Here is a 65,937-nt window from a genome sequence, read left to right on the forward strand (position 1 = left end):
TGTTGTGGTCCAATGTAAATTTCATTGTGAATATAGCCTGCTACAGTTCAGTGTGTTCAAAATGAAAGATTTGTCATTTCAGCCTTGTACAAGTACAGTACATAGTGCAACGAGTCATGCTGGAAGTTATGTTTGGGTAAGGCGTTTCAAACTCTTGTTCCATGTGGAACAGATTTTAGCTGGAGCTGCATTGGTGAAACGCTAACTCTTCTGAGCTTTCAAGGCTGGCCTTTTGCTGGCTTTTAGCTCAGCAGTCTTAGCTCTGCATCCAGGCTGGCGGTGAGATGGTGGTGTAGGTTCGAACCCCGAGTGGGTGGAAGGTGCAAGAACGCCATCAGTTGCACATGCACCCATTTTTTAAAAAAAATATTTTTTACTTTGAGCACCTGCCCCTCTAAAGGTCACTGCACGGCCCTGTGAATTTTACTGACCGTCTACGCCAGTCACAACTGAGCATGCCACAGTTTGTACTGTTCGTATTACACACAGCAATCAAACAATCAAGTTCCTATCATTTATTTCATATATGCGTTTTGTTACTCTTCAATTTGGAACTGTTTTCAGTTGGTCATTTGTTTATTTGTTTATGCTCAGGCCCCTCTACAAAAGAAAAAGGTTCTTATTTCCAATGCCCTTGGTGAGCATTAACAGCACAGTGAAACTGTGTTGTTAATGTTTTTGTGTCAATATGAAAAATGTCTTTTTCAAATTTGATGAAAAAGTATTAGTTTATATAATATATAAATAGTTTGAGACTTTGATGAGATCTCAAGTTACAAACATACAATACGTGAACAAGATCCAAATAAAACAGTGTGTGGAGATTTGCTGCAGCTCTTCGTGGATTTAGTTGTCTGTTGTTACTCCTGTTATTTAAATTTTTGTGTTTATTTTAGTGCTACAATCAAAAGTAATTGCTACGAACAATGCGACTATACAAACCTTTCATTAAATGAGACTACAGATAAAGCTTACAATTTCTTCACTTGTTATGCATTACCATAAAACGGTACCGTGTATTCATTGATTTTAACTCATTCATTCCCAAAGACATTTTTAAGCGTCTTTTCAGACTTGGTACGGAATTGGCTGGTACTGAATGAGTTCATATATTGTATCTACAGTAATTGGGGGTTTTATACGTAACTAAATAACAAAGTTATTTTGTTTTAGTTGCCTTGGTCACAGCTGTCATTTAGAAAGAGTTGAACCAAAAAAATGAACAGGCTCACACACAATATGAATTACACAAACTGTAACAATCCATTTTCATGTGGATCCAGATAAATGGCCAATCTTTTTTTTTTAATTCAAAACAATTGAAAAGTCCATACTCCATAATCATAACGGCACAATTTTTCAATCTTCCAGGTGGACGATTTTTTCGAAAAGAGTTTTTCGTCCACAGTAGTTAACAGTTAAGCCTTGGCGGGGGTCTACGCTCCACTGAGTGACCTTACAGTTATACTGTATAAGGCCATGATAGAATTGCTCAAGAACACATCGAGCAGGGGCTCAGAGTTTTTCTCAGTATGCTGTAAATAATTTCTACATATAGCACCTTTAAGTTCACCGAGCAGAGGTATATATAATCTCTTCAAAGGTGAAGGCTACTTTCACAGGGCCAGAGTTGAGCTCCGCAATTCCAGGTAGTGTGGAAAGAGCAACAACATGCGTCACGGCTACAGTCACTCATTACTAACCAGGCCCAATATAACCTCTGCTACATGTCACTCCTTAGTGTGCATTAGCTGTGGAGACCCGAGGTAGTCATGTGCACTGCAGTTGCAAGACTTTAACATGCTCGTCAGTAAAGTTATGAATTTGAAATGAAAGTATTCACATGGGAATAATTAAAACAGCAAATTGTTTCTTTTTTGTTTTTTCCCCCTGTTCAAATATGTTGTGAGAACAGCCACTTTTCCCCGTTATTCAAATGATACCCTTGCCTTCGGCCGCCTGCTTATCACGTAAGATCAGCAGCTGCCAGAGTTGCGCAACGTGGTGAAAACATGCCCTCAGTTGAAAGTAGAAATAATCAGCTTGGGTCATTGGCAAATGTCACTGCTCCCCTTCACACTTAGCAGAAAACGATCTATGATCTATCTATCTATCTATCTATCTATCTATCTATCTATCTATCTATCTATCTATCTATCTATCTATCTATCTATCTATCTATCTATCTATCTATCTATCTATCTATCTATCTATCTATCTATCTATCTATCTATCTATCTATCTATCTATCTATCTATCTATCTATCTATCTATCTATCTATCTATCTATCTATCTATCTATCTATCTATCTATCTATCTATCTATCTATCTATCTATCTATCTATCTATCTATCTATCTATCTATCTATCTATCTATCTATCTATCTATCTATCTATCTATCTATCTATCTATCTATCTATCTATCTATCTATCTCGGCTAAAGCAAATCTGTAAAGTATTCACAGTGCTACACTTTTTCCAGCTTTTATTTTCGAAAACATAATAGATTCATCCATCCATCCATTTTCAACACTGCCTATCCTGAAGAGGGTCAGAGGGAGTTGCTGGAACCTATCCCGCGTGACTTTGGGCGGATGGCAGACCACACTCTGAACTGGTCGCCAGTCAGTCGCAGGGCACATATAGAGACAAACAACCATTCACACCCACAATCAAACCCTCACCGAGTGGGAACCGATCCCACGCTGCCCACACACAAGAACAGGTGAGTGTAACGCTATACCATCAGCAACTATAGATCCCCTCCTACCCCCCAACAACACAACACCCCATAATGACCGCAAAAAAACCTTTTTTTTAGAAAGCTTTTAAAAAATGACCAAATCAAATTTAGATATGTATCCACAGCCTCTGCCATGAAGCTCAAAGATGAGCTCAGGTGCGTCATTTTTCCACTGATCATCCTTGAGAGGTTCCGACAACTTAATTGGAGTCCACTTGAAATCAGTTGAGTGGACATGTTTGGGAAAGGCACACACCTCTCTATATAAGGCCTCACAGGTGACATGTCAGAGCACAGATCAAGCAGGAAAGTGAAAGGAAGTGTCCAGAGAGCTGATGAGACACAAGATTGAAGTCTTTGGTGTGAATGGCAGGTGCTATGCTTGGAGGAAATCAGGCACCGCTCATCACCTGACCAATCCCATCCCTCCAAGTGATGCACAAAGTTGGCAGCATCGGGCTCTGGGGATGTTTTCTCTGTCTGGGGAAGATTGAGGGAAATGCAGAACAAATGTACTGAATGAAAACTTGCTCCGCAGTGGCCAGGACCTAAGACTGAGGTGAAGGTTCACCTTCCAACGAGACAATGACCCAAAGCACACAGCCAAGAAAATGAAGGAGTGGGTCCAGGACAACTCTGTGAAGGTCCAAACAAAGCCTTGAACCCGACCAACTCTGAAGAGATCTGAAACCGACGCTCCCAGTGCAGCCTGATGGAGCTTGAGAGGTGCTGTAAATTACTTTTTTTTAACCCTGTTTTATGGTGATCTATTTACCATTGATTTAGTCGTGTGTAGTTTTCTGTCACAAATCAAGCATTTCACATGCAGTTTGAAGTGCTTTCAGGATGACCCGCTGCCATGTTATGAAAGCCTCGTGGCAAACGTGTTGAACTAACCTTCTTTGCGCATGCCAACACGGAAACATTTCTTCAGTCGACAGAACTGGCACTGGTTGCGATGGTGCTGGTCGATTTGGCATTCCCGGTTTGATCTGCAGTGACACATGTGAATGTAAGGTGATGAAAACCTTCCAGCTCGGAGTACTATTCCAATAAGCACTTTGTATTCACATGTTGAATGCCCCCACCCCACCCCCCGCCTCTCATGGACCTTTCTGATGAGTGAAAAGTGCGAGCCGGCGTGTCTGAATAGCTCGTCAAGGCTGTGACCTTTGTAAATCATCAGCCCTACACGCCCTTGTGTCGACTTTTACAGCAGACGAGCACTGGCAACATTCCTTTCAGCCCTGGATGTGACACGCTGATTAAAAAGACACATTCCTTTCAGGGTTAGCGTATTATGACGAGAAAAGGAAGAACCACGTTATGTGGCTGAGAATTGAGTTTGCAGCACTTCCCTAGTGCAAGAAAAATGTCAGCGGTGAGCTTCTCAGGGAATCCGGCAACATGCCTGACCTTCATCATGTTTTTCCTTTTTGCCGGGGCTGTTTGTGACACTTGTACGGCATGTCATTCGATGGTGAGGAAATGACAAGCATATGTGGCTGCAAAAGGAAAAAAAAAAAAAAAGAATTTCTGTAAACTTCCCAATTGCGGGAAGTTTGAAAAGAAAACATAAAATAAAATAAAATAAAAAAGGACCCACTCCACCAAGAAAAATGCGATCCATTTGATCCGTTTTTGAGACTTAACTAAACAAGTTACCTGCAGGAGTAGTTGAGGTTGCGTCGGATGCTCCTTTTGAAGAAGCTCTTGCAGCCCTCGCATGTGAACACGCCGTAATGCTTCCCGCTGGACTTGTCGCCGCACACCACGCAGTCCAGCACGCAGGCCTTGTCCTCGTCGGCGATGTCCACATCGCTGCTTCCGGCGCGGGGCGAGCCCTCCTCCTCTTCCCTGCGCAGGTAGACCTTCTCCTCCAGTCCTGACGCGTCACCGTTGGGGTTGCCCCATCCCCCGCTTACCATGGCCATATTCTCCGAGTGGATCATACACTGACCCGCCCTGGCTTTAAACTACGCTCCGAGTCAAAAAAAGTCAACCCGCGTGACGATGCGTTGATCTTGAAGGCAGATTTGAGGCAAAAGGATGAAAAGTTGCCTCTGCGATGACCTTTCCCTCCTTTGTGCTCTGTTTGGATTGACCCGGCAATCCTTCCCGGCGCACTCTGGTCCTCTGTAATCTGGCCGCTCCCTCTGTTCTTGCCTTTCACCCTCGTGTATGCCGCCCTGACCTCCAATCAATGGCTCCTGAGAAAACTTTACACGCACATTGAGTGGTTCAGAGTTCAGGCGGGAGAAGAAAAAAAAAGGCGCAGCTTGCTCTAGCCCAGGAAACAATAAATTACACTTAATCTCCCACTCTGGTTTCTCCCTTCCATTCACAGACGTTCCTCCTCTGAGAAGCACAAACTCAGCTTTTCCCTCAGCATAGTGGCAAAGAAGCCAACAGCCACTGTGACTCTCTGTGCGTGACTGCTTTCTTCCAAAAGGACAAGTGGGAGGAAAATAAAACAGAGTTCTCCTTCAGGCAGGGTTAAACTACCCTGCCCTCTGCTCCAACTTCCAAACTTGTCCAACCAGTTTCCGTGCAATGCTGAAGTGTTATCTGCTGATCTGGGCCAGCTCTAGTCCAGACTCACTATTGAGTTGTTGAGGCAGAGGTGACACTGATGAGGAGGGTCGCGGGGGGGGGGGGTAATAAGCCCCACAAATGTTCATCCACTCGGAAACTTTGGAGAAGAAATCAAATGTGTCGTATACTGGGGAGGGATGGACCCAAAAACTGATCTATGATGCAAAAAAACCCTCCCAATAATAATCCATAAGAATGCTGACACTGGCTGCAGGCGTTTTATTCAAACCAGAGCGGTCTGAGAAAGACAACACACTCCCTCTTTCTCCTGGAAAAATGCCTCTGTGGTTTCTGAGGCAACTAAATTCATTAGTCCTCCGGTCTGAAGTTGACTTCTGTTTTCTTAGAGCGCCTCCAACTCTGCTGGAAAGGCTCAAATGTCACAAGACAAATGAAAAAAGAAAAGAAAAAAGGGGGAAAAATGAAGTCGACCTCCCTTGAGACGCTTTTTTTTCTTGCCCGTCTTGTTAAGTCACTGTCCATCCGACAGTTACAAGCATAGGCCAGAACCTCTTCACATTCCCTGCCAGGGAGTCGGGGTGTACTGTTGCGCTGTGTCGTCCTTTCTCTCCCCCCTCTTCCTCCTCCTCCTCCAATAGGAATAAATCAGTCAAAGAAGCAGGAAAAAGCAGGTCACGGAGCTCCAGTGGAAGGCAGAGCGTTGTGTGAAGAGCACCCAGCCTCCTCTCCGCCTCAGTCGGGCTCTGTCTGCCTCTCTCGGATCGGTCTCCCCCTTTAGGGAGAGTAAGCGTGTGTCTGTGTGCTCAGGGATTTGACACTGCTATTCAAGCCCCGCCGTTGCCATGACGCCGGATGCCTTATAAGGCCAACAGAGTCAAAGAGCACGGAGTGGGCCACAGCCGCAACGAGCGCGAGCACACACACGTAGTCATAGAGAAAGAATGCCTGACTGGCTGCCTGGTTTCCCCCCTGACCTCGGGCCATGGAGAGAGCAGGAGGAGTTAACCCCAACACTGCCAAAAGCAAAAGAAGATGAAGGTGGTGGTGGGAGCGGGAGGGGGGTCTTTGAATGGGGTTGGCTCGTCATGGCACCCATACTCTTGTTCACCCACTCCATTCTAATCCTCAAGACTTCCTACAACATTGTTGACCCAATAATATCAGGGAGGGCCAGTTGTTGTTGTAGTGCAACTTGTGAAAAGGTTATATGATAAGGCCACGGCTCCTTTTCACACCTGCTGCTCACATTCACGTTCGCACTCATTCGGCTCCGCACGAGGGGGCCGGAAGGGCTCCTACACACCCTGCCTGCACATGCGGCACCGCTGGTCACAAGTTCTCGTGTGGCGTCACAGGAACTATGAAGAAACTGAGGAAAAGGTCAAAGTGTCCACACCGTGTACCTGTATTTTTCCCAAACGGAACCAAACCACAAGGTGTCATTTGATCGCGTTTGGCTTATCATGCTCATAAATAATAGAACTGGAGGCATATTATGTGACTGTTTAGAAAACAAAGTGTAGTACACGAGCTGGAAATCTTGTAATGGAACGCGTTTGTCGTTGTTGCGGTCGATGGGGAATTTTCGATGCGTCTCTCATTCCAAGAGTCATGTGAGGGCAATATAAACAAGAAAAACTTGCAAACATTCCAAATCATTAGCGTCATATCATAACAGCCTCAGTCATTTTTAACTTCGTGCCACGATATCAATTTAAAAAAAGAAAATTGTGTGTGTGTGGGGCCGGGGGGGCTCTTCACGTCTCTGTAGATTCAAAGTGATCCAGGTCGTGATAAAGGTCAGATAGAGGCAACTGGATACTTCTTGTTTGTTGTATTTGATGTGCTTTTTTTCAACAAGTCTAACCAAATGCGATGTAAACAAAGCCAAAAAACTGAGTATATCCCAAGTTTTCTCATCACCTGGTTGTGCAGGAATGTCACCTGAATGGGGAAACTATTTCCCGCCAGAGCAACATTCTTTGCTTTGGAAGAGAATTGTCACGTTAGGCACGAAGCAGGAAAAGGGAACTGCTTCGTACGAAACGGAGAAAACGAAAACAAGCGTAACCCCGAAATAGCAGACACCGACAAGGACTTTGTAAAACAATAATATTTATTATAAACAAAAATCCCGCCTAATAAACAACAGAAAACGCCGGTCAGAGAACGATAGCCAGGAAATAAGGAACGCGACAACAGAAAGCGCTGGTAAAAACGAGCACCAGGAAATAAGGAAACGCAACAACAGAAAACGCTTGCAAAACAACGGCAAGGAAAATATGTTTAAACGAGTACTGATTCACGTACGCTAAGATAATGATTCCCGTGGGAGGACAATAATATAACCAACCGCGAATGGTGTCGAACAATATGTGTAATCATAGGCAATAGCAGCGGCACGGCATTCAATACTCCGGCAATGGGTCGACCGCCGGAGCGCCTGCATATAGCAGGTGCAATCACTGGCAAATAGGCAGCAGGTGTGCAGGCGGCAGACGTGAACGCGTGCCACCTGCTGCCGAATAAGGAACATGACAAGAATCTCCTGTCATTAAAAAGTAAAGCTGTCACAACTCCTTGTTGGAGTTCTTCCCTCCAACAAGGCTAAGGTTGATTGAGGCTTTGGACAGTGAACATAAGGTAACTTTAACCTACATCTGTCACAGCGAGACTCATTTTGCATGGGTAGACCTTTTGTTTAGCGGAGAGGTTATCAGGGGCAGCTAAGCTGCGAACTGAATTAGTGCTGCCTTTTAAGCTGCTGTGTATCAGGCGCAGTGGACTGCATGCCATATTCACCTTTGTCAGCCTACATTTGAATCTGTTATGAGAATCAAGGAAAATATCATTTACACCGTACACGCACAAAGGATGATTTCAGGGAAGCATATTTGTGAACTAAGTGGCTGTTCACCTCCGCTAAGTGGTTAAAGCACGGCTATTTTTAACAGATTTAAACAATATAAGGAAAACATCACAAACCGTCTTCTTGCTTGAGACATCAGTCCGCATACATAACCGTATCGCCACGGGCAATCGCAAGGCGCCAAAGTCAGAAGTCCGGCGCAGTACCAAGATTGACCTGTGAGAAGAAGGATGGCGCCACTAGGACGTGCAGACTGCTGTGAAATGGAAAAAGGAAGAAAGAGCAGCAGCTTTGCTTACTGATACAGTAATTACATCATTTTTAACACTCAACAGAACCATTTGCATGTGGAAATTCGCGCGTGGAAACTTTATAAGTTTTAATTTGTCGGCCCCAACTGCTGTCGGGGAAGATTAGGGAGGAATAAACACTCTCCTTAACACATTACACACCACAGGTTAATCACCCAGGATAATCTTTCAGCGACATCCGAGAATCTGGCCTTTCCTGACTTTTATCGTGAGGGAAGGAAAATGCTCAAATTTTCTTTGATTGTAGCTATGCTGTTGGACCGTTGACCTCTGGGTTAAGTTTGATTAGTTGAGATTACGGGCCAAAAAGTTCACATTCACTGCTGCGGTGTCTTTTGTTATTCTTTCATCATCTCCGATATTACACCTATTGTGCATTTGTTTTAGCCTCAGGTTTTGTGTGTGAGTGACGGCAGCAGGACGAGTGTCGCTTTTGTTTATTCTCAAGTTGAGCTGAATGCAATAGATGTAAGCGTGGTATGTGCTGTGTGCTCTTTGAACCGCGGGTCAGGAATGCAGGTGCTCGTTTTGCGGAAATAACGCATTCTTAACGCAGTCGGGAGTCCACAAAACACCAGCAAGAAACACTTACCTGAGTACTAACACGCACACACACACACACACACACGCACGCACACACACACACACACACACACACACACACACACACACACACACACACACACACACACACACACACACACACACACACACACACACACACACACACACCCTCTGGTTGTACTATGTCCAGACATACTGTACAGGTTAAACCAGTCGAAGGCCTGTGGGTAGTCGGACATCCTCCACTGCAGCCACTTATATTATCTTGACACAAAAGCCCTTTTGATGATCAAGCGTCTGAAAACATTTGCACAAGTTAGGTGTGTGTGTGTGTGTGTGTGTGTGTGTGTGTGTGTGTGTGTGTGTGTGTGTGTGTGTGTGTGTGTGTGTGTGTGCGCGTGTGTTTTCAAACCCCCGGGTGAGCAAGGTTTGGAGAGCAGAGGTCAATATGTGGCAATAAAGCAGTGCGGCAGGAAGCGCGTGTTCTTTGGTTCGGAAAGACGTTGGGGGCAGATAGCATGTGATGATTACACAAACATCCTATTGTGCGATGTCTTAATACTGTTGTAAGATCACTATTGCCGTTATTCAAAAATGACCTATTGCATCATCATTCCAGCGGCTTATGTATTTATGAATATGGTAATGCACTGACGACTGATGGAGGAGTGTGTAAGAAAAGTTTGATTGCCCTTTAACTCGCATAAGCAATTTTACGTGTATGAGAACAAGCGCATGACTCCCTGTTCCTTCCTCATTAGCCCCCGCACCCTTTGGCCTAAAGAGCAACCTTTCTGTCTCCTCTCTCTCTCTCGCCCCCTCACAACATCCTCCAAACTGAGGCCTTTGACCTCGTGCGAATGACTGAGCAATTGAGAATAAACAGGGCAAAGGAACCTGCTAAAGAAAAACATCTGCTGGGGTGAGCGCGCAGCGCAACACACGGCGTCCAATCAATAGCGGGCCTGCTCCACGCCCATGACCTACCGGAGGTGGTGGGAAAGTTCCCATTTGGTGTGTGTCCTTGTCATTCAAATCAGCTGCCATGAAATGGCTGTGAACACGATATCGAGTCATTGTCCGTAGATTTGCGAATTGTTAGGATTTCCTTTGCCGGCGAATTGTGTTCATTTTTAGAGGATGCAGGGACCCCCGCCACTCCCCCAAAGGCGAACCCACTAGAAGGATGTCAATATGGCGTCGGTGGATAATCCAGTACAGAGACTGTCACCATGTACATTTTTCTCAGACAGGGCCTTAACGTAACTCTCAGTGCAGCCACAACATTTTATCAAGCTCTTGACTTTGTAATTCTTTGTTGCAATCCGCTCTGTCAGTGTGCCCTAGACATTGGCCAGAGGTCAAATGAGGGTTCGGAAGGGCGACACTATGAACCTAATCTGCTCACTGAAGATGACTCAAATGCTCTAACAGGATTAGAAGGAAGCCCCTCCCCCCGTGGTCTTTCTTCTGCAAACACCTTAGTGCAGTAATCTAACAGCCACAAGCTGCCAACTAACCTCATTAGTTCATCTCATCTGCTGCCGCTCTTGCTCTCGACATTGATCTTATGTTTCCTCTAAACCACAGTTAAAAAAAAATATTTTAAAAATCTGTTCCCTCTCACTCATACGGCACATTTAATACACATTTTTAACTGTTTCATTCTGGAAAAAAAAATCCAACTTTATTTTTGGGTGTACAGTAATCCCTCGTTTATCATGGGGGTTACGTTCCAAAAAGAACCAGTGACAAAATGAAATGAAATGAAATCCGTGAAGTAGTAAACTTAAATTTATTTTACAGTTATTACACAGTAATGAACTATATATATAATGAAATCAAAGACCAAACCTTGTTTTCAGGCCCAATTACAAAAAAAACCTTTTCAACAAATAACTATAATAGTTTTTGGAAGTACTGTACTGTTGACACCCGGCCTCACCAACGCGTTCTGATTTAAAGGGTTAAAAGCATTAAAAAAAACTACACAAAAAAATCAGTGAAACAGTGAAGCCGCGGAAAGTGAATTACGTTAGAGCCAGGAATCACTATACGTCGTTAATGTGTGGTAAACTGACCATTTTTCTCGAAAATAATCAAACGATGGATGTAAATGTGTGTGTACACTTCCTTGGTTACAACTAGAAGAGCAGAATTCCAATGCAGAGTCATAATGTGAATTTTCACTGTAAAACGTATTTCATTCATTCATTTTTTTATGCTTATTTGCAACCAGAAACAAAAACGTATCTGTCTCAAAGTTAGCTAAAGTATTGGACTTCTTCTTCATGATGATCAATCTGGGTTGTGGATCGAAAAACCAAAGAGCAGAAACCACGGCTTTTTTCTGGTGCAATCCCAAAACGACATTAGTGGTTCTGTGTATCGTCACACATTTCTCGACTTGGCAAGGCAGTCTTCAATAAAACTCACCCCAAATATCCCCCAAAATAAAATGCAAAGTCAAAACATATTTGTGGTGTGAATCCTTTTGATGTTGACTGAGAGGAAGCCTAAAAGCTTAGCTGGTGATGGTTAGAATTCAGAAAACTCTTTTCAGAACATTCTGTTTGAACTCCATAGTCACATCACTTTTGAGACATTCCGACTTTAGAGCTCTTACGCATGTCTTCGGAGCAGTATATGCTGACAGGAAAAAGCCATATCTACTAATCCTAAATAAATTGTTACCATTACATCTCTCTTCCACTGAAAAATCGGTAATACTGGGACAAAATATGAACAGAGGTTCGACTGAAATAAACAAAAAGAATGAGGGACGAATTTTAATTGAATACATCCTGTAATATTTGGTATTACATACTAACATTAATCATGTCGTTGAAAATATTTATTCAGGGTTTTTTTCTCTTTATTTATGCAGCTGAGTAAAAAAATAATGTTGTAATTGGTTCATCGTAGGGCGGCCTGGTAGTCTAGTGGTTAGCACGTCGACTTCACAGTGCAGAGGTACCGGGTTCATTTCCAGCTCTGACCTCCCTGTGTGGAGTTTGCATGTTCTCCCCGGGCCTGCGTGGGTTTTCTCCGGGTGCTGCGGTTTTCCCCCACATTCCAAAAACATGCATTGCAGGCTGACTGATCACTCTAAATTGTCCCTAGGTGTGAGTGAGGGCGTGGATGGTTGTTCGTCTCCGTGTGCCCTGTGATTGGCTGGCAACCTGTTCAAGGTGTCCCCCGCCTACTGCCCGAAGACAGCTGGGATAGGCTCCAGAACCCCCCGCGTCCCTAGTGAGGATGAAGCGGTTCGGAAGATGAATGAATGAATGAATGATTCATCGTAAATAAAATGTGCAGTCCAGCATCAAATTTTAATGCTGGTGACGGCTGACTACACTCAGAGGTCACACCCACTGACTTTGATTGACAGACAAGTCATCGTGCCCCATTCCCCCAGTGGGGCATGCATTATGAAGTAAAAGAACCATTGTGGAAAAGGACCTCATGAAATAAAAATTGACTTTGTAAAAAAGTGTTTTTATTTGATAAAATCATGGAAAACAAGTAAAAATCATTTTTAAAGGTGTGGCATTGTTGGTGTAATCATTACGAAAATTTTAATTAGAATTATTTCACAATATTAACTTCTTTTATACTGTAGTAGCCAAATGAAATATTTGTCATTTTTCAAAATGTTTTTTATTTCAAAATGTTCTTTTAATTTATTTACCGTAATGTTAAGATGCCCCCTACTGGTATTTACAAATGCTATTGTACCTTAATAAAAGGCAGCCCATTCATCTTCACATTATTCTTTCAGATTTCTTGTGTTGTGAATGATATATTGGAGACGATGATCGTGCAACAAGTTCTCCAGTGCTCATATGGCACCCATGGCTCAGCATCCTTTAGCTCAGTGTTTGCTGCATGTTGGGATTATGCGAGCGGATGTTAAAGCACATTTGATTGAGTTAAAATCTTTTGCCCCGCTCTTCATCACCCCTCTGACCTCTCTCTTGGCTCCAAGAGCCCATTGGTGTCAGCTCAGTGGGGATCAGAGGGAGATGAAGAGAGAAGGAGCAGGAGGAGGAGAAGAGGTGGGTGGGTATGGAGCTGTGACAGGTGAGCTAATGGTTTTAGGGGAGAAAGAGATGAGGGCAACAGCTGTGATCTTTACACAGATTACAGAGGGACAATTTATTAAAAAGAATGGATGCAGAGTAAATTAAGTGACCTAAAACCCCGGAGTCTCTGCGCCCTCGTGCGTGTGTGCATGCGTGCGTGCGTGCGTGCGTGTGTGTGTGTGTGTTTTTGTTTCAGGGTGAGATGCCATCCATTCACCCCCACGGAGTGCTGAGTGACATCTCTGAGTACATTTTGAGGGAAGGTTAATGCCACATGTACTGAGTGAATTCACAACGCATGAATATATTTAGTATTTATTTAATGTGTCTACAAGCCAACATAGCTTGAAGATTGAGGGCTCCATTTTGGTGACCAGCTCATGTGTGGCGTGAGGCATGGGCAAAATCTGTCCGGGGTGGCCTAGACTTTGTTTAGGTATTCTTGCAGATGACCAGGGCGGCCCGGTAATCCAGTGGTTAGCACGTCGACTTCACAGTGCAGAGGTACCGGGTTCGATTCCAGCTCCGGCCTCCCTGTGTGGAGTTTGCATGTCCTCCCCGAGCCTGCGTGGGTTTTCTCCGGGTACTTCGGTTTCCTCCCACATTCCAAAAACATGCATGGCAGGCTGATTGAACTCTCTGTGTCCCATGCGATTGGCTGGCAACCGATTCAGGGTGTCCCCCGCCTACTGCCCGAAGACAGCTGGGATAGTCTCCAGCACCCCCCGCAACCCTAGTGAGGATTAAGCGGTTCGGAAAATGGATGGATGGATGGATGCAGATGACCACATCTTGGCACAGTTTAAAAACGGCATTTTGTGCTGTTGTGACTTTGATTCACCGCCAACAGAAATGGCGCCCGTCATTCCTTTTAAAATCATCGGGCGAGAGGCCTTGACATGACAGAAGAAGAAAATTGATTTGCTGGAGTCGAAACGTGAAAAGTACGTTTATAAGGAACTGCAATCAGACGTCCATAATAATATTACACTCCTCCTCCTCCTTTGACTACTACTCCTAATAATAATAATACACATTATTAATAATAACAAAAATAGATCTGGCAGGTCTGTGAAAATCATGAAACGTAAGTGTGCTCAATCCACTAACTGGTGACAGTTGTTGGAACGAAGTAAGCATGAATGAGATCCAGAGAGTACGAGGCAAGTGCACACAGTGGCACTCAAGTGTCCAGATAATGCTGTCAACAAAGGTCACTGTGACCTGTGACTAGTGCACGTAAAAACACAGCCAGTGCAAGTCAACGTTCACATCCAAAAAGCCACAGTTTTGGACCAACATTTGTCAAACATTTCCAGAATGTTGGCATTCTCTGAATAAATTAGACACAAAGTTACAGTATTAAAAATTAAAAGATCTGCAGACCTCTTGAAAAACAAGGACAGAACTTGCTGAAAGAGTTTTCAAATTTTAAAACCACAAGTTAAAGGGGTGGAAATTGCGGAATTATCATTTGAGTCAAACGCAAGACAAAGTGGCAAACAATCATTGCCATTGAGAAACAGATTAAAATCCAAATCTTTTATGAATTTAATTGTAGAGAGCAGCCCCCCCACCCTCCCCCCAAAAAAGGCATGTATTTTAAAGGGGGTGGTGGCAACAATCATAACAATCCATCCATTTTCTGATCCGCTGAACCTTTATTTTGTTTTATTTGGATCTTGTTCACATATTGTATGTTTGTAACTTGAGATCTCATCAAAGTCTCAAACTATTTATATATTCATTCATTCATCTTCCTAACCGCTTGATCCTCACACGGGTCGCGGGGGGTGCTGGAGCCTATCCCAGCTGTCTTCGGACAGTAGGCAGGGTACACCCTGAATTGGTTGCCAGCCAATCGCAGGGCACACATAGACGAACAACTGTTCACGCTCACAATCACACTTAAGGACAATTTAGTGTTCCATTAACCTGTCATGCATGTTTTTTGGAATGTGGCAGGAAACCAGAGTACCTGCAGAAAACCCACGCAGGCATGGGAAGAACATGCAAACCCCACACAGACTGTGTGCCACGACTGTGTGGCCGACGTGCAAACCAGTGATGCCACATACAGGTATGAGTATTTGGGGGGGGGTTCCTCACTTTAAAGTCAACCCATTTCAATTTTAGTTCTTCATCATCGACTTTCTTAGTTGTTAGTTTGTATTCATTCATTGTTATTACAGATGAACACTGTCACGTTTCGGTTTTTCGGTCTGGCCAGCAGGTGGCATGAGCGGTCTTCCTAGCACACCTGCTGGCAATCGTTAATCAATAGAGACACTATTTAAGGACTCCAATGTTCTACACCTGTTGTGGGAGTATTGTTTATGGCATTGCGTTCCTCATTGACTAGTGGCTTTTGACCTCGTCGCGTTTTCGCGTGTAGTCTCGGTACCAAGTTTTGTGTAAGTACCATTTTGTTTTGATGATCTGGCTTTTCATGCGTGTACAAAGTGTTACATTGTTTTTCATTCGTAGTTTGTGGGCTTTACTTTCCTTTCTTGCTCTTTTGTGCAAAGTGGAACATCAGAAGAAAAAAATTCTTCCCCTTATGACTGCCCCTGTACAATTGACAGTAACATTAATTCAACTCGAATAATATGCCTTTGCTCTTGAAAAATATGATTTTGGTCTTATCACATCACATATTTTTACTTCACTTTATTCTCTTCAAATTCAACTTTTGATCTCACTGTTTAAAAGTCATTGTTTATGCAACACTTCCTTGTAAAAACAAGAACATAAAACAAAAATATCAACAGCAAATATGACGCATAGATATACATATGCTGCCGCTGTTGTTGTTTTTGCATAGACCTATCCGTGAAATATAGCAAAGATATAATAAGAATAATAATAAATGGATAGATTTCTTTTTTCATGATTCGGTAGAAAGAAAATGCCATACAGTAAACGGTAGATATGTTTAAATAGAAAAACATCCACCTAAAAACGTCACAAAGCTAACATACAATTTACCTTAATCATCTCTTCCAAAACCAGTTCAACGGCTACGCGGAGCCTGGCCACTGCTGATTTCTCCAAAAAGTAATCCAAAAGTCAAGAGAATGAGAAAATGTGACTCCAGTGTGGATGCATTTGCCATCATGATCAAAGATCATCCACATCTTTCCAAACAAAGACATCGAACAAGAGTCAAGCAGAGTTTACGACCGTGGTGGAATATACAAAAAACCTTTGATGAACTCAAAACGTTGGACATCGATCCTCAAGAAGGAGGACATGGGGGCGAATGATAATTGCTTGAATGGCAACTTTTACAACAATAGCGCCAGTGACCTGGACGTATGGGGTAGGGGTGGGGGACAAGGCCTTATTCGACGACCTTTGCCAGAGAAACGGCAGCCCGGGCGGGAGTCAGGGCGCCACGGTCAAGCATTAATTCAAGGCACAACAAAACAGCCGGGCATCGCTGCGACCCTTCGCGCATGACATCCAACCTTTGCCTTAACCTCCTGACCGTCGTCCACAGCTGCGGCTGACCTTTGTCGGGTGAGGCGGAGCACGGGGTCGGCTGAAGGGGAGGGGTGCAAGAGGATTGAGAGATGAGGTGCGAGATTGCATGTGGGAAGCAAGGACGGAAAGGAGCAATAATGGAGAGCACAAAGGTAAATAAAGGAAACATTAAGTGCCATTTTGGGACAATTGAAAGGTTTTCTGGTAAGGAAAAGGACTGACATTCTTTTGTCAAGCTACACAAAAGTTATTACTCTGGTTGGAGTTTAGAGGGTGGTTCAAATGGAAATCAGCGGATCAGAAAATGGACCAAAGGATGTTTTTTTATAAATAATAATCTTTTAACTTGAGTCGAGTCAACAATAAAAATAAATATGTCAATAAATGAATGAAATGTGGTTAGCAGATATTTTGTGTGACGCGCTTCTCCACTTTCTTAGAATTTCTAGTCTTGGCTGCAGGAAAAGTGTATTTTCGTGAGTTCTGCTCTGAAATTGACATTTATTATACCTCCGCAATGGAAGAACAAGCAATGTTTTCCATGTCTTATTGTTATGCATTCCTGCACACTTCATTTCAACTGCTCTTTGTAATGATATGAACAAATAGTATTTGCTTGTTCGACTAGCGATGCCTGCCCACAGCGCACAGCGATACACGGAGCATACACAGCCGTTCGGCAGTTGTACGATCGCATTGTGTTGTCGCGTTCCCACTCCGACCACGATGGCAGTCCAAATCAAGAACCTGTACTCTTTCCAGAAGTTATATTATTGAACAAACCCGCACACTCTTGTACATGTCGGTTGTTTGAAGTATTTTTAATAAGACCCAAACTTTACAATCATGACTTGAAGGAAATGTCATTAAATGTTCCTTTCGTTCGGCTCTGCGGCGCGTAATCGGATCACAGAACAGTCTCTTCTCTCCTCCATTCTGAATCTTCCCCCGCCGTTTTCGACGTTTCGTTCTGGACGGGCTGACTTTCCGTCATGGCGGCTAGTTTCTGCTCCAGCTTCCACACCTGCTCCCTGTACTTTCGGCGAATGTGTCTGTACGAGCTCAAGGCCTTACTGGAATGGTGACATTGCAAGAAGATTCGCTGTCACATATCACAACTGAAAGGTTTCTGCTATTTTTCAAAATTTATTTTGCTGTACCTGTGAGCTTGCGCAATCCATGCCACGTGCTCATCACTCTCCCTACTGGTAGAGGTGCTGTCTGGGAGTGCTGCATTCAGCGAGTCATAAACAAGCGCCAGTCTCCTCTTGAGAGCGTGTTCCCTACAAGCCGATAAGGTGAATAAGAGGAATTGCAGCATTTACATTTCTGAAGTCGGACGAATATAAGAATCGGATAGGTCCCTGAGCTAAGACCAAACCCAGTGGAAACTAGTGCAAGGGCATCATACCCTTGTAACACCCACACTTTTCCCGTTGCATTATATCAACACCCATTTCGGACACACCTTACTTCACAGGTGTGAAATTCAAGGCCCGGGGGCCAGATCTGGCCCGTCACATCATTTTATGTGGCCCGCGGAGGCAAATAAAACATGTCAACTTCCATGATGTTTGCTAAAATCCCTACCAAAATTGTTAATTCTCATATGTAATAAATAAGAGACATATTGTAAGCATTTTTTCACCAAGCCTCTCAGTACAGTAACTTGCTCAAAAACAATAATTTTATAAACAATAGTTGAATAAACCATTATTGACTTTTTTTATTTGGTTTCGGTCATAACGGCCCTCCATATGGGAAACGGGAACTAAAATGTGGCCCATGACAAAAATGAGTGACACGCCCGCCTTACTGGATAATATTCAGAAAAATAATTCTACGTCGAGAGAGTTGACCACTGTAAATATAAGATACTCTGTAACAATTATTGCGTCATTGTTATCTACTATATGACACTGTCTTTCAAAAAGATGCTCTCCTCTGCACCTGATACAGAGAGCCACTTGGTCTTGTTCAAAAGCAATGAACAGAAGCTGGAGCGCATTTGCCAGCATTGGCAGCTATCAGGTAAGGTGACATGATGTCAAATCAAAACTGACAAACCAACACCTCACCTCTGAAGTAGTGCCTGCAGTTCCTTCAAGATGGGCTTCGTCCTGAGCCCAGACACGTCACCATCACTACACACATTATCGGCATTCTTGCAGAGCCTCTAAGAAGGAAACAAACCCCCACCCCCAAGAAAAAAACAAAAACGTTAACACATATCCAAGACATGAAATTACATGCTGTGACTGAATAGCCTTTGGCAAGGATCCCAAATGTAATTTGGGTTATTGTGTGTTCAAATAAATTGAACTTGCAATGACCGAATCACACACCATTTCAAACTGTGTCCTAATACTTTTGTCTGCAGTGTGTGTGACAATGTGTTCTGCCGTGTCCTTGTCCTTTGACAGTGGCAGAGGTGTGAAGAGTAGCTCTAATCTAAAGACCTTGTTTGACCAAAATATCCTTCTCGGTCTGGAGGGATTCTCTGCTTTGGTAGCGAGATGTATGATTTCCCAGGTGGGACGCCCAGATTTGAATCGGGTCTGTCACAAAAGACCAACGCCCTGCTCCCTCTTGTACACTTCACCTTGACTTCGTGTCACTTAAAAAAGTAACAGAAAAGTGTGCTGCTGTTCGTACAGTCTACCTGTTGTTCAGTCTTACAGTCCTGCGGCTCCTCTCGGAGGCTTTCTGGAGCACGTGCTCCAGATGCTTCCCGGGCTTTTTGGGCCACTGCACTCCACTCCAGACACCTCAGCTGTTTCTCCTTCAGACGAATATGAGCACGGAGATCCGACATCTCCTCCTGAACAAGTAGAATAACCATTAAGCTAATATGATTCATTGTTATACTCGTTGAGTGAATTCAGTAAGAAAGCTGGTGACACGGGCAAGACCAGCACAAAAACACAACAAAACCATACTGGTCTATGCTGTGTTTTTTCCCCTATAAGGAGATTGACCCATGTTCACTTTTCTTTGTTTTCAATTTTTTGCCTGTGCAGTGGTGTCTTTTCTGTATCACAGCGAGATGGTTAATCAGCAAATTACAGCATGTACAGTAAAAGTGAAATGTGAATCTTACCCAGTCTCTTGCAAGCAAAAAGCGGGCATCACTTTCAATTTAGAATAATTGTCATTCTAACTTGTGGCAGTTGACCCCAGAACATGCCTCCATACTACACAGTTGTATTGACAACATGGCTCAGCAATTTGACTGCGTTGTCTGTACACAATGACACAAAGACTTGACATTTTGGATGGCACTGACATGTTCAATGATACAGTTATTTACCTTTGAGAGATCTACTAAGCATGATGAAAAAGAATGTGGCTTTTGCAAGGGAACCACGATGTTTTGCTAATTGCATGAATTATTTTGAGCATTGCAATTCTGAAATAAGAAATGTACCAAAGTGAGTGAGAAAACTAAGAAATCAGACACTAATGGCACAGCACTCTGATTTCATTCATTTTTTTTCCATCCAAAAATGATTTGCGCTAGTTCGGGGGAATTTGGCTGGGAAAAAAAAGTCTGAGCAGGACTTCAAAAAAGGGTGAGAACTACTGATCTAGACTCTTACCCTGGTAGTGATCAGCTCATGGAACAGAGACGTCTTATCTCTCTTGCCCTCAGCAGGCTCTTTGGATAAGTGTCCCACTCTCAGTCCAGCAGGGTAACCAGCATCTGGGCTCATTTTGACTACTGCTTGATGTGGACGTGGCTTCGGGAGGCAAATGGCCGCCCGGTCTTCTTTCAGACGCTCAATTAGCTGACGGAGCGCAACCTCTCGATCACTTAGCTCAGGAATTCTGGAGTTACAGATTCTGAATTACTTTGCCATTTCTAATATTAGCTTAGTGCGCCAGGGAGTCCTTCAAAACATCACCTCCACACTGTGTGTGTTTCCATCTCCTCGGTGAAGGAGGTTGACATCTCCTCACTCGCAATTTTCCTGTTCTGAGCTGGACTGCCAGGCTGCTGCTTGTTATCGCCCCCTGCTGGCGACAAGAAAAAACAACAGTTGGTGTTGGTGAATGATAAGCACACACACATAATGCGAAGACATGAGTGTGCACTGAGTAGCGAACATAAAAAAAAGGTTTATTGAAACCTGCTCTGGCGATCTGGAGGGGAATGCTTTGTTGCCTCTGAGCATCATAAAGTGAGAAGAGTTCACTGTAGGCCTCTTCACACTCCTCACTGGTGAAACCAACAAACCACAGCACAATTCTGATATATTTCCATGTTGCGAACAAGTGATAAGCATGTTATATGACAAGTGTTGTTGTATTTGTGTACCAATATCGGAGAGACAGATGCATGGCAGAGTAGTCGGCCTCAAGTCTCTCGAGTGTGACACGGATCTGCTCGTAATCTGCTCTTCTTCGCTCCAGAGCAACAGTCAGATGCTCATTCCTGGCCTTCAGCTTCTCAATGTACCTTTAAAGCACCAGAGATGATTGGAGTAGGCGGAGCAGCCACCACTGGCCACTCCCCAGCCACCAAACAGACCACCCCCACCCCAGGCTCCACTTTCTCTTAGAATTCAGCCCTTTCGTGTGTGTCCGTCCGTCCCTGTGATTTCGAAAAAGAGCCATTCTGTACAATAACACAATTAAAGATCCATTTCATTACAGATGACATTACATGAATATTCCATGACCTCTGGCACGTCCGCCTCACAGTGCAGAAGTGCAGGGTTCAATTCCGGCTCCGACCTTCGTGAATGGAGTTTGAATGTTCTTCCATTGTCCACCCCACACAAAACGCTGTGAAGGCAACTAAAGTGGAGTTTAATGTCTTTCTTTGTGTGACGGACCCGTTTTCATATTGTTGTGAAGAGCTTATTTTAAACATTTTTAAGGCATTTGGAACGATGTCAGACAAAAGTTTAGAAATGCCTTTCATAAAATAAATGTCATTGAGCCATTGATCAGCGTTTGCAAAATGGCATCGGCTAACTGTGACAATTGATCACGCTGATAAGCTTTTATCTAGCGAACCAGTGCATGAAACCCTGACTGTGGATTGCATGATAAAGAATGACAGATGCACTGATATGTGACACCCTGGCCACGCCACTGGCTCAAGACATACACATAGATAATCGCTCTTTTTTTCATGAGCTAAGCAGTAAAAATGCAGTTGTTTATGACTGTGTGCACTTTGGCTTGGGAACTGTCATCTTCCATATTCGGCAGCAGGTGACACGCGTTCACTTCTGCCGCCTGCACACCTGCTGCCTATTTTTCAGTGATTGCACCTGCTATATGTAGGTGCTCCGGCGGTCGACCCATTGCCGGAGTATTACATGCCGTGCCACTGCTGTTGCCCATATTTCACAAATTATCGTTCGTTACCATTTTGCGGTTGGTTATATTATCGTCGTCCCATGGGAATCATTATCTTAGCGTACGTGAATCAGTACTCGTTTAAACATATTTTCCTTGCCGTTGTTTTGCAAGCGTTTTCTGTTGTTGCGTTTCCTTATTTCCTGGTGCTCGTTTTTACCAGCGCTTTCTGTTGTCGCGTTCCTTATTTCCTGGCTATCGTTCTGTGACCGGTGTTTTCTGTTGTTTATTAGTCAGGATTTTAGTTTATAATAAATATTATTGTTTTACAAAGTCCTTGTCGGTGTCTGCTATTTCGGGGATCCACTTATTTTCGTTTTCTCTGTTACGTACAAAGTAGTTCGCTTTTCCTGCTTCGTATGTAACGTGACAGGAACGGTCTGAGCCCTACCGAGCATTGCTGCTAAACTACTGCCCTACTTTAAAACAGGGTCACGTACTGTAGTCTTATCATGGTTCCCAATATTGTTTGATTTGCGTTGGTAGATTCTGCTGAAGAATATAATAGTAGTCATAGTAGTAGCAGTTAGTAATCGGAGGAGGTCTAAATTGATATGGTGTAGTTACCTGTTCAGTCGTTCCATCTCCGTCTCCAGGCCATTGGGGCTTGAACAAGGACTTCCTGAGGTAACAAAGCTCAGAGGGGAGCCATCACCTCCTGAAGATAACGAGCGTCCTGCAGCTCTTCTCATAAGCAAAGGAGAACATGGAAAGGACGAGGAGGCCCGTTCTGCAGTGGTGACTGAAGGAGAGCAAATGGCTGACCCCCAGGTCCTCTGCTGATCAACCTGCTGGACAACCGAAGAACGTAGACTTAGCACATAGACTCACTCTGATTTGAATCCTGTATACTGTCGAAACATACATTGTTTATCACAATGAGTCACCAAAGTTGATGCTACAGATCAATAATTTCATCACAGGAATAAAAATGTATTACAAAATAGAGAAAGATCTTGTGCCCGCTCTGCCACGCCCCCACCCTCCCACCCCATTCATTATTAAATTCTTATAGTATGCTGAGTACAGTACAACTTCTGTATACGCACACATCCATCCATCCATTTTCTACCACTTATCCCGGGTCGGGTCGCAGGGGCAATAGCTTTAGCAGGGAAGCCCAGACTTCCCTCTTCCCAGCTACTTCTTCCAGCTCTTCCCAGGGGCTCCTGAGGTTGTCCCAGGCCAGCTATGAGACATAGTCTCTCCAGCGTGTCCTGGGTCATCCCCGGGGCCTCCGGCCGGTGGGACATGCCTGGAACACCTCACCAGGGAGGTGTGCAGGAGGCATCCTAATCAGATGCCTGAGCCACCTCATCTGGCGCCTCTCGACGTGGAGGAGAAGTGTCTCGACTCTGAGCTCCTCCCGGATGGCCAAGCTTCTCACCTTATCTCTGAAGGAGAGCCCGGACTCCCTGTGGGGAAAACTAATTTTGTCCGCTTGTATCCGGGCTCTCGTTGTTTCGGTCATGACCCATAGGTTGTGACCAGAGGTCAGGATAGGAATGAAGAACGTCCGGTAAATTGAGAGCTTTGCCTTTTGGCTAACTCCTTTTTCACCCCGACAGATCGATACAAAGTCCGCATCACAGCAGACGCTGCACGGATCCGCCTGTCGATCTGCCAATCACTCCTTCCCTCATTCATGAACAAGACTCCAAGATACCGGTATTTAAACTCCTCCACTTGGGGCAAGATCTCATCCCCGACCCGGAGAGGGAACTCCCCCCTTTTCCGACTGAAGACGATTGTTTCAGATTTGGAAGTGCTGATTTTCATCCCAACCGCTTCACACTCTGCTGCGAACTGCTCCAGTGAGTGTTGGAGATCCCCCGGATTGAAAAAGCGAACAGCACCACATAATCTGCAAAAATAACAAATTCTGAATACAACAACCTTGCTCTTCGCTTCCTCCTCCACCTGGCGGATGCTGTGCGCTCTCTGCAGTTCTCCCAGTTGAGCCTGCACTGGAGGAGAGTCGACACGCTTTTCCATGACTACCTCCTGGAATGTTTCCCTTGCCACATCTGATGGACAAGAAATCCCAAATTCCCTTTCCATTTCCTCCAAAATCTGCAGGAAGCAGAAGACGCAAATCGGTGATAAAGACATACAGTACTGACAAGGACACATGGTCATTTGGAAGCATCAATTGTTGCTGTGTCAATAGTGGCTCCCCTCTGAGCTTTGTTACCTCAGGAAGTCCTTGTTCAAGCCCCAGTGGTCTGGAGACGGAGATGGAACAACTGAATACCTTAGTAGCCTTGGCCCAGCTGTCCTGAGCTGCTCTTAGATGTTCTTTTGGTTTGTCTCGGTCAGAGGATGTGATGGGGGTTGCCCAGGAACGTCTGCAGTTGAGTGAGTCCTCCACAGCAGTCAGGGCCCCCTTAAGTTGAGCCCACATCACATTACTGCCCCCTACAGGAAGATATGTGAAGATGTGATTACAAATCATTTTAAAAAAGATTCAGGAAGGCTCTTTTGTTGATTTTATGGAGTGGAGCGCTGTCAGGACCAGCAAGGTCTATTCTGCAGGCCTTAACACCAGAAGCACTGACCTATATTTATAATTCCAAAAGCAGCATATTTTTCATGAAATTGTATTCATTTATTCGCACAACTGGCATTTCTCTTGGCTGCTTCCACTCTTCCTTCAATATGTATATGGATGTTGATTTCAGCCTCTATGCGTTGCCACCTTAATGACATCTTACTGGAGCTGTCAGAAACAATTGTGCCTACAATGTATCTTGAACTATATTAGCAAATGTTTCTTTAACTAAAAAGATTAAACATGTGTCCCTACGGGTGGGGCCTGATGTCGATCGGGCCAGCGAGCTAGCCCGCAATGACGTTAGCATTTCGACCCTCTGATTCTGACTCTTCTATTTTATCATGTTATTAGATAAATAATGATTCTGAACTGTTCCAAATGATGTACATGGCACGTTATATTGTGTTTCTGTGCACTGACAGTATCTTTAATTGCAACGTGATAGAGAAAGTGGATTAAGTCGGGTGGATACTGACAGAAGGCCTTTGATTTTATGTGTCTGTTTTCATGCTGTATTTGTTCATCGCCTCATCATATTTTTACAGGCAATTGATCCCACCACCACACTATCTCTGCCACTATATAACAAACATTCGGGAAAAAAGAGAGAAACCTTGGTAAGGCAGTGAAGGTCGACATTTGACATCAGAGGCACTCTTCTTCTCTGGTATGCTTCTGACTAGCCTGTGTGAAAGCAGGTCAGGAAATAGAGGACTGGCCGGTCTTGGTGGTCTCAAATCACCTGGTTCACTGCAGAGGGGCGGTAGGATGCTGCTTAAAGTCAAGGCAACTGTGATTATTGTGAGGCCAACAACTATATTCACCGATTAACTTTTTTCGTTACACCTGTATAATTTAATGATATCAAATACAAGGAAATTATTACGAATGTCAGAGGTACTACTTTATTTTATTTTTGTTGTTACTGTGGTTGCAGGTTCAGTGGTGTAAATTAATGAAAGTTTTTCCCAATGTTTTGCTTTTTTTTTTCTTCAAAATTTCTTTGTAAAAGTTGAATTTCGAACACAACAATGGTGGATCTCATATGGTGCAGGTGTTCCTAATGTAAGGTGCAGAGTGTATCCTGTACTCGTTAGACAATTGCAGTCAATTTGGTGTAGATTAAAAATCCTGTCAAATGTGAATACAATTGAAGGGAATCCTTTTGATTCACATATTTATTTATTTGTTTGTTTAACATTTCTTTAACCAGGTTGGTCCCATTGAGATTAAGAACCGCCTACATTACCTTGGTGCCTTTAGTGAGCCCATCTTTTTGTTCACTTCGGCAATGATGTTGAACAGCATGCCCACTTCAGTTTCACACTGAGCCAATTCGGCTGGAGAAGGCTCCACCTCAGGATAAAGACTCTTGTGGTCGAGGCTCGTCGTGAGCTCCTTGTCACTGCTGGACGCGGTATCCAGGCTGTCACATCGGACCAAGCTAAACTGCTGCAAAACCATGTGGTATGGTTTTTAGTGTCTCAGGACACTTATTCTAATTCTCAAAATGGAAAGTTACAGGGTACAGACAACTTAAGCAAGTGTGCAATAATGATGCTATACAGGGCAGAGGAATCACAGAGCCAACAGTTTGAAAGTGACCCTCTTGTTCATGAGGGGCGCTCTGCTTTGTTCACCACATTTATTGTATATTAATTACGAATTGATCATTAAGAAGGTTTTTAATTACTTTCAATGATTAAATCTGTTGTTCTCTCAAAGGAGATGTTATTGGCACCTATTGTTTTGAGCTACGGAAAGGGGGGAAACTAAAACATCCTGTATGTAACTTCCTGCCTGTACAAATATTCATGCATCAAATAATCTTGTGCAGTGCACAAAAAAAAAGAAATCAACTTTGTTATTTAACCACCTATCTACAAGTTCAACATTCCAGCAACATCTAAGCTAAAATGTACATTTTCTTACTAATTTAATAAATCATTTGGGCCAAACGAATTTATCATTTATTTTGCAGATCCTTCTTGGTGACATATTTGAATTCCTCATTCCAAATGCATCCAGTCAGAGAACAATAGGGATACATTCCTGTTCTGCAAGGCAATCCCAAAAATCCACTGGACGACATTCCAACACCTAACATGTTCTCATGCAAACACACACACAAAATATATGTACCGGTAATAAATATATCTAACCGTATGAATCTTGATAGAAGAATGTGAAAATGAAATGTCAAGAAAAAAATATTATGTTGATGCAATAATCACACTGTAACAGTGTAACATGATTAGAAGAGGATTCATTCAGTTTATTCTTGCAGTCGTTCATACGTTCGTCATTCTTCCACTGTTCAATCTTGTTTTCTCAGCGATTGATTGAACAAAATCACAACGTTATTGTCATTTCCAAAGTTATTTAAAAGCTTTACATCATGCAACATCATAACATCATGTCAAATTTCAATAACAAAGAGTGAATCACGTATCCTTGACCTACCTCCATACTTGACAGTTGAACTTTCTGCCGTAGATGCTCCCCTCCCACCGCAAAACGCACAGAATATAGAGAATTAAACTGTCGCTGCAGTTATTTTAATGTGAAATGTTCATTACTCCGCACATCTGCCAACCACTGTTTAGTGTGATGAATAAAGTCAGTGGAAAGTCCCCACCCATTCTCGTCACTTGGTGCCCTTTCCTGTTTTGACCAGCTTGAAAATTCATGCTTTTAAAATAGAAGGCTATGAAATATTGTGTTAACACGGGATTTGTGCAAATTAAATATGGGGATGATTGTAGTTCTGAATTACGACGGTGTTTTAAAAAAAATCCCAGCCTTACAATACACAACATTTTAATAGTATTTGTGCTTTTGTGTGCACGTGCCTGGCATCTGTCAATATTATCTTACTTGGGTCAATTTAGCTGACTGTGTGTACTTACGTTGATGACTCTTGTCATCTTCCCCATCCATCTCCACGATGGTTTGAAAAAAAGTTTCAAAATCTCCCCCTAGTCCATAGAAAGTACAACATATATGTATTTGTAAATTGTCCTTTTATATGTGTATGTTTTTTTCTTTGTTTTAAAGAGAAGGCAAGATACTTTAGATACTAAACTACATTACCCACAATGCTCCGTGGCCTAAGTTGTCATTTCCTTGACGGAAGTTCAAAACAAATGCTAGCTGTTCGGGGACACTGTACATCTATACGTCTATTTTCAATGAGTTTGACGGTGTTTGCATCCTTGCACTCTCAAAGCGATTAATTTGGTAGGTCTACTCCTTACATGAATTGTACGTCCTTTCGCACGGAGCAAATTGGTCTTTAAAATTTCCAATTAAAGCTAACTAATTGTAAATGCTCATTTTTTGCTACCGCGCTGTCATCAAACAATAGCATCCATATTGCTTTGTCCATCCATAATGGTTTCTTCTTTTATTGTATGAATGTTTTTCCCCCTAATTGCTCTTAAGGATGCCGCGTATCCACTGCATGCAGCTCATTACATACATTACAATGATACTATTCAACAACATGCTGCTTGTTGTGACCTCTACACTATCATTAGTTTGAGCAGGGAACCTAATTTCACTCTACTGTATTATATAATCGCTAAATCTTGTTTGTTGAAATGCATGTTCTCCTTGTTCCTGTGTGGGTTCGGCCAATATTCCAAAATATTCACGTGACTTAAAGCCATACATATAGGTGTGATTCATGCGAGTGTGAATGGTCGTTTGTCTCTGTGTGCCCCATGATTAGCTGGCGACCAGTCCTGAGTTGGATAGGTCATCTGGAATCGGTTCCAGCTCATCAAAAACTGAAAGGAGGCCAAGCGCTATCAAAAATGTACGGATGAATCAAAATATCTGTGCATTCACCCACTAAAGTCTTGTTCTGAACTAAGCAGCTTGCTTATCCATGGAAACTTCCGAGCCTGGCCCTGCAGATGGCGAGGAGCACCAGGTGGAATTGCGACCCCGAACCCGCTCCAACCCTGAAGGTGCGGAGGACCGTCGAAGCAGCACAGGTAGCCTCGGAGGCGGAGGTAATCCCAGTTTATCACAGCCGGCCGTGGGGAGTCGAGTTGAGGGCGAGGGCGAGGCCTCGACCAGCGACAGTCCTCCTTCTTCCACCACCACGACCATCTCCGCGGTTGGAGCTCAGACTTCTGCCCCTGCTGCTGTCGCTTCTGCCGCCACAGTCGTACAACATGCTTTGGCCGCTGTTTGCAAGGAGAGGCTCAAGCCCACGCCGCAGCAGCCAGCACTGGCAGCCTCTGTCTCCCCAGCAGCTGAATACCAAATCCGAATTCCTCGGGTCAACTGTCCAGAAAAAGTGGTAAGCTCACGCAAGGGTTCACCAAATTCTAGGTATCGTTAAAATTGGGAACTTCCATTGGATTGAAGGAAAAAAAGGATTTTCCAAAAGTGATTGTTCGCTCTTAGCAGAGCTCTTTAATATAAAGGAGGAAAGTACCTGTATATAATAATAATTCTGAATAAAACAATCAGATTTCATGTAAGAAAAGTTGAGTTTTGAGAGGCCGCTTTAGCAAATATGCAGAACCACAGCTTGACAAATTTGAAGGACAATGTTTTTTTTGGGAGGGAGGGGGCTCTTTTTGATTAATATTTCGAATGGAAGTGTGCATTTTTATTAATTTTTCACTGAGTTGGGTCACTTGTGTTAGGGGCATAAGTAATAGTTATTCAATGAAAGTATTAATTGTACAATAAAATATTTTAAGTGATAATGTAAAGTTATAATTAGTAATAGATTTGACGTCATGCATTTAATAATTGTTTTATTTTGCATAGATGTCTTCAGAAGAAAACTTAATGTTGTCACTTATGCTCATTATTTCTAAAACTCCAAAGATTGACTGCAAATTTTCACCACTTTATAACCCAACTTGTATTTTTTTTCTTACAGATTCAAATAATTACGGTCAACAATTTTTACTAATTATTTTTTTCAACGACAGATGCAAATAAACTTTTCTAGGTTCATTTTTGCGCAGTCGTTTTTTCCCTCCAGCACATTCGGTTTTCATAATAATAGCAGGATTTCATAATGCATAATGCCAATTTCCCCAGTGTGGGACAAATAAAGGTTATCTTAATAATCGTACTATTATTATGAAAATAAAATAAAATGCAATATAGTACTATATTCAGTCATATTTATGAATTAAGGGTTAGGTTGAGCAGCAGGTGAAATTTTGTACAGGCGGGGGAAAAAAATAAAGGCATTTTTTAATCAGCGTCCAGAAAACGCTTAGGGACGCATAAAGCCGTCTGATTAAATTAATTGCTGTTGACCAGTGTAAAGCCCACATCATGCTTTTATATATATATATATTTATATTGAACTGTGTACAGCTCTCTTTGTCTACATTTATTTTTGTGCTTGCAAACACTTTGTTTTTCTTCTTTCTACCCCCCCAAATTTGCTGCTGCAGACTGTAAATTTCCCCAGTGTGGGACAAATAAAGGATATCTTAATGATCTTAATATCTTAATGTGTTATTGTTTTCCTCTCAATAGATCATCTGCCTGGACCTTTCTGAAGAGATGTGTTTACCAAAGCTGGAGTCTTTTAACGGGTAGGCTCCTGTTGTTCTAAACTTTCCTCACCCTAATGAAAGTGGTAGTGGGTTTTTTTCATTATGTGTCCTTCTCTCCAGCTCTAAAACGAACGCCTTGAACATTTCCCAGAAGATGATTGAGATGTTTGTCAGAACGAAGCACAAGATTGACAAACGGCACGAGTTTGCGCTGGTGGTGGTGAATGATGACGCTCTGTGGGTGAGTCAGTTGACCTTTTGGGAAGGCAGTATCTATGTAGCCTGGCTGGGCGATTCATCTACATGCAATCAAGATTTTTACTTTGGCTTCTCTCGATCTTGAAAATGTTATAATCAAAGAAAACTGAACGGCGTGGTGAAACTATCCTCAATGCACCATGTTGCTTGTGTAGCAAGCGTGTAGCGTGTTGTGATTCCGCTCCCCCTGAGCGTCCTTTAAGATGGCACCGTAGTTGGAGTCGACTGTAAAACACAGCAACAACAATTACACACATTGCATGGTTAAATACTAGATGTGCTTCATTTTTTAAACATCACAAAAGCTAATGCGCAACTCAATGTAGGTTTCCATTGACATGCGAGCACGAGCAGGCAATCAGCATCGACTTTGTGTGCATTATTCCCTCAAATAACCAATAAGCTCACACAAACTCAGTGCAAAGACAAACAAGTAAGATAGCAATACCCAGAGGCACAAATTATTCCAGTTTTGTGAAGAATGAGGAATGTTAATCGAGTTCAATCGCAGCTTCCATCTTATGTCCTTGTGTGTACCGGTACTCTATATGCATGCACGGAACCACACTGCCACCAAGAGGCCAAGGTGCGCACAGCATGAACAGTCGTTTTGTTTTCTTTTTAATTGCTATTATTTGAGAATGCTTGTATACTTGAATCGTTGAGTTTTAGTCGTTGGATAAATATTACGTTTTGAAGTTAATAGATAATTCAATAATTTTTTATTTTAATCTCAATGGAAATAATTGTGATTAGTTAGCCCATATGTACCGCCCAACCTTTATTTTGTAGCAGGGTGCTTTGTCTTGGCAAGGTTTAGATGAATTGAGTGGGTGTGGGTTTCTTTCTTTCTTTCTTTATTTGTTATTATTTTTATTTTAATCAAAAAAGAAAATTGGACTCTATGAGAATGCTCGATATCCACATACAGTGGCTTTAAAAACTCTACAGACCCGAGTTTTGTGCCAGTTTTTTTTTTTGTGACTTAAAAAAGAGAAATAAATTAAATACCGGTAATTAGAAAATTGACACTATTAATGTGACGTGTAACCTGTGCAAAAAAGAATAGTAAGAATAAACACTTGGGATAGTGTGGTTGCACAAGTGTATACACTCTCTTATAAATAGGGATGTGGTTGTCATCAGAATTAACTAATAACACCATTTAACTTCTTTAACTTCTTCTGATTAACCCTAAATACAGTTCAGATGTTCTACTTGGCTTGAATTGGCTAATTTGTTTTTCTTTGTAGCAGAAGCCTCAAGTTTAACACGTGACTGGTATTTGAAACTGTTTGCTGGTGGAAAGTTTGTCTCATTTACAGTATCACAAAAAGCAGCTACTTGAACGGTAAAATGTTTTGGTCGAAATTTTATATCCATTGAATGAAGAAAACAAAGTTCTAAAAGTGTCCTTACAGTATTCATCTCACCGTTGTTGGTTCTTGAAGCTCCTCAGTCGTATCTCTTTTGGGGTCGATGTTTGAAGGGTGAGATTATGTCACTGACGTGTAGCCAGGTCAAAGTACAAGTAGTTGATTTTCAAAATGAACCTGTGCCTAATACCCAGAAGACTAATTCAAATAAACCTATGTGATTTTAATGAAGGTTGTTATCTCTTTGCGGCCCGGTAACAAATGTCAAAAAATGTTCCACTTTGTCTCAGCTCTCAGGCTTCACTTCAGACCCCCGGGAGCTGTGCAGCTGTCTCTATGACCTGGACACCAACATGTGTGAGACTTTCAGTATCCTTCCATTCACTGCCCATTCAGGCACCATTGGAATAAGTCTTTTTTTTTAGTTCAAGCCTTAACTGTCCTCTGCAGACCTGGAAGATCTTCTCAGTGTCATGTGAGCACTCTCAGAACCCATCTTCTTCATTTCCCAAAAGATTCGGTATAAAGATGATTTTACTAAGATAGGCGTGTCCATTTAACAGTCGTCAGAAGATTGAGCTGCCATCGATGGAGAACGTTCAGACTGTGCCACCTCCTTACGTAGTGAGGACCGTACTTATTTACAGCCGTCATGCTGGACAGCTCCAGCTCAACACCTCGGAGGCTGTCAGCGTAAGTTGGACCAAAGATGCTTGCCATCTCTGTCTGTTTTGATGCATTATTTTCTATTTTCATAGTTTGATTGACGGAATCATTAATTTACATTTTTCGGAGGGGGTCATGAACGCCTCTCGAGTCGAACGGAAGGAGCATAGCTCCATCTCGTGCATGCATTGTAGATTGCATCTTATAAACCAGTGCGTCCAATGTATGAAAACGTTTTACAAAATAGCCCATTCATTGAAGGTGTGCCTCATAATCCAGTGTTCCTTTTAAGTGTGGAAAATATGGTACTTTGAACATCCTTGGGTTGGCATTCGCTCAATTGTAATGACTTTGGGCTTTTGGTTTGAGTTCCGTTGCATGACCCTGCTCCCACCCAAAAAAAAAAGAAAAGGCAATTTTACTTTGGCTAGATGGTCATCTGCTTCCTAACTACTGTCCAGGTGCATTTGAGCAAGGCCACAGTACGTTCATTTCTTGTTTGTGTCCTTCAGAAAATGCTACAGTCTCCCTATTTTTTCTTTGATGTGGTCTACCTCCATAACGGCACCGAAGATCACGGCGAGGATACAAGCTGGCGGGTGAGTGGCAACTCTCACCGAGCTGACAGTTGATATTGACAAAGCAAGAAGCTCACTAATGGTCACTCGCCTGACTCACATGTTTTTGTCTCGCTCTTTATGTGCCTTGTGCCAGTCTAAGGTGTGGTCTCGCCCAGAATCTCTGTGAATCTAAACATGATAAGCGTTCTAAAATATAAAATACCGGTAGTGGAAGTACAGATGAAATTCATTCACGTGTTTGATCGATTTGATCAGGCGTTTCAGTGATTATTGTATGTGATCTATCAATCTTCTATCTATCTATCTATCTGTGATCTATGTTTCGACTTCCGATGGCATACATTGTGGTTGTCTATCACCATGCAAGTGTAGGGGCCTACACGTTATTTTCTCATTTCCCAACTGTGGTCCTTAAAGTGTTGTTTTCCGTCTCCAGGAGAACTACATGTCTTTCTGCAACCTTGACTCCAAGGGCATGTGCTATCGCTTTGAGGTTTCTTTAAGTGGCCCTGCCATCGAGCTGCACAATTGCATGGCCAAACTTCTCGCTCACCCTCTGCAGAGGCCTTTCCAGAGTCACGCGTCATACAGCCTCCTGGAGGGAGAAGAGACACAGGACATTGAGGCCACGGTCTAGCAGAGGGGACTTATTATGTGGGGAAATAAACGTACACTGTAAATGAGTAGACCAGCACCCGGATTCCAGTTACCGGTACTTGATTATAATATTGAATGCAGAACTGCCAAATGTTATGGATTGCCCGTGTTTTGTTTCGGCAATCACGGAATTCAGAATCGTTATGACCGTAACACCATTGGGGTTACGGATATTTTTAAAATATCCAGTGTCCAACTTTAGCACCAGTATGATGCCGTTCGAGACATTACAGTAGAAACCAACATTTTGTCCATGCTAAAATGATCTCATACAGTCTATCAACAATGGGGGGGGGGGGGTTGTTTGCAAAATACAGTGCTGAGTTTCAATTTTGACTTTTGTGATCTGATTAATGTGAATTTATAGAATTTATATAAGCTTTCTTTACTAAAGCAGAATCGGGAAAGTATAATTCATCCATACTAATTATTTTTGTCCTATTACATTAATACCCTGCCATGACCGTCGCGTAGTGATGTTCTTAATAAAATGTAAAAAATATTAAAGACAAATTTTGTTATGGAAGTGGAGTTCTGTCGGTTTTCAGCCCTGCTAATGGATTGACAAAATCTCAGTCCATGTGTATGTAACAAGTAACTGTAAATTGAAGGAGTGAACTGGAAAGCTAATGGACTCTTGCACACTTTCTATAAGATTTCCTCATTTGACTTGTTCATCTTGTGTACGTTTTGTTGGTTGGTTGGATATATTTTGCTTATATAAGAGGATTGACTTTCGTCTTTTGCATGACACCAAATAAGACAAATGACTCAATTTGTGTTATGTGTCCTGTTGTATTATTTTTGTCATTTTATGTTCGCTGTTCTGTAAAGCGTTTTTTAAACGGCTGCAGCCGTTAAGAAAGCGCTATTTAAATGAAGAAATATTGGATCGTATTGTATTTGCATTCTGTTTCGTGAGTCCAATTCCAGAGATATGTTCCTCGAGCCGGTCCAAGGCCAAGGACCGGCTCGAGGACCGAGGGGCGGTCCTAGGTCCTCAGCCTTGGCCTCGGATTGCCGGTCCTCGGACACAATGAGGGATTAGAGCCTCGAAACATTTGTATAAGGTCCGCTAAGATCACGTACGAATCTAATAATTTATAATTCCATCCAGGGAAACACATTTTAATAGTTTAACTATGGCGCTTTAAGAGGGGCGGGTCTGCCACTGACAGGTAACATCTAGCACAACGTATAAAGATCGGCATGACAGTTAGTTTCAATCACGGTTTGTTGCATTCGCGATCGGCAGTTTAAATAGCGTGTAAAGCCTTTCTGTAACAGTGGTGTCTTTAATTTAGTTCTTCTTGCACAGTCGTCACGTTTGTGCGGTCGCACTAGAATGTTTGTTTGAACCAAGTAATTTGCTTTACAGCTGGAGTCAATAATGTCGGCAGTTCACTTCCGGGTTTGGCCTTTGGGATTTGGAGTCCTTTTGCTCGATTCCAGTAATGTTTGCTGAATGCTTTCTCATGTTTGGAATAATGAATATTGAGAATACATAGTTTAAAATCATGGTTGATTCATTTAATTTTTATGAGTATTGTGAATTTGAAGGCATTAAATTAATTAATGTAGTATTAGTGGGAGTGGTAATAATAGTAGTACTCAGAGAATGTTTAGAGATCAGCCATCTCGTCACCTCTGTGTCCAGACGCATAATTTTCCCCACAGGACGCACAGTTCCAAACAATGTGCGTTTTTAGGACGCAAGGAAATTTCTCAGTTAAAACAAACAAAAAAAACTGCGGCATGCCTGAGGATTTCACAGTAACAATCGTTACTGGTAGCGTGTCGTTTCCGTGTTTTTCACGGTACCGAAAATTTGTTTAATTGTAAAAGTCACCGCACTTTGAATTGACTGTATGATCCACGCGATTTCACTGCGCCTGAATGTGTGTTTGTGATGTGGTGTGGTGTGTGAGTGCGTTTCTTCTAATTTACTTTCGCTTTGTTTTGTTTTCAGTGTTGGGGGGTGTGGGGGGGAACACAACAGATGACGTTATGTGCGCATGCGGGTTGTTATTTTAGTCGGCAAACTGAGGAATCGCGTGGACGAAAGTTTGAGATGGCGGCGAAAAAAACCTCACGAAGGTCTACTAATTACGATATTTAAGAAGTGGGAATGCTTGTCTGATTTTTTTTGTATGAATCGTCCAAAGGGCGTATCACTAAACTCACCTGTGACGTATGCACAGAACGCGAGCCAAGTCAAGTCAAGTAAGTAACAGTATTTATAGAGCACTTTCAAACAGCCATCGCTGTATACAAAGTGCTGTACATGGAGCGATTTAACATACACAATAATCAGTAAGACGAATCGGTAATAATAATAATAATACATCACATTTGTAAGCGCCTTTCACAACACTCAAGGACACTGTACAGCCAAGACCAATAGTAAAACACAGATAAAATAATAAATAAAGAAAGAAAGATTTAAGGCGGGTAGGCAAGTCTGAATAGGTGGGTTTTGAGCTGGGTTTTGAATAAGGAAAGAGAGTCAATATTCCGAATGTTGGGAGGAAGTGAGTTCCAGAGTTTGGGGGCAGAGCGACTGAAGGCTCTGCACCCCATTGTACTGAGACGGGCAGAGGGTAGAAAAAGGTGGAGGGAGGATGAGGACCTGAGTGAGCGAGAGGGAATGGAGATTTGAAGATCTGACAGATAGGGGGGCGCAAGGTTATGGATGGCTTTGAATGTATAGAGAAGTATTTTGAAGTTGATTCTAAGTTTGACAGGAAGCCAGTGGAGCTGTCGGAGGATGGGGGTGATATGATGGAAGGAGGGGGTTCTCGTGATGATCCGGGCTCCTGAATTCTGAACAAGTTGAAGTTTATGGAGGAATTTTTGATGGACACCGAAGAGGAGTGAGTTGCAGTAGTCAATACGGGAAGTGACGAGACTGTGAACAAGGATAGCGGTGGTGTGCGGAGTGAGTGAGGGACGGAGGCGGTTTATATTGCGAAGGTGGAAATGAGCGGACCGGGTAATGTTATTGATGTGGGAGTGAAAGGATAGTGAACTGTCATGGATGACACCCAGACTCTTCACCTGGGGGGAAGGAGATATAGTGGCATTATCAATTGTGAGGGAGAAACTGTCGGCTTTGTTTAGAGTGGATTTGGTACCGACGAGTAGGAGTTCAGTTTTATTGCTGTTTAGCTTGAGGAAATTGTGGGTGAACCAAGATTTGATTTCTGAGAGACAGTGAGAGAGGGACGAGGGTGGGAGAGAAGCGTCGGGTTTGCTGGAGAGATAGAGCTGGGTGTCATCCGCAAAGCAGTGAAAGTGTAAGCCAAATTTGCGGAAAATGTTTCAGAGTGGAAGGAGGTAGACAATGAAGAGGAGTGGACCGAGGACAGAACCCTGGGGAACACCAGAAGAAACAGGGAGGGATTGTGAAGTAAAAGAATCAACTTGAATGAACTGAGAGTGGCCAGTGAGATATGAGTGGAACCAATGTAGAGGGGTGTTGGTGATGCCTATGGTAGAGAGTCGATTGAGGAGGATGGGGTGAGAGATTGTGTCGAAGGCTGCACTCAGGTCAAGGAGGATGAGGATGGAAATAAGGCCAGAGTCTGCTGCCATGAGAAGATCGTTTGTGATTTTTATGAGGGCTGTTTCAGTACTGTGACGGGGACGGAAGCCGGACTGGAATTGTTCATAAAGACTATTGTCGGTGAGGTGGGAGTGGATCTGAGAGGCGACAGTTTTCTCCAGAATTTTCGAGATGAAGGGAAGATGGGAAATGGGGCGTAGGTTATTGAAGTCAGGCGGTAGAAAGCACCAAGCAGTAAAATCAAGAACAAATCTAAGTCATGCTGAGTCGATCACCAAAGAATACAAGTGACTGTTGAGGAGGGCTTTGAAGATGGGCAGCGAGGAGGCTTGCCGAATGTTCAGTGGGAGGTCATTCCAGAGAGAGGGACCAGCAACAGAAACGGCTCGATCCCCTCTGAGCCTCAGTTTAGTTCTTGGTACTTCTAACAAAGACTGGTCCACAGACCTGAGGCGTCGGGCAGGTGTGTAGGGGCGGATGAGCTCAGAGAGGTAAGGTGGCGCGAGATTATTCAGAGATTTGAAAACAAAGAGGAGGATATTGAAAATAATTCTAAAATGAATGGGGAGCAAGTGAAGGGATGCCAGAGTAGAGGGCCGTTCACACGGGACACATTTGCTCCGGTACTGCACCGAGATAGTTTGTTGCGGGATATTTTGCACCGCAGCAAATTGTGTGGAGCGTTCACACGTACAAAGCCGCTGAGCGGGGCAGCCCCGGTACAGTCTCGGGGCTGCCCCACTTGCGTTCACACGGCAGTTTCTGCAGCGGAGCAAAACGACAGAAAACAAACGAGCTGTCGTGTTGGTTCTTATAAACGTATAAACGTACTGTATATACACAACTCAAGCGACTACTGGACCGGCACGTCCTTCTCCTTCTCAGTCTCCGTGCCTTCTGCTCGAGAGTGACCGCCCAAGAAAACGTAAACGAACGATGACTTCAATGACACTCAGAAAAGCAAACACTAATGCGCCAAACAGAAAATCAAGAGAGGAAATCACAAAATAAATTCTATGGGGTGCGGGTGGTTGTGAACAAACAACAAAGGAACAAACAACTCCGAGACAGTCCAGTCTCCTACAAAAGGAAAGATTTTACTAGCCAAGTCTTGTGTCGTTATGAAACAAACACTTTTCGGAAGTCCGACAGAGCGCGAAAGCAACGCATTCTCGCCATACATACTAGTCTTCACAAGCATTTGCTCTAGAGCAAATTTAACCCAGTTGCGTTCACACGTGCAAATTTACACCGGTGCTGCTTCGCAAATGAGCATTTGGTCCGGAGCAAATATTTGACCCAAACTGGCCATAAATCAGCTCGGCAGAGGAAGACCGGAGATCCTCCTTAGGTGACGATCAGGGAGGCGGGTCAAATTTGTCACGTTGTGACGGCCTCCACCTTGGACGGGAGAGGAACTGCGCCTGCCTCCGTGACCCTGTGCCCCAAGAAGTCTATGGTGGAGAGGCCAAACTGGCACTTCGCAGGGTTGATGATAAGTCCGTGTTGACTGAGCCGTTGAAAAAGGGTTCGGAGGTGTGCCATGTGGTCTGACGTGGAAGAACTTGCTACCAGGATGTCGTCAAGGTACATGAAAACAAAGGGAAGGTCCCGCAGCACAGAGTCCATCAGGCGTTGGAAGGTCTGAGCAGCGTTCTTAAGCCCAAACGGCATGCGTAGAAACTCGAACAATGCAAAAGGTGTGATCACTGCCGTTTTAGGGATGTCGGGGGGGTGAAGGGGAACCTGATGGTAGCCCCTCACGAGGTCGACCTTGGAGAAAATCACCATTCCGGCTAGGTGAGCTGAGAAATCCTGGATGTGCGGTACAGGGTAGCGGTCGGGCGTAGTAGCGTCGTTGAGCCGTCGATAATCTCCACAAGGGCGGCAGCCGCCGCCGGGTTTAGGGACCATGTGGAGAGGAGAGGCCCAAGGGCTGTTCGAGCGGCGGACAATTCCCAGGCGCTCCATGTTGCCGAACTCCGTCTTGGCCACAGCCAGCTTGGCCGGGTTCAGGCGCCTCGCTCGGGCATAGACCGGTGGGCCCGTGGTGGCGATGTGGTGTTCCACCCCGTGCCTGGCAGCCGCCGAAGTGAAGGTGGGCTGTGTGAGTGCAGGGAATTCGGCAAGCAGGCGGTGGAAAACGTCCGTGAGGGGGACTATGTTGGAGAGGCGGATAACATCGGGCAGTCCGAGTGTGCACGCGTAAGAACAGAAAGTGGCAGCGTCTATTAAGCGTTGGTTTATCACATCCACCAAAAGTCCATGAGCGCACAAAAAATCCGCCCCCAAAAGAGGTACATCGACACGCGCTGTAACAAAGTTCCAACTAAAGCGCTGCCCACCGAAGCACAGTTCCACAAACCTCATGCCGTAGGTGCGAATAGGGCTCCCATTTGCAGCTGCCAAAGGAGGGCCGTGGCTGTCAGCTACCATGTCGATCTGCGATGCGGGCAAAAGGCTGCGCTGTGCCCCTGTGTCGCAGAGGAAACGCCATCCAGAGATAGAGTCGCAGATGAAAAGCATCCCGCCAACGTTGCAGACGCTCATGGCCACTAATGAGCGCCGGCCGCGGCGTTTCCCGGCCAGCCGAACGAGCACGGCGAGCGGCACCTCTTAGCCTTCGGTCCGAACTTGTCGTGGTAAAAACATAAACCAGTAGCCTGCCGCAGGTGAGGGAGAGCCGCCGCGACGAGTGCGTAATTATCGGAGGCACTAGCGGCAGTCCCGGGGAGGAGAGCCGCTGTACAGTGTTGTCGGCCAGGAAAAATTTATCAGCCTCCGCAGCGAGCTCTCTACAGTCAGTGATAGTTTGTTTGTTTGCAACGGCCTTCAGCCTGGGCGGGTTGAACCGGCTTCTTCCTTGGCGCGCACGACATCCCTGACCATGGCGGCCCAAGCGCGGCGATCCTGTGCCAGGTCAACCAACAGCTTCAGCCAGTCCTGGTTCCACCGTCTCAGACCCACCACCAAGGGGCCGGAAAGATACGCGAGGTCTTCTTTCATCGTGGTGGCCCAGGTCTTGACTTGTCCACCACGCCGCTTGCGCCAGGCTGGCAAAAGAGCAGGAAGGAGAACATCCCTGATCAACTCGCCCTCCTGGTGGCGTGCCGCATGCCCGAAACAACGGAGTCGGCGTTGCAGGAGACACGCTGGTAAGGGGCTAAGGTGCAGGCAGCGACAAAGGTCAGCAGTGGGGACCCGGTCCGATCGGCGGCGGTGGAGAATACGGCGGAGAATACGGCGGACGCAATCGTTATCAAAGACTTCCAGCTTGCGCTGGTCAGCCACTCTCATAGGCCAGGTCTCACAGCCATAAAGCAGGATGGTCCGCACGATCGCCTGGTAGACACGCCCCTTTGTCACTGCCGAGATCTCGCGCCGACCCCACAGATGGCGTTGTAGGCGCACGAAGGCGGATCTGGCGGCCCCGATGCGATGCACGACTTCTGTTTCTCCTTGCCCCGACGGAACCACAGAGCAGCCGAGATATGTGAAGGAATCAACGTTTTCCAGGGTCACACCCTCCAGTGGCAGCGACCGTTGGTCAGCTGGGTTGGTGAGGCAGGACATGATCTTGGTCTTCGAGGCGTTGATGCGCATTCCAACGGTCAAGGCCGTTCGATGGATTTTCATCAGCGCGTTTTCAACGTCCTCAAACGTGTTTCCAAGTAGAGCGATGTCATCTGCGTATGCCAGGTCCAACACTGCAACATCTCGGCCGACCCTCACACCCTCAAAGCCATGGAGAGCAGTGTTGAGGATGTGGTCGATGGCATAGTTGAATAAGGTTGGCGAGAGCGCGCAGCCTTGTCGGACACCCGACCGCACCTCAAAGGTTTCTGATTCGCTGCCGTAGGCCCAAACTCGGACTCGGGTTGACCGGTAGTACCCCTGGATGAGCCAAAGCAGTTTCACAGGGATCCCGTCAGCCTTCATGATCATCCACAACACACCCCGGTCAACTGAATCAAATGCTGCGGCAAAGTCGATGAAGCACACGACTGTTGGTTGTTGGTAGGCCCATCGTTGCTCCAAGGTGCGACGCAGGCTAAAGATCTGGTCTACACATCCCCTTACGGGGCGAAAGCCACCCTGAGTTGGGCGAGTCCGGTGGTCACGGGCCATCTGAAAGCGTTTCAGCAGAAGGACGACGAATGCTTTTGCAGCCACATCGAGAAGGCTAATCCCTCCGTAGTTGGTGCACAGCTTCTTGTCTCCCTTCTTGAAAAGGGGTATTAATACTGCTTTGCTCCAGTCATCCGGGATGGTTTCGGACGTCCATACGGCATTGTAGACATCAGGGAGGCGTACTTCAGAGAGGCATGCCACACTGACGCCATAGTTGTGAAGTGACCTCATGGTGAGGGCTTGGGTCCCTTCGTCGCGGAGAGTCCGGACGTTCCAGCAAGCAATTTTGAGGCGCACACAGCGTCGGAGGAGGTGATGGTGGAGGGGGTAGTGGTGCCCGACTTGCACATTTATCACTCGCCCCGTCGAGCTGAGGGCAGGCGTTCCCGCGGACGCCGTAGCTCGAGTCGTAATTGCAGTCTGTCGTGAAGTTTCGTGGGAATTTATTGAGAAGCCGGGTCCCCAGCCCTGCTTCTACCAGAGCTTTCTGTTGGCCGGGTAGAATTACCCGTTCACCCCCCCCCCCCCACCACGATGAGGTCGATGGTTGGAATTTTAAGGGGGGGGTGTAATAGTCAGTGATAGCGGTGTTAGCCAAAGCTGCCCTCACCTGGGTGGGTAACTGGCGCAGAAAAAGGTGAAGAAAAAGAAAGTCCGGTTTGTGCTCACCTAGCAGCTCGAGCATACGATCCATTAACTCGGAGGGCTTGCCGTCCCCCAGGCCGTAGAGAGAAAAAAGTTTGTCGGCCCGTTCAGCGTCAGAAAGTTCAAAGGTTTTCACTAAGTGAGCCTTCAGCGCATCATATCGTCCTTCTGTCGGAGGAGATTTGAGGAAACTCACGACCCTGGACGCCGTCGAACCGCCCAGCGCGGAAACAACGTAGTAGTATCTCGTAGTATCCGCAGTGATGTCGCGTAGGGCGAACTGGGCCTCAGTCTGAGCGAACCAAGCAGACGCAGATGATTCCCAAAACTCGGGGAGCTTGAGCGAAACAGCGTTCACGGACATCTTCGCGGTCTGGAATCGTCCAGCAAAAAACGTCGAGGGTCACCAGTGTGGAAATTGTAGCAAAGCGAAGAAAGCGACAATTTCTCACGTCATTTTTTTATTAGCACAAACAGCAGCAAAACTTCCCGCGCCAACCGAGACCCGCCGAAAGTCGGTTTCCATAGAAACAAGCAGATAAACATGGCGGTCCTTAAAGGGACTGTAATTATTTCTACCCCGTTACCAAATCGTGAACTCTCTCGTTTGCAGTGAATTATCACTGAGAGATTACCGCTTTTTCTGCAGTCAGTGATTGACTTCTATGCCAAGTTATTTCTCAACTTGTCTTCGTGCCATGTCATGCCTGTTGAGTGTTGATTTACTTCACATTAAGAAACTACTGCACTAAAACCTTCATTCATAAATGTATATCATATGCTTTTTTGTTTTTCCCAGTATCAATAACACTGTTCAGTTTTTCACGGCCCTCTGAAAAGGGATCGTCGGCCAACATGGAAGGATCACTCTTTCTGTACTGTCTTGATACATTTATTTGGACATTTTGCAGCAAAAGTAGATGTATATGAAATGAAAGAAGTTGCAGTAGCAGTATCAGAAGCAGGTAATAACCTAAATACATGCCGATTTATATAGCGCTTTCACAACAGCGGCAGCTGTAACAAAGCGCTTTACAAAACAGTTAACATAAAGCACACAAATGCAGAATATATCTTTCTTTCTGCATCACTAGTGATGGGTCCATGAGCCGTGTCGACACAATGACACACTGTGTTGATACTGTGTCGCTGACCACTGCCACCTGCTGGACCTTCAAAATCCCTGCAGCCAACCCACTTGACAGACTGAACAAACTGATTTGATGATGACGTTTATACAATGCACTACCCAACGACTGGTACTGAATGAGTTAAAAGCTCAGTGTAGCCACAAGCGCCATTGTTTATGTTGTTGTTTATGCTGTTTATATTGTCTATACTGTTCAGATTACATGTCTTTTTTTATATAGTGTAGCTGCTATCCTTCCTTAGCTGTGTGTGTTTAATGCACAGCATGTTTACATGCATGTATGCACTGAGGATTGAGAGGAAGAAATTTCATCTATGATGCATGTCATACATAAAGCATATTTGCCAATAAAGATGACATTGACCCTTGACAATATAATTCACATCCATATTAATAATATATCACATTTGTAAGCGCCTTTCACAACACTCAAGGACACTGTACAGCCAAGACCAATAGTAAAACACAGATAAAATAATAAATAAATAAAGAAAGATTTAAGGCGGGTAGGCAAGTCTGAGTAGGTGGGTTTTGAATAAGGAAAGAGAGTCAATATTACGAATGTTGGGAGGAAGTGAGTTCCAGAGTTTGGGGGCAGAGCGACTAAAGGCTCTGCACCCCATTGTACTGAGACGGGCAGAGGGTAGAAAAAGGTGGAGGGAGGATGAGGACCTGAGTGAGCGAGAGGGAATGGAGATTTGAAGAAGATCTGACAGATAGGGGGGCGCAAGGTTATGGATGGCTTTGAATGTATAGAGAAGTATTTTGAAGTTGATTCTAAGTTTGACAGGAAGCCAGTGGAGCTGTCGGAGGATGGGGATGATATGATGGAAGGAGGGGGTTCTCGTGATGATCCGGGCTGCTGAATTCTGAACAAGTTGAAGTTTATGGAGGAATTTTTGATGGACACCGAAGAGGAGTGAGTTGCAGTAGTCAATACGGGAAGTGACGAGACTGTGAACAAGGATAGCGGTGGTGTGCGGAGTGAGTGAGGGACGGAGGCGGTTTATATTGCGAAGGTGGAAATGAGCGGACCGGGTAATGTTATTGATGTGGGAGTGAAAGTATAGTGAACTGTCAAGGATGACACCCAGACTCTTCGCCTGGGGGGAAGGAGATATAGTGGCATTATCAATTGTGAGGGAGAAACTGTCGGCTTTGTTTAGAGTGGATTTGGTACCGACGAGTAGGAGTTCAGTTTTATTGCTGTTTAGCTTGAGGAAATTGTGGGTGAACCAAGATTTGATTTCTGAGAGACAGTGAGAGAGGGACGAGGGTGGGAGAGAAGCGTCGGGTTTGCTGGAGAGATAGAGCTGGGTGTCATCCGCAAAGCAGTGAAAGTGTAAGCCAAATTTGCGGAAAATGTTTCAGAGTGGAAGGAGGTAGACAATGAAGAGGAGCGGACCGAGGACAGAACCCTGGGGAACACCAGAAGAAACGGGGAGGGATTGTGAAGTAAAAGAATCAAGTTGAATGAACTGAGAGCGGCCAGTGAGATATGAGTGGAACCAATGTAGAGGGGTGTTGGTGATGCCTATGGTAGAGAGTCTATTGAGGAGGATGGGGTGAGAGATTGTGTCGAAGGCTGCACTCAGGTCAAGGAGGATGAGGATGGAGATAAGGCCAGAGTCTGCTGCCATGAGAAGATTGTTTGTGATTTTTATGAGGGCTGTTTCAGTACTGTGACGGGGACGGAAGCCGGACTGTAATTGTTCATAAAGACTATTGTCGGTGAGGTGGGAGTGGAGCTGAGAGGCGACAGTTTTCTCCAGAATTTTCAAGATGAAGGGAAGATGGTAAATGGGGCGTAGGTTATTGAAGTGATTGGGATCTGAACCAGTTTTTTTTCAGGATTGGGGTGACAGCTGCAGTTTTGAAGAGCACAGGAACAATTCCAGTCGACAGAGAGGAATGGATAATGGCTGAGATGATGGGAAGCAGAGAGGGTAGGCAGGATTTGACCAGAACTGTGGGGAGGGGATCAAGCTGACAGGAGGAAGTCTTGGATTTAATGATGAGGTCTGAAATTAATGAGAGATGGGGGAGTTCAAAAGAAGAGAACAGTTTGCATGGGGTGAGAGGGTCAGATGAGGGGAACGGTACAGAGGAGCACAGATGCTGGTGGATTCTGTTGATTTTTTCATTGAAAAAGAGGAGAAGTGTGTTGCAGGTGTCACGAGAGTAAAAGTGAGGTGGTAGGGAGTCAGGAGGTTGAGTGATTCTGTTCCAAAGGGAAAAGAGAGTCTTAGTATTTCCAGCATTGGAGCAGATGAGTCCGGAGTAGTAATGTGATTTTGCTTGAGAGATGGAATCCTTGGAGAGGGATAGTTGAGCTGCATAGATGTCCTTGTGAGCAGTGAGGCCGGTTTTCCTATAAAGTCTCTCAAGCTGCCGGGTTTGGGATTTCAAGGAACGTAGATGAGGGGTGAACCAAGGGGCAGACCGAGTAAAAAGGACAGGGCGCGACTTGACAGGTGCGAGCGTATTGAGGATGCTGGTGAGACCAGAGTTATATTGGAAAACCAAGTCATCAGGAGAGGAGTCAATGTCCGGAGTCAGGGTGGTCAGCCATGCAGTGAGAGAGTCAATGTTAATGTCTTTAATATTACGGTAAACAATGGTCCGGGGTGATTTGGCAGTTGAGAGCTGGAGTGTAATGTTGAATGAGATAAGGAAGTGGTCCGTTATTGGAAGTTCATCAGCAGTACAGTTGGAAGGGGAAATACCAGAGCAGCAGATCAGATCCAGGGTCCTTTGATGTTTGTGGGAAAATCTACATATTGATCAAAACCAAGACTGTTAATTGAAGAAGTGAAGTCAATGGTGAGAGGAAGAGCAGTGTTGTCCATATGTATATTAAAATCTCCCGGGATTATTACATTTGGTGACAGAGAGGAGAGATGGGTAAGGACAGGAGACACTTCATTTAAAAAGTCGCGGTGGGGTTTGGGGGAGCGGTACACTGTGGCAATAATCGTGGGGATGGGTCCGGATATTTGACAGGCAAGGCATTCAAAGGAGGAAAGTGGCGGGAGAGAAACCGGAAGTACTTTCCACTTCTCGCGGTATACTATCGCGAGACCTCCTCCGCGACCAGAATCCCGGGGCTTGGAAATGTAAACAAATCCCGGGGGGGTGGAATCGTTCAACTGTGAGAAGTCCCCGGGAGTTTGCCAGGTTTCATTCAAGCAAAGAATGTCAAGCTTACGGTCCGTGAGGATATCTTGAATGAGATTACCCTTCCCAGTAAGCGAACGGATGTTTTTTTTCTCTTTCTCCTTTCTTCTTTCTACATACATTTTTGCTGCTGGAGGCTGTAAATTTCCCCAGTGTGGGACGAATAAAGGATATCTTATCTTATCTTATCTTAAGTATTAAGTATTAGTTAAGTATTGTATCATTCAATGTGTTTCAATAATGTGAAATTCATGTGAATGAGGATGCTTGTGGGCTTTGTCTTCACAATTTTTGATTTAGAAAAATAAGATGCTCCAGTGTTTTAAATTTCAGTCTGTTGCATTTAATGCATGCTATTTCCTCTGTTGTGGAGAAGACACACACACAATGGAATAAGACATGTCAGAAATCCGAGAGGCACTTGGTGAGACAAGGAGATTTTAATGAATACCTTATTCTCCAAAAGGAGATCAAAATGGCTCTACGCGGCGGACAATTTGTATTTGTCCGGAAGCTGCTCCATAATATGCACGTACTGTAGCAACGTCACTCGAGTGAAGCGCGTCTCAGCACTCAGCAGTCGATAGTCTGCTGCTCTCAGCTGTGCGCGCGAGCACGTACTTGCGGCGCCGACCCAACCCACGCCACATATTAAGCTTTGAACTACGACAACAGCTAAACTAGCCTAGCCGATGTAATGATGGTCAGCAGACAAGGTTTACGTTTTATGTGACTTAATAGCAACGTGGCAGAGTCATCAAACATGCGGTGTGCTCACTCGCAGTCAGTTTCTGGAACTCCCCCTTAGAGGTGGGACCTCTCAATCAACTGGAGTATGACGTACAGTACAATCGTTCATAAAACACTTCTCATATAATAATAGCCTATTATATGACAGCCGACATGACGCTAGAAGTCAGACGGACACATTTTTTCCTGATAATCAGTGTGTTTTCCGTGTTGCCCAAACATATATTTTTATTCGAGCGAGGGTGGGGTCTAGCTTCTTTCGGCAATCGGCATCGTGTCGCCAGACGCACTTCCTTAGGATACACTGTGCGGGCTTTTGCTGCGTCAACGCCCCCTGCACTGAGTCACGCCCCCTGGACTAAGTGCAGATGCTTGGACTGTGCCAAGCAGCAGATGCAGTCTAAACTGCACCGGTGCAGTTCACGTGTCAATTAGCAGCCTGGACTGTGTCAACGCAGCCGATGTGTCAATTAGCAGCCTGGACTGTGTCAACGCAGCCGATGTGTCAATTAGCAGCCGGGACTGTGTTAACGCAGCTGATGCAGTCTAAACTGCGCCGGTGCAGTTCATGTGTTAATCACGTGACGTAATGAAGAGGCACATGCACCGACACGTGGTTTGCTCTGTGAGCCTGGCGCATGCATCAATGCATCGGTGTCGCTGGACCCCCTATGCATCACGGTGTAAATAGGTATAGAATTTACATCAATTAATACTTTTATTTTAACAATACATTTATTAAATACTTTAATCAACCGTGATCTCACTATATATCATTTTAAACGTAAGAAACCATATATCACAAACATAACAAGTCGACACGAACAAAAGAACTACAACTCCCAACGGTCCAAACCGGAAGTGGAGCGCCGGGTATATCACAAACATAACAAGTCGACACGAACAAAAGAACTACAACTCCCAACGGTCCAAACCGGAAGTGGAGCGCCGGCATGATTAAGCCCAGCTGCAACGCGATGTACTTCGCTCAAAACCAAATTACGGCTAGACAAACATGAAAACTATGCATAATGAGTTAAATAAAGAGACCATTGTTTTAGCAACACTTTATCTCACGCCGTTTACATTGCCGATTGCGAGCGGTAACTGACTGATTACAAACAAAGCACAACGGACATAATGCAAAGCAGACAAACAAAGCAACCGATCATGATCAATCTAAAGCTAACTTAAGATATCTGGTGTCGTGTTATCAAGTCAGGCACACGTGAGTCCAGCTGTCGTGTTAACGTGGGTAACTTTATTGAGCTTTTTCGAAACGTGTATCCTCTCTCTAATCCAGGGATGTCCAAAGTCCGGCCCGGGGGCCAAATCCGGCCCGCGGTCGAATTTCATCCGACCCTCGGCCCCTGTCATAAAATCAGTGCCGTCTGGCCCGCAGGCTGGGCGCAATGGAACACGTGTTGCATTGACTGAGGTCTCGTAGACTGGTGAGTGATGTTTCATAGAGTACTGCTTCCCTCTAGTGGCTAAATGAGTAATAGCATTCACTAAATGAGTAATAGCATTTAGACACTAGAGGGCATCACTCACGAGTTAACAAGACATCACTCCGTGTTTATATTGACTGATATGTCATATTTCAAATGATCCTTGCAGTTGTGGATATGTGTATTGCTTGTTCATTTCCCTGTTGTTCGAGTCAAAGGTTTTGTGACTATTGAAAAGTCATGGTGATACATTTTATGTTTCAAATCAATCAATTTGCACTCAGGAGACTTCTGTTTAAGAAAAAGTCAAGTGAATAAGCAGTTGCATGTGATATACCTGTTTCAAATGAACCAAAAGAAATTCTTAAGATTGTTGAAATTAAAATAAAAATGGAAATGTGAAACAGACTGGCTTACTAAAATTTGTTGAACAATATTGTTGTTCAATGTAAAGAATGTCAGCCAAGGTCGGCCCCCCGACATTTTACCACATAAAATCTGGCCCCCTTGGCAAAAAATTTGGACACCCCTGCTCTAATCACTCTCTCGTCTCCCGCTCTCGGCGCACACTCATGACGTAGTCGCCCCGCGACTCTATCGTCATGCTGTACAGTGTACACAATTACACCACATCTGGTAAACAAAAGTACAAGCGTAGCTTACCATTGGGCCATGCTGACGACAAAGCGAGTGTATTCACTAACGCAACATAATGCGATTCTGCATTTTATACCTCGCGTGAATGGTCGCCTGTCAGTGGCAGCCCCGCCCCTCTTAAAGCGCCAAGTGAATCCAACAAACACGCACCCTGACTGTTCTCCTCTTTGAATAAAAACACTTCATTCAAGCGTTAGGGAGTGCAAGGGGTTATGATGGAGAGTGGTATGATAGCATTGCTTTATAAATTCCTTGGTCGTTGGCCTTGGCCTCGGAAAATTTCTCAAGTCCTTGGCCTTGGCCTTGCCTCGGGTTGCCTGGGTTGCATGTACCGGTATGTTTGGTTTTTTTTTTTGCTCATATATTTTGTCAGGAGATGGCAGCATTTCTCCTGGAAATAAATGTTCAGGGCTGTAACTTGAACATAAAGTCTGGCGTCGGTTCATTTGGGTTAGGTTATTATTCCCCCCACCCTTGTCACACACACAAATGCACATGCACATACATTTTAAATTCAGGTTTCATTTTCTGTGTTCGCTGGGACGTTTTATGCACATTACGTGATTCACAGCTTCATGTTGAGCACTACTAACCCAGTCTGTATCACCAAACTTTCTGAAAACGAAAGCTACTTCTTGGGCTCTGATTAATGCTAAGGAGCTACCAGTTATTTGGAGAGTACACGCTTCTGATGTAACGATGTTGCTCGAACTATCTGAATTCAGATGAATAAAATTAGGAAAAGTCACTGTGCTACAGAAAACTAAAATAAACACTTCTATCACGAGTGTCTTGATAGTACGTCATAAAATAAAACAAAAAAAACATTGTACTCATGTCTTGACATTTTACTTTTTTTCTGTTTTTAAGAAATGTTTTTTTTTCCGAATTTGTAAAAAGTCATATTTTTGTTTTTCACTAATGAAGGGGGTGGCCCGGTGGTCCAGTGGTTAGCGCGTCGACCTCACAGTGCAGGGTTCAATTCCAGCTCCGGCCTCCCTGTGCAGCTTGCATGTTATTCCCGGCCTGTGTGGGTTTTCTCCGGGTACTCCGTTTTCCTCCCCCATTCCAAAAACGTGCATGGCAGGCTGATTGAACACTCTAAATTGTCCCTAGGTGTGAGTGCGAGCGTGGATGGTTGTTCGTCTGTGATTGGCTGGCAACCAATTCAGGGTGTCCCCCGCCTACTGTCCGAAGACGGCTGGGATAGGCTCCAGCACCTCCCGCGACTCTTGTGAGGATAAGCGGATCGGAAAATGGATGTTTGGACTAATGAAGGGTTCTGTGAATGTGCATAAGAACTGGTTGGGTTTGATACCTCGAACAAGGTTAAGAACCAGTGCTTTCGAATAACCACACAAATGCTGGCTGATTGAACATTGGGCAAAACGATTATCTTCATGAATGATATCCCTTATCCACCCGTGTGAATATTACTTTGGTCCTAAAGACGTCATGTGTCTCCCGTCTCCTGTTACTTATCTAAAGTAGTTGTTTTGTCTTATCCCTGCAGCACAAGGCTTCCTGTTTTTACTCCAACGTCGGTCTCCACTTCTGATAGTTATTCACTTTCTGTCACTCAGGAGCCTTCATAATTGAGGTTTTCCCCCCCACTCCAGAATGTTGCCGGTGAGACAATGGGGAGCAGGAAAGCCCGCGGCCCAGAAGACCTTTCCCCTTTTTCCACCCTTGCATTTCGGCTGGTCCTCGCGTCATCGTAGCAGATAAGAGCGTGCGAGAGGGCCCACCGACTCTGTACTGCAGGCAGAATTTGTTATCCTGAAGAATGACAGCTCCCCATTGTTTTCATTCCTTCACTCCTCCACTGCCATGACTCCTTTCCGTGCTTGCTTGGGACAGGATACGCCGTTTTCTTATTTTGTTCATCTACCGTCTGGGGAATGTGGGGAGGAATCCTCGGCAAATCTGAAGAAGCATACCAAATCAACATTATTACCAGAAAGTCAATTATTTCACTGCGAGCCTTCATTTATTTTCTGCAAGTTTGTATTTTCAAATATTTCTCCTTGAAATTCACTGTCACCTTATACAGTCAATGTTCCAACTATGAATTACAACAACTTGGAAAAAAAACATCCATCCGTCTATTTTCCGATCTGCTTTATCCTCACAAGGGTCGTGGGTGGGGTGGAGTCTATCCCAGCTTTGGGCAGTAGGCGGGGAACGCCCTGAACTGCTTGCCAGCAGCAAAAAAAACATTCATAAAAGCAAATTAGTGAGGATTCTGACAGAGGGATCCCAAATACGGATAGAACATGTCCAGCATATAGAATGGATTATTCATTTTCTTGCTATTGTTGCTAATAACCATAATGCCCTGCAAAGTCAATTTTAAGCATCATAGAAAATGGATGTCCATCCATCCATCCATTTTCGAATCCGCTTCGCCTCACAAGAGTCGCGGGCATGCTGGAGCTTATCCCAGCTGTTTTGGGGCAGTAGGCAGGGGACACCCTGAACTAGTTGCCAGCCAATCGCAGGGCACATATAGAAAAACCCCCCACAATTTAGAGTGTTCCATTAACCTGCCACGCATGTTTTTGGAGTGTGGGAGGAAACCGGTGTACCCGGAGAAAACCTACGCAAGCACGGGGAGAACATGCAAAGTCCAGAGCCAAACCCTGCACCTCCACACTGTGAGGCGGATGTACTAACCAGTTGTCCACCGTGGATGTATGTATGGATTATAGATTACAAAATGCCTTTATTCCCACCTACAACAAAATTGAAACACCTGTCTGCACAGGCTGAACTCACAATAAATGCAAAAGGCTTAAGGCTTGGGGAAACGCGCTTAAAACGTCACTTCATTATGTATTTTCTTTCATTTTATTGCACCCTGTGGTACAACGACAAGCTGTAGCAGCATTTTTAGCAAACTAACAACATGAAAACAATGATCAACTATGGCAACCGAGTGCCCATTCTGAACAAGACGATCTGTAATTTGCTTTCAAATGCTGCAGTTTCAGTGGTCCCTCCCTGTTTTTTCTCTCTCGTGACAGCGGCTATTTTCATTCTATTGTATCTAACGTCGTATGCCTGTAGAATTTTCCATACATACCAATCTATTTTAAAAATAATGACTTCAAGTATGAGTGAGTCGGCCAGAGGCTGTACCAGTGGCAGAGGTCGATGAGTGGGTGGTCGAATGAGGAGGAGGGAGGTGTGCGAGGTGAGGGGAGGGCCAGGATGGACTGGAAATGTGCCCTCAGCACCGTTTATAAACATGGCCCCACGACGCTCCTCGAGATCGTTGTTTACATTCGTCCATCCATGCGAGTTGTACTGTGACGTTGTCACAACCTCAGAAGACGGACGACGTCGTCACTTCAGGCTTCTGCGCTTCAAAGGGGGAGAACCTTGTAGATTTGACTGTCCTCCCAACAATTCGTCTTTCGAGCTTCCAAATTGGTTGCCACCATTTCACCACCAAACATGTACAGCTCCAGCTATTCCCGGGCCAAGTTTGGCCTGGAGGCGAGGGAGCCTTTGCACAACCCCAAAGGCAAGAGCTGTGGCTACTACTTGAAGATCGTATTCTTCTTCTCCTCACTTATCCAGTCCCTCATCATCGTCAGCCTGGTGCTCTTCCTCATCTACGGGCAACCGGAGAAGTCAGCTGAGGAGATGAGAGTCAAGGTGAGGGATTCGATTACTCTTTAAGGTTTGTGTTTCAGAGTGAAACATAAAGTGATGACATGGTTATTCTTGAGTATCACACTGCTTAGAGCAGGGGTCTCAAGCTGCGGTCCTCGAGGGCTGCTTTCCGGCAAGCTCTACAGGAGCCTGATTGAGATCCTCGTGATTGTCACGTTGCGAGGTGGTAGTGGACCCCAAAAAGCAGGAAGGAGGAAGGAGCCGGGTGTACTTGAAAGATTGTATTGAAACTCAGAAAACTCAACCCAAAACAAACTAATTCCAAAGTACCAAACAAAACACGTGACTGAAGGTAAAACATAACAATGACCAAAACCTGACTGAAACAAACTTGACAGTAGCGGACAAACAGCTACAAACAAACATGACAACAGTAATCCTTTTATACAACTCATAATTACATAACGACCAACAGGTGTGCAACTGCAGGGGGAGCCCTACAGTGCCACCTGTTGGTCCCAAACCAAATCATGGCAGTGATTTGAATCAGGTGTGTTGCGGCAGGAAGAGATGGAAAACGAGGACCCTGAAATAGACCAATATTTCTGCTGCAGCCCTTTGACCCGGGCACATCTTTCTCGGCAATCCTCTCTGAGGTGATGTCACCTGCTCTGTTCTTGTGTAGGAGCTGGAGCTGGGCTTCAATAGACTGAGTGAGAACAACATACAGCTGAGGAGGGAGAAAGGCGAACTGGGAGCTCAACTTGGGGCACGCACGGCTGAGAAAGATGCTCTTGCGAAGCAGCTGGATCAGCTTATGACTTATACCAACGCCACCAAGTTTGACCTCATGAATAAATTAGTACGTGGATCTATTTAAGTAGAGTGTCTGCGGCTCATTATGGATGATGCACAGTTTAGCTTATTTATTTTTTTAATCTTCCGAAAATTTTCTTCATGCAGGCCAACTGTGAGAGGCAGGTGATGGCAGCGCAGAGCATGCTCATGCGATGTTCCACCCCCCGAATACAGCAACCTGTTGTGGTCGCTCCAAATAGTATGTGTTCCCAGCCATCCTTCCTTGTCGTGTTTTACACATTTGAGTGCAACAAAAAAATCTTGGTCATTTCATGCTTATGCCATTCATCTTTCATCCATCTTCACTGATCCTTTTTTTATAGAATGATTATTACATTTGAATAGTCAGGAACGAGTCACTGTTAAAAACATGTCGGTGGACTTTCTGACCTTTGTGTATTCGTTTTCAGCAATTTTAGCCATTATTGGTAAAATGATTATACAAAATCCCACCTCAAATTTGTATTTGATTCAAGTGGATCATAAAAAAAGAGGCACAAGCCTCAGCGATTCGAAGCCATTTTAAGCACTGGAAATGATTTCCCAGAGATCACATCGCATCTTCAAGAAAAGTTCAAATTAGCTTCTGAGGCATTTTACTGGTTTTACGCCAGTCATCAAAATATAAAGAAGAAATTAAAACATTGTTATTTTAAAATTCAATTATATATTAATCAATTAGGAGGGAAGAGTTTCACTTTTGTGTACTGAAAAAAAAAAAGTTTAATACTGTATATGTAACATTTCACTCTTGGAGGTTGTAATAAATAGTCAGAAAAATCCCCCCCTCCCCCAAAAAAAGCCATATCTCTCTTTCCAAGTGACTAACCTATAACTAATATTCTAAAACACTTATATTGATTCCTCCAGATGAGCTCAAAACTTTACAGAGCCTCAGCGCCCAGCAGAGAGCAATGATTGAACTCATCGAAGCCAACTTCAGCCACACGGTCCACTATCTAAGTCAGGAGAGGGACAATGCCCTCAAGGACAGAGACATCCACCACCAGGATGGCATTGCTCTCCGCAGAGAAAACACCATGCTGAAGGAGCAGCTTGCCGCTTACACCAGGTACTGTCAAGCTGTTTGCCTAAAATTCAATCATTGTGGGCTTAAATACAGATGCATTTAATTTTAAACATTGTGTTTCACCAGGAAATGTAAAGAGGACTTTGCTCATTCTTTGAATGGAATCCAATCGGTGACCAGGGAATTTCTCAACAAAATCAACAACCTGTTCCCCCACCAACTGACCTTTCACCTCACCTGTGAGAGTCAGCAGGAGCAAATGGAGAAGATAAGAAACAGCTGCACCAACCTTTCCAGGGATGTGGAAAACAAGTTTCAGCTGTATTTGGACAACGTGGGCAACAAGGTAATGTGCAGAGACGAGATACATACTGGCTATACCGGTGCATCGCATTTTGTTTGATTCTAGTCAAAATGATACGTAAACATATGTATATGGTCGGCGTGTGACAAAAAATAATTAAACTAGGAAAAACAGTTTTGATTTGAAAAATGGGAGTGCATCAAATCAAACTGAATCATCTACGGTATAACTAGAGATATGTATGAAATCATTTTTTCTATCCAGCTAATATTTATTCTCGAGATATAGATTTAAAAGAAATTCCAACTAGGATCATACGCATATAAAACACACACGCAAAAACACATTCGGATGTTTGTAACATGAGAACAAATGACATCATACTCTCTCAAACAATGAATCAAACCGAATCAAACACACACACACACACACACACACACACACACACACACACACATTGCGTCAACGCTCCAGTATGACTTGATTCTATTGTGGGGAAATGGTCATTTGCTATAAATGACTCATTAGATTGTGAAGTTGATTCAGACGTGACGACTGCGACCCATTTATTTCCTCTAGAGAGGATGCCTTTCCTCTGGAAAAATACTCCTAGACTAAGTTATGGACACAGCTGTCCACCGAGGTCATCTTATGGTCAATGTAGAGGTGACTTCTGGCTGCACTGATACAGCAGCAAGTTCTGGAGAACAAAGACACACATCCTCGCCAAGTAAATTGCCAAGCCTAAGGGGTTACATTGCTAAATGAGGGGTAAAAATGATGCCCCATTGTTTTGGAGATTGAATGCATCATCATTTTCTGAAAGCATTCAAAAACTTGTTTCTCTTAATCGTCTTGCCTTTTTTCTTCGTGAGATAAATATTGTGAAATGAGTTCTTAATCAGTAGTCAATGAGTACTCTAAATTTTTCACAAGGCGAGGTGCAAAAATTGGAAACTACCGTATCATATGACAGGATTCAGTCAGTGATTCTGGACCCTTGTGTACCTGCATCTCAATGGAATATAAATTATCCAATTTCACAAAATTATCTGAAATGTGTTATTTGTTTGCTACAAATAAGGTATCTTGGTTCATTTAATTATCTTACAAATCTCAACCATAGAAATGGAACAGTTGAGGAAAAACTGCATCAGGTGCCATGCGTGTGAGATCGAGCGCACTAAACCAAACCAAGTGACATGGTCAACATCCACTTTAATCAGGGATGGGCAACTGAAATGCTGTTGATAAACGCTGCACATAATATGCACATGTGTGCGAAATTTGTCCACTTAACATATTTCAGTTTTGATAATAGATTTTTCAAAGCATGTAGAAACAAAGCACTATCCTACCCTATCCCAAGCACAAAGCATTCGAAGCAAACAACAAAATAACCACAGATTGTAGTGCATTTTGTTTCCAGTGCAAAAGACTCTTGCATGAAATAAAAAAATTACGGTAAGTGCAAGAACTTATTTTGTAAGTCTTTTCACAAAAATATCACTCAAAAGTAGGGCGGCCCGGTAGTCCAGTGGTTAGCACGTCGGCTTCACAGTGCAGAGGTACCGGGTTCGATTCCAGCTCCGGCCTCCCTGTGTGGAGTTTGCATGTTCTCCCCGGGCCTGCGTGGGTTTTCTCCGGGTGCTCCGGTTTCCTCCCACATTCCAAAAACATGCGTGGCAGGCTGATTGAACACTCTAAATTGTCCCTAGGTGTGAGTGTGAGTGCGAATGGTTGTTCGTTTCTGTGTGCCCTGCGATTGGCTGGCAACCGATTCAGGGTGTCCCCCGCCTACTGCCCGAAGACAGCTGGGATAGGCTCCAGCACCCCCCGCGACCCTAGTGAGGATCAAGCGGTACGGAAGATGAATGAATGAATGAATGAATGAATGAATCACTCAAAAGTTTAATATTGTTGAGGAACTATGTTTGGCATACACATCATACCCCCCCCCCCCCAAAAAAAAATACAACTACCCGTACTCATGTTGCAGTACCGGTCATAATAAAACCCAGTACACGCCCAATTAAGACAGGTATGCCATCTAGCGGTGGTTGACGATATTACATCTTAAAATTACGGTGACAACTGCATATTTGTAGTTCGGCACCTGTGGATGCACATATAAATAGATTTTCCTTTTTTAAAATTCAGACTTTTTTTCATGTCTGTGATTTTCCCTTTTTTTCTGAAAACATTTTTTTTCATCAACTTGTCACTCAGAATGTGGTCCCACATGCCCGTTGCCCTGACTTACACAGTTTGTAAGATGTACTGGAAAGTGCCCTCTGGGCAAAAGGAATGGCACAGTAGGAGGAAACGCTTAGAATATCTTCCACAAAGAGGTAGCATTCAATCAAAGAACATCACCGCATCTGTCTTCCTGTTGAAGGTGGCTCAAATTCAAGTCACGTCAAGCCGACTGGAGGTGCAAAACTCGCACTTTAGCGCCGACTTGCAGAGATGTGAACAGAACCGCAACGAGACACTCGCCGAGACCAGCAGGCAGCTTCAACTCAAGCAGAAGACTCATGACGAGAAGGTTCTTTGAAGCACGCCCGCCGCCATCCCTCTCTTCGTATTCCTCGTGTCCTTTTTAAATGTACGCATTCGATTCAGATGGAGAAACTGCTGATTGAGAAGAACCGGCTAAGAGAACAGAAACAATTGCAAGCGGACACTTTGGCCCTGAGAGAAAAGGAGCTGCAGACCCTGAGGGCATTGCCCAGTTGCAAGGTACAACGCTCTCAGTAGAGGTCAGTTCTTAAGCCTGAGCCCGAGCCCGAGCCCGAGCCCGAGCCCGAGCCCGACGGGCTTAAAATGTCAATCATTGCATCGGGTAGGGCCGGGCTTCTCTCTTGTTGGCTTTTTAAAAAATAAATATATGTTGATAAAAATGTATACTAAAACAATGTGTGGACACTAAACTAAGGAATACGTGTTTTAAAATAAATAATTTGGATAAAACAGATAAAGCGCTGTAATGTAATTGCTATGTAACTACAAAACAGGAGCCTCAGACACGTTAAGACTTAAAGTGCCGCGGTAGATTCTTAAGGACGTACTGGTGCTGTGGTTTATGGCCCAATTCTCAACCCGTCAAAATAATGATGGACGGCCTTAAATTTTTCCCGTCAACTCTTAAAAAAATCCGTCAATGATGGAAAATTGTCAGTTAATGTACCCTCTGCAGAAACAGAAATATAAAAGATGTAAATGTTTATACTGTCTTGTTTAAGTTAGATTTTGTTACAAAAGACAGGTTTTAATTTGTTACCATAAATCACCCCCCCCCCCCACCCCCCTCCTCCCGAGTCCTCACAAATAAAATATGAAATTACAGGTTTGCTTCGGGCTCGGCAAATTAAGTTAATTGGTCAGGCTCGAAGCAAACCTGTAACCTGCGGGTCGGGTTTTAATACCCGCGGGCTGGATTTTTTTAGGCCCAATCTTACCTCTAACTCTCAGGGACATGGCGTGTTGCACGCGCACACAAAATGGCGCAGTCAGCGTCCTCAGACGGCCTCTGATTAAATGGAGCGTGGCGCAGAGGTTAAGTGGACGTGTGTGGACTCAGCAGCAGCAGCAGGAAGGATGGGCGGCCGAGATAACAACTATTGAATTCTGCCACCTTACAAGCTCTGTGATTGAACTTGCCAGCGCGTGTGTGTGTGTGTGTGTGTGTGTACGTGCGCGCGGTAATGTGTGCACTCACAGTGAACTGCACGCGTAATTCATGTTCTGCAGGTGGGTCCGCCTCAACTCGCGGGCGTGCCGTCGATCCCGCAGCAGAACAGACAAATTGCAGCCAACTGAGCTATTGCAGCACCAAGCTTCAGCAAAACTCCAACGGTAACTTTTTTTTAACATATAAAAATACACAGTAACAAATTGACAGAAAGTAATTAGAATTGTTAAAAAGCAAAAGAGTCATCATACAGCACAATTATATGTTCAAAAGAGTAGGAAGAAGTAAAAACGTATCTAGTCCTACCCCTTATGTAATAATGTAACATATAATTTTTCATTTTTTATATCAATCAGAAAAGAAAAGGAAACAGTCTGCATATAAACAAATGATTTTACCCTTGTGTGTGCTATACTTATCTACTTTTACAACTTTCACTCCAAGTGCAAAGTTTTCTACATGATAATACAGATTAGCGTATTGCAGAGCAACCGAGGACTATGCAGAGGTATAAAAACAAGAACGCATTCGTTGATGTCGTTTTTCTTCAAGTGTCATTTGCTTACTTAAGTTGTCACCAAAAGAGGCGGACATCGTTCGTCCATTTTGTCCATCTGTTAACTGCCGTCAGTATTTCAGTCCGTCCGAGTGTTGACAACAGCCAAACGGCGTCCAGAACCGACTTACTGGTTCTACTAAATACACAGGTGCCGCACACCTGATATGCAGTCAAATACAGAAAAAAAATTGTGTTGTGGGACTGAAAGGTACACAACACATTTTAATGACGGGTGTCACATCTTTTTATTTCATCAATCACCACACTGTGCCAGTGTCTGTTTTGTTGTTGGTGGTTTTTGTTTTTTGGCTGTGCGTCGGCTTGTATGATACCTGTGTGTGACATGGAAATTCCGTTTCCGACACCGATTGGCCGTCTCTACTGAGGGATGGACTGGGCCCACGTGGGTCAGCCTGAAATACTGCCCGAAACCGTCAGTCTGACAGAAGGCCCGCCTCTGGTGACCCCATCGAATCTGCTGTCGAGTTGAGATTTAGTCCGACTTCTTATTTTCTCTTCCAGGTAAGATGAACTGCTCCCTTCAGTATGTGTGGAAGACGCACCATTGGTGTAAAAAGCCCGACGTCATACGATATATGAAGACGCCACAAACAAGACTAGGAACAGTCTGTAAATATCCTGAGTCATCATGCACTCATGATTGCTTCTCACTTTGAAAAATGCGTAGTAAAGGTGTGTTTATCCTGGCAGACAGGCTCATGCAGAAAACGTGATAATGACACTGGTGTAAATATTGCTTGTGGGTGCTACTCACTTTGTAGTGAAACAAATGTTTCTTTTTTCAGTTGAATAAATTAAATGAACCATCAAAATGTGTTCTCTTTGTGTTTCTGGTCGTGAATCATCCAACGTGCTCCTAAAATATGACTCGAGCTCTTGAGAATGCAAAGTTTATGTTTCCTGTGGCTTCCGTTTTTCATGGGAGCCAAGAGAGCAAGCGCACGTACAACAGGTCACGGCACGCCAGAGTTCAAAATAGGACAGCGCTAAAATGACAGATTGATGATGTCAGTAATTAAATTGAATGATACCAATGATTTATGCTCATTTTTATGCGTTTTGGTTTTACACGGCAGCTATTACGACTTACAAGCTCAAGCTTTATTGCTTCCCTTTCCTTATTGAAACATACCGTGTTTAGAACATGCAAGCGGCTGAGCAGCGGCAGACAAAGCTCCAGACTTTTATGGATAAATAATAACCATGATCCTGTTAATGTTAACAATACGTTCAATGTGACACCGGGGAGCACTTAAGGTGGCAGTATAACATGTACAAATGTGTGCACGCACATGGACAAGTATGCCTTATATTATTGCCCTTCACTGCAGTGCATCGTTTGTGTAGAAATTTGAACATTATAAGCATATTTAGTGGACCCCCGCTGTTCGAGTGGGACTCAGGCTCGCAAATAGAGAATATCTACATATAACTGACAACCATTCTAAATGCATTGGGCGGTTGGGCGGGGGGCAAAATATTGTTTTTTTTTTAACTCTGGAACATTTTGAAAAAAACGGATAAATCTCTTGTCATATCTATCTATCTATCTATCTATCTATCTATCTATCTATCTATCTATCTATCCCTCCATTTTCTGATCCGCTTATCCTCACGAGAGTCGCGGGGTGTGCTGGGGTGTCTTTGGGCAGTAGGTGGGGCACACTCTGAACCGGTTGCCAGGCAATCGCAGGGCACACATCGACTAACAACCATCCGCACTCACACTCACACCTAGGGACAATTTAGAGTGTTCAATCAGCCTGCCATGCATGTTCTTGGAATGTGGGTGGAAACCGGAGTACCCAGAGAAAACCCACACAGGCATGAGGAGACCAGCAAAGTTCCACACAGGAATCGAACCGAATCATTGCCCTATACCTATACATATCTATATATAAATATAGATATGCATGTAGATATATCTAGATATATAAATATATATCTCGATATATGTGTATGCATATATAGCTATATATATATATATATATATATATATATATATATATATATATATATATATATATATATATATATATATATATATATATATAATAAAAAAAAAATCCTCATCTCACCCCTCGGGTGGTGTCCGTCCCTCATTCAGCTCGGGTCCTCTACCAGAGGCCAGGAAGCTTGAGGGTTCTGCGCAGTATCCTTGCTGTTCCCAGCACTGCACATTTCTGGACTGAGATGTCCGATGTTGTTCCCGGGATCTGTTGCAACCACTCATCTAGTTTGGGGGTCACTGCCCCGAGTGCTCCGACCACCACAGGCACGACTGTCACCTTTACCTTCCAGGCTCTCTCCAGCTCCTCTCTGAGCCCTTGGTATTTCTCGAGTTTCTCATGTTCCTTCTTCCTGATGTTTCCATCACTTGGGACCGCTACATCCACTACAACGGCTTTCCTCTGCCCTTTATCTATGATCACGATATCTGGTTGGTTCGCCATTACCATCTTGTCAGTCTGGATCTGGAAGTCCCACAGGATCTTCGCTCTGTCATTCTCCACAACCTTCTGTGGTGTTTCCCATTTTGACCTTGGGGTTTCCAATCCATACTCCGCACAGATGTTTCGGTAGACTATGCCAGCCACCTGGTTATGGCGTTCCATGTAGGCTTTTCCTGCCAGCACCTTACACCCTGCAGTTATGTGTTGGATCGTCTCAGGTGCCTCTTTGCACAACCTACACCTTGGGTCTTGTCTGGTGTGGTATATCTGGGCCTCGATGGCTCTGGTTCTCAAGGCCTGCTCCTGAGCAGCCAGGATGAGTGCCTCTGTGCTGTCCTTCAGGCCAGCCCTCTCTAGCCACTGATAGGACTTCTTGAGATCAGCCACTTCAGTTATGGTCCGGTGGTACATCCCGTGTAGGGGCTTGTCCTCCCATGATGGTCCCTCTTCCAGCGCCTCATCTTCTGTTCCCCATTGTCTGAGACATTCTCTGAGTACGTCATCCGTTTGAGCCTTCTCCTTGATGTATTCATGGAGCTTGGATGTTTCATCCTGGACAGTGGCTCTCACACTCACTAGTCCCCGGCCTCCTTCCTTTCGGCTTGCGTACAGTCTCAGGGTGCTGGATTTGGGATGGAACCCTCCATGCATGGTTAGGAGCTTTCGGGTCTTAACGTCCGTGGTCTGAATCTCTTCCTTTGGCCACCTTATTATTCCTGCAGGGTATCTGATCACTGGCAGGGCATAGCTGTTTATTGCCCGGGTCTTATTCTTGCCATTGAGCTGGCTTCTTAGGACTTGCCTCACTCGCTGGAGGTATTTGGCCGTAGCCGCTTTCCTTGTTGCCAGTTCGAGGTTGCCATTGGCTTGTGGTATACCAAGGTACTTGTAGCTGTCCTCAATGTCTGATATTGTTCCTTCAGGGAGTGAGACCCCTTCAGTGCGGACTAACCTTCCTCTCTTAGTCACCATCCGACTACATTTCTCAAGCCCGAATGACATCCCGATGTCGCTGCTGTAGATCCTGGTTGTGTGGATCAGGGAATCTATGTCCCTTTCGCTCTTAGCATACAGCTTTATGTCATCCATGTAGAGGAGGTGACTGATTGTAGCTCCATTTCTGAGGCGGTATCCATAGCCTGTCTTGGTGATTACTTGGCTTAGGGGGTTCAGTCCTATGCAGAACAGCAGTGGGGAGAGTGCATCACCTTGGACACTTGGGTAAGTGGCTTGCCATTGGCTTCAAGTGTGGTTTTCCACATCCTCATCGAGTTCGCAACGAAGGCTCTTAGGGTCCTGTTCACCTTATACAACTCCAAGCATTCAGTGATCCATGTATGTGGCATCGAGTCATAGGCTTTCTTGTAATCAATCCAAGCTGTGCACAGGTTGGTACGTCGGGACCTGCAGTCTTGTGCGACTGTTCTGTCAACCAGGAGCTGATGTTTGGCTCCTCTGGTATCCCTACCAATGCCCTTCTGCGCTTCGTTCATGTATTGATCCATGTGTCCACTTATCTTAGCCGCAATGATGCCTGACATGAGCTTCCATGTTGTGGAGAGACAGGTTATTGGCCGATAGTTGGATGGGGCTGCACCCTTCGAGGGATCCTTCATGATCAGGATCGTTCGCCCTTCGGTTAGCCATTCTGGGTGAGTCCCATCCCTCAGCAGCTGGTTCATTTGTACTGCTAGGCGCTCATGGAGTGCTGTGAGTCTCTTTAGCCAGTAGGTGTGGACCATGTCCGGGCCTGGTGCTGTCCAGTTCTTCATATCTGAGACTCTTTCCTGTATGTCTGCCACTGTTATGGTAACTGGGTTCTGTTCAGGGAGGTTGCTGTGCTCCTCTCTCAGGGTCACCAGCCATTGTGCACTGCTGTTATGTGCAACCTCCTTCTCCCATATGCCTTTCCAGTACCTTTCAGTTTCCAGTCTTGGTGGGTCAGCTCTGTTGTTAGGACCCTGCCACTGAGCGTACACTTTCGCAGGTTGTGTTGCGAACAGCCTGTTTATTCGTCTGGCCTCATTCTCTTTCGTGTACCGCTTTAGGCGACTGGACAAGGCTTGGAGCCTTTGTTTGGCAGTTTCGAGTGCTTCAGGTATGGTCATCTGGATGTACCTCTCGGGTATCGGCCTTTTCATCACACCTCTCTGGGCCTCCGTCAATTGACTCACATCTTTCCGGGCCGCCTTGATCTTAGCCTCCAACCGTCTTTTCCATGGTGGGTAACGTATCTCATGGCTCCCATGGTTGCTCTTATAGCCCAGAGTCTCCAGGATCACTGATGCTGAAGCGTATATCAGCTCATTGGTTTCTGTGATCGTTACGGTAGGGATCGCCCTCAGTGCTGCATTCACACTTTCTATGAGACTTTCAGATGGTACTTCACATAGCTGTTGTAATCGGTTTCTAGGTTGCCCAGCTTTCATTCTCGCCATGATCTTAGCTTTCAGGTCAGTTGCTGCCTCGCTCAGCATTTCATTCATTGGGGCTGGCCACCCAATCTCATCATCTGCATTCATTGGGGCTTGCCTCCCAATCTCTTGTATGACCTCCTCCTCTGATCTGGCAGCCTGGGGCCCTTCCCCATGGAACCTGCGTTGTACCTCATCAATCTCAAGTTGTGACAGCAGTTGCCGTTTGTGGATGTTGGAACACTGAGCTACTAGTTGTTTCGCGGTCAACCGTGACTGTGGGTTTCGAAGTAACCATTTAGCCCACATTCTCTGCATGTAACCCCTCTGACTAGGGTTGCTTGAGTAGTAGCATTCCAACAGAGCCATGTTATCGCATCTCGCCCATCTCCGCTTTGTTCCAGTAGCCCATTTTTCATCAAGGTGCTCTGGTTCCCCAGCACCTGACGCAGACCTTGTTTGGCCGGGCGACGTCTGAGCCGGCATGTCATTCGTTTTATTGTCTCTCATCATTGTATGAGGTAGGCATTAGCGTGAAGGATCTTGCCCAAGGACCCACACAGGATGGTGTTATGTGCTCATTTTTTTTTTGCCCCAAGCGGGATTCGAACCACCGTCTCCCGTATGCCAAACCGATGCCTTACCAACTGAGCTATCCAGCCGCTTATATATATATATATATATATATATATATATATATATCATATTGGAGTAGTTATATATTGATACTGTGGAGAACTCTTGGCAGATTAGGATGGCGGTTTCATTGTTCTATTCCACTGTAAATGAAAATATGGAAACATCGACACTGATGCACAGCCGCTAGTAGAAAACATTGATGCCTCTTTTTCAATATGAGAACAGCACGGTTGGCGAAACGACAGCATCTACCCAATACTTCCGGAGACCTGACAGTGTTAGTGTAAGTTAATTGCATCTCAACCAGAATGTTATTTCTATAACTGAGAATTTGGATCAGAGGATTTACAAGGGACACTTCAGTTATGATATAAGCGTAACGGATGACAGCTGTTTGTTCACAGGACATCCTTTGTTTAGCAATTTCCAGAAACATGTGGTTCCAACACACACACACACACACACACACACGCGCACACACACAAACACACACACATTGCCCTAGTCACCGGTAGATCATAAGATCCATTACAACTGATAGATATTGGCGTAAGAGAAGCTAAACTTTCATATAAAAAGTTATCCATGTCTTGAATGTACAAAGTTCAATGATTTACAAATGAGGGCAACTAAAACCAAGTGAGAATATATTCGTTATTTCTTAAGAAGTTCAACTACATTTTGGAAGATTATCAACTGGTGTGGGCGGCAAGGTGGAGGGCTGGTTAGCACAGCCGCCTCACAGTGTGGAAGATGTGGGTTCGAATCCAGGCTCCTGCCTTCTTCTGTGGAATTTGCATGTTCTCTCCGTGCCTGCGTGAGTTTTCTCCGGGTACTCCGGTTTCCTCACACATTCCAAAAACATGCATGGCAGGTTTATTGGACAGTCTAAATCAGTGGTCACCAACATGGTGCCCGCGGGCACCAGGTAGCCCGTGAAGACCACTTGAGTAGCCCGCCAGTGCCTGGACATTGTGATTTGCTAGTAGAAATTATGATTTAAAAATGCAAACATTGGCAGTACTGTGAGACATTTCGAAACACGATCAAAGTCTGACAATTTAAATCATCAAGTATTAAAAATAACACATCCTCATATTATTGAAGGTATTTTGGACAAATATGTTATTTCAGACGTGTATCAATTTGGTAGCCCTTCACACAATCGGTACACATGAAGTTGCTCTCACCCTCAAAAAT

The 65,937-nt window shown here is 44.4% G+C and overlaps 4 protein-coding genes and 1 long non-coding RNA gene across 10 annotated transcripts in view; 3 read left to right on the forward strand and 2 right to left on the reverse strand.

The window, feature by feature from the left end:
• The window catches only part of nr2f6b (nuclear receptor subfamily 2, group F, member 6b), a 13,104-nt gene extending 6,870 nt beyond the window's left edge, over positions 1-6,234 (reverse strand). Inside the window, exons 1-2 of the mRNA XM_052073931.1 lie at positions 4,411-6,234; positions 3,643-3,737 (exon numbers count right to left, since the gene is read on the reverse strand). Coding sequence (XP_051929891.1) covers positions 3,643-3,737; positions 4,411-4,697 — 382 coding nt within the window. The 5' untranslated portion in view covers positions 4,698-6,234. The remainder of the gene's footprint in view (positions 1-3,642; positions 3,738-4,410) is intronic.
• LOC127605998 (uncharacterized) overlaps positions 1-13,302 on the forward strand; it is a 14,505-nt gene extending 1,203 nt beyond the window's left edge. The window contains exons 3-4 of one of the 2 annotated variants that reach the window (XR_007963702.1): positions 3,284-3,471; positions 13,036-13,302. This is a non-coding gene — a long non-coding RNA (uncharacterized LOC127605998). Of the gene's footprint in view, positions 1-3,118; positions 3,260-3,283; positions 3,472-13,035 lie in introns of those variants that run through there. The other variant, XR_007963703.1, reaches the window with a different exon arrangement.
• Positions 13,303-17,418: 4,116 nt separating this feature from the next.
• ushbp1 (Usher syndrome 1C binding protein 1) lies at positions 17,419-27,173 on the reverse strand. 3 transcript variants are annotated; one of them, XM_052073920.1, is made up of 14 exons: positions 27,004-27,173; positions 25,790-25,992; positions 25,154-25,290; positions 24,241-24,404; positions 23,883-24,059; positions 22,554-22,777; positions 20,935-21,075; positions 20,747-20,835; positions 20,522-20,630; positions 20,216-20,444; positions 19,279-19,437; positions 18,695-18,792; positions 17,777-17,899; positions 17,419-17,689 (listed from the first exon to the last, which is right to left on the reverse strand). In XM_052073920.1, the coding sequence occupies exons 1-14, from the start codon at positions 27,007-27,009 to the stop codon at positions 17,524-17,526; spliced, it is 2,025 nt and encodes a 674-aa protein (XP_051929880.1). In that variant the 5' UTR covers positions 27,010-27,173; the 3' UTR covers positions 17,419-17,523. The 3 variants fall into 3 exon arrangements, with proteins under 3 accessions (XP_051929880.1, XP_051929878.1, XP_051929879.1); XM_052073918.1 differs by lacking the exons at positions 25,154-25,290; positions 25,790-25,992; positions 27,004-27,173 and having other exon boundaries at positions 20,522-20,633; positions 24,241-25,079; XM_052073919.1 differs by lacking the exons at positions 25,154-25,290; positions 25,790-25,992; positions 27,004-27,173 and having other exon boundaries at positions 20,522-20,633; positions 22,554-22,774; positions 24,241-25,077.
• Positions 27,174-27,635: 462 nt separating this feature from the next.
• On the forward strand, positions 27,636-34,515 carry babam1 (BRISC and BRCA1 A complex member 1). 2 transcript variants are annotated; one of them, XM_052073942.1, is made up of 9 exons: positions 27,636-27,780; positions 28,422-28,852; positions 30,061-30,119; positions 30,201-30,321; positions 32,005-32,083; positions 32,165-32,189; positions 32,278-32,407; positions 32,893-32,979; positions 33,398-34,515. In XM_052073942.1, exons 2-9 carry the CDS (start codon positions 28,433-28,435, stop codon positions 33,596-33,598), a joined length of 1,122 nt encoding a protein of 373 aa, XP_051929902.1. In that variant the 5' UTR covers positions 27,636-27,780; positions 28,422-28,432; the 3' UTR covers positions 33,599-34,515. The 2 variants fall into 2 exon arrangements, with proteins under 2 accessions (XP_051929902.1, XP_051929903.1); XM_052073943.1 differs by having other exon boundaries at positions 32,005-32,071.
• A 17,883-nt stretch (positions 34,516-52,398) lies between these two features.
• plvapb (plasmalemma vesicle associated protein b) lies at positions 52,399-60,047 on the forward strand. Of its 2 annotated transcripts, XM_052073934.1 has the most exons (9): positions 52,399-52,807; positions 53,451-53,627; positions 53,729-53,822; positions 54,494-54,695; positions 54,780-54,999; positions 57,356-57,505; positions 57,583-57,699; positions 58,711-58,815; positions 59,733-60,047. In XM_052073934.1, exons 1-8 carry the CDS (start codon positions 52,604-52,606, stop codon positions 58,777-58,779), a joined length of 1,233 nt encoding a protein of 410 aa, XP_051929894.1. In that variant the 5' UTR covers positions 52,399-52,603; the 3' UTR covers positions 58,780-58,815; positions 59,733-60,047. The 2 variants fall into 2 exon arrangements, with proteins under 2 accessions (XP_051929894.1, XP_051929896.1); XM_052073936.1 differs by lacking the exon at positions 58,711-58,815.
• Positions 60,048-65,937: the final 5,890 nt, after the last annotated feature.

The sequence above is a fragment of the Hippocampus zosterae genome, chromosome 8 (genome assembly GCF_025434085.1).
Source record: "Hippocampus zosterae strain Florida chromosome 8, ASM2543408v3, whole genome shotgun sequence".
In the NCBI taxonomy this organism is placed as follows: domain Eukaryota; kingdom Metazoa; phylum Chordata; class Actinopteri; order Syngnathiformes; family Syngnathidae; genus Hippocampus; species Hippocampus zosterae.

Excerpts from the sequence above, each read along its gene's own strand:
- ushbp1 (XM_052073920.1), bottom strand. Across the intron at positions 24,405-25,153 it reads ACCTTCACTGCCTTACCAAG|GGGGCAGTAATGTGATGTGG; the intron begins GTTTCTCTCTTT and ends ATCTTCCTGTAG. Across the intron at positions 18,793-19,278 it reads ACTGTAAGACTGAACAACAG|AGGCTCTGCAAGAATGCCGA; the intron begins GTAGACTGTACG and ends TTTCCTTCTTAG.
- babam1 (XM_052073942.1), top strand. The coding sequence starts at position 28,433 with ATGGAAACTTCCGAGCCTGGCCCTGCAGATGGCGAGGAGCACCAGGTG. Across the intron at positions 30,322-32,004 it reads TGAATGATGACGCTCTGTGG|CTCTCAGGCTTCACTTCAGA; the intron begins GTGAGTCAGTTG and ends ACTTTGTCTCAG. Across the intron at positions 32,190-32,277 it reads GAAGATCTTCTCAGTGTCAT|TCGTCAGAAGATTGAGCTGC; the intron begins GTGAGCACTCTC and ends TCCATTTAACAG.
- plvapb (XM_052073934.1), top strand. The coding sequence starts at position 52,604 with ATGTACAGCTCCAGCTATTCCCGGGCCAAGTTTGGCCTGGAGGCGAGG. Across the intron at positions 53,823-54,493 it reads TGTTGTGGTCGCTCCAAATA|ATGAGCTCAAAACTTTACAG; the intron begins GTATGTGTTCCC and ends TGATTCCTCCAG. Across the intron at positions 57,506-57,582 it reads AGAAGACTCATGACGAGAAG|ATGGAGAAACTGCTGATTGA; the intron begins GTTCTTTGAAGC and ends CATTCGATTCAG.